A 71,516-nucleotide genomic window follows, 5' to 3' on the forward strand; every position below is an offset into this window, starting at 1 on the left:
GAATGGTGAAAGTTTGGAATTATTTTAGTGGCCCACATGTCCAGAAGGGTCACAGGAAATTCTTAATTATAATATATATTTTTTTTAATGTAAGGGGCCCTGAAGCGTAACACAGAGGCACTGAACTCATAGCTACAGCTCTGGTAAGGAGGGGATTTTGTTTTGTTTTTAAATCAACTTAAAATATGTAAGCATACCTTTATTTACCATGCAAGTGGTGCTTTATTAATGTGAACTGTTTTAGCATAAATAAATACTAAAATAATTAGATACAAATTGAGATGTATTTAGGGTGCTTAAATTGTTTAAAATAAAGTAAAAAATAAAGTTTGCATTTTTTTTACTCCGCCCAAGGTATTATTATATTTTAATAACGCAGGTTAATTTACGGGAGATTTACGGGAAAATACTAATACGGGAGGACAGCAGGAAAGAAGGGTAAAATACGGGACTTTCCCGGCCAAAACGGGATACTTGACAGGTATATGCTGTCGTATATGCCAAGAGCTGTGTGTGTAAACCTCACTCCTCTGATCTCAAGAGGTGCGCTGATGCTGGAGGCTGCAATCTTTAGCCTCCTTGTTAGAGCGACCGCCCCCCACGCCAGAGACCAGGGTCCGAGTCCCACTCGGAGCATGTTCACCACAGACCTTTTTTCAAGCATTTAATAAAAATAAAAAATAAAAATTTTAAAAACTTTCTGTGCATCTGAAATGTGAAAATTTGAACTTCGCAACTGTTAAAAAAGTATGCTATGTAGTATGAATGTGTGTAGTAAGAATGTAATCTGGATGTACTACATCCGCCATGTTAAGTCATTATCATGTGACCAGCGACAGTTGCGTCGATTCACCTCCATTCACAAATCCTTTCCCGTGGCCTCATAGGATAGTAAAGTGTCCATCATATGCACACTTCAGAATCTCGCCAGAAGTAGGTCATCCAGGTCATACTTTTCGGTACTGTTTTTCGCATGCTATGTTCTAGCAAAGTCGATTTCGGATGCAGCATTTGACTTCAGGATTAAACCATAAGTGCTAAATGCTAACCGGGTGTTGTAATCATCCCCGCTGTCGCATTCGGGAGCAATGTATGCTGCTTGAGTGCTTTCCATTAGACGGGAACTGTATTGTCAAAACATTCGTATTGCAATTATTTAGCACTTTACATTTTACAAGTAAATCACAGAGTTTTGTTTAAACACTAATCCAAAAGACACTTATTTTCCCGTTAAACGTCATTCCCCTTTGAAAATCAGTGAATAATTTGTGGGGCGGTGCGACTACGGTCTGTTCATTTTTTGACTTCAGGATGTGTAGATATGGTGCTTCACCGCCGAGACTCATCGCATCAGCACATCGCAGCTTCAAGCACTTAATCTGCCAAGTACACAATAATTACTAATTACCTATTAACTAATTACTCTGCATCCAGCATCTGAAGGCAATCAAAATTACATTAAGAGTGTTGTATCGCTTGTCCACTCCCTGGCCACCTCCCCCATCCCTTTTTCACTCTGATAGTACACTGCCGCTCCAATAGGGGGCGTCAGTGCCGCAGGTGGGTGGTGGGGTACACACTGCTCTGGGACAGCTGGCTTAAGCCTTCAGACCCCATGAGTCCTCACACTAATCAGCTCAGAGCAGCCAGAATCAATTAGCACCAGGAGGGGGGGTAGGGGTTGACGGGGGGGAGAGACCCACAGAGGACGACTGGCCCCACACCTGGCCTGTCTCTCTCTCTCTCTCTCTCTCTCTCTCTCTCTCTCTCTCTCTCTATCTAACGCACTGCTCTTGTCCATTCAATCATCCATCCATGCGGATCCTCCAACAGGGTTGTTGTTTTTCTGTCCATCTTCCTGGCTCTCTCTTTTGGCTCTACACTTTAAAGATGTGTGTTAATAACTTTTAAATAGTCTGGCAGCATAGGGCCGCAGGGCTGTTTACTCACCTTATTGCTCTCCTCTTCTCTCTCGTGCATTCATAAAGTAGCTCTATCTCTCCCTCCTGTTCTCATTCACCTGTACACTCCTTCCTCCCCCTGCCCACATCCATGTCCTTTTCTCGCTCTCTCCGTACAATAATAATAGCGAAAAGCATGTTCTTAAAAGCATTATGCGATTCGTGAATCTCCCTCTCTATTTCAGCTAATCTATTCCTCAGTGCTGCTCAGAGAGTGTAAATGATATTTTAGCATGTTCATAAAATACCGTGATGTATTCACAGTGCAGCACGTATTCCACCTTATGGTTCACAGTCATCGTCTCTAACTCAAATAGAAACATTACATTGAAACAAATTATTGAGCTGGAATAGCACACGTTCACGCGGCAATGGAAATTTATTTTCCTCTCGAGCAGGCTTATACTTCAAGCGAGGTACAGTATGATACAGTGTGTATTATCAAAGCACATGTATATCATCTACAAGACTCCTGCAGTCTTTTTTTGAACACACATACACAAGGCAAGTGCAGTCGGCCCGGGTAGTGCTTTATAAACACATGTAATAATAAATCAATATAGCGTCTTTGCCTCAGAGTCGACGGAGACGCTGACCAGCAGGTGTCAGTCTGTGTTCCTTCCAACGACAGACCGCATGGAGCAGATGGACCGAGAGGGCAACTTCTCAACACAGAGCCTCTTCCTCGCTCAGAAACGGGAAAAGTTGAAGCAACAGAGGGATGGAGAAAGGGATGAATCGAGGAGAGGGAGTTGAAGATAGCCTTCTCCTACTCTCACACTAATTGCGTTTTCCCTGAGCAGAATTGAGTTCCAGAGAAAGAGAGAAAGGCCAGAGGCTTTTCATAATTGTATCGACAGGAAAATGAATATGATGAATGGCGTTCATTCAGCGCGGCCAGGATTTATTGTCTTATCCTCCGGGCGTTAATCGCTCTGAAAAAGTGGGGTGGAGAGAGAGAGGGAGCGACAGGAGGAGAGGGATAAAGAGAGAGAATAACTGAATTCCAAACCTCTGTCCTGACAGTCCTCTTCCAAACTTAAGTCAACGAACTTGCAGAGCACCTTCGTTACAAACTCTGCTGGCCACATGGAGCCCCGCCCACAACTTTGATTGACACCTGTGGGGAAATCTGCTAAATCTAATTAGTTTTCTTTCCTTTTTTTTTTATTTCTTTTTTTTTATGAAAGTTATATCTGAGATTTCAGACAAAAAAAGACCACAGAATGGATGAAAAGCACTCTATGCAATTTCCCCCCACACCTCACTCTGTTTTTCTGTCGCTACCCAGTTTTTTTTTTCTTTCTCACATTCGGTTCACACATGCGCGTGCACACACACACACACACACACACACACACACACACATTCATACACGTCCCAGATAAATCTGGTTGTGGATGCTGTGAATCCAGATGAATGCTCAGCTCATAAAGTGTGTGTTTGAAAGCCATCCATCATGTAGATGTCAGAAAGAAAAGAGCAGAAAGAACCCTCTCTGAGAGAGAGAGAGAGAGAGAGAGAGAGAGAGAGAGAGAGAGAGAGAGAGAGAGAGAGAGAGAGTGTGTGTGTGTGTGTGTGTGTGTGTGTGTGTGTCCATTGGTTTGGCTTACGAGTAGTGCTGCTGGTTTGCATGAGCATTTGTGGACATTGCTTAAAATTACTACATTTTCAATTTGGTTGAAATATAGTAAAAAAAAAATCACTTCATTAATTCCTGCATTATACTTCAGTTCACCATATACTTACATGTTGACTTACTTATATATAATAATAACAATTAATAACTGTTAAATAATATAACTGTTTTTTGTTCATATTAAAGTCAGAGGGGTTCAATATTACTTTGGCCCCCACTGGCCTTCTTTGTTAGCCTGCAAACCCCAGACAACTTCCGGCAAATTTAGATTTGCTCTGAAAGAATGGTCTGGTTTTAACCAGGCTACTTCTTTGTATGAGTAGGCCTAATATCAATTCCTCACATTATTTTGTGTGTGGCCTGGTAAACCCAGATGGCAATATCTGAAATAACATGTGAGTCAATTCTTTTGAGAAAATCTCAAAAAGTTTGTACAATATAACAATTATTATGTCTATGGAAAATCCCTATAAACATAAAAACAACGTGTGTGTGTGTGTGTGTGTGTGTGTGTGTTCCACATAATATAGTAAGTCATGTGTTTTGTAAGGACATGCTGGTGAGTAAATACATTTTCATTATTTGGTGAACTTACTTTTAAATTTATCAGTGTAGATTAATGCCAAATTGAACATTTCAAATTGTATAGGCTAAATTAAAATTCATGTAGTATGGACAAACATGAATAAACAAAAAAAAAAACTAAGTATAGATTAATAAATGCTGTAAAACATGTTTTTCATGGTTAGTCCATGACACTTAATGCTAATGCTAATGCTGCTACCTAATTGAATCTCACTGTAAAATGTTTCCATTGTTTTTCAATGTCCATAACTAGCACTGTTATCTCTTAAATCCCCCAGTAGCCTCAAGTTGGATGTCAGCACACACATATACTCGAGACAGCAAACAACATTAATAGAAAATCCTATAAACACCCTCAAAGCAGTAGAAGAGTCTATAAACCGTGCTACAAGTATGTCACCACCTAATGTAACTTAAAACTGACAGTTAACTCTGTAAACAGACGAAAACAGCTTGGAGGGAAAAACGACTATTGCTACTCAAAGAAAATAGCACTAAAACTAAACCCCCGAAAAAAGCGACAAAACATGAAATGAGCGGACTGGAAGTGAGCGGAGATGGATGAGACGGAGGAGGAGACAGCGAAAGCCTCGGGCAGTGCTGAGAGACGGTGTGTGTGTATGTATAAATGTGTGTAGGGCAGGTGGGACAGCAGGGAGACTGGTGGCTCAACAGCTTGCTCCACCCTGAGGGCCCAGCGTGCTGGGAGGAGCAGGGTCTCTGCCAACGAGCGGGGCAGTAAGACTGGTGGCAGCTGGTCCTCGCTCGCTCCCGTCCCGCCGGCAGGCAGCAGGCAGGGTGAGAAGGTCAAAAGCCAGTCGTTAGGAAGACAAAGAGAGGCACAGCGACACACTGCATAATCGCCTTTTATTGAGTGTCTCTGACACGATTCATGGCGAGGCTGACACCGACACCACACACGCGCAAAACACATGCACGAGCATGTACACACACATGGAAAACACAATAAACATGTAAGAAGCAAAATAAACACACTGAAGGAAAATTCCGAGCAGGAATGCGATTGTAAGATTTAGCATTAAGTGTCCCAACAAAAGTTGTTCTCCAGGCCAATGAAGTCAAACTCTTGCGATGGTTCCTGCAGCTGCCCCCCCTCAAACATGACCAACCCCCCCCCCCCCCCCCCCCCCCCCCATCTCATTTTCCATTAAGGCAAACCAGAGCCTCGCACTCAACCATCAGAGAAGCGGTTCTGCTCTCCACATGCCACAGATCCAGCGTCCCCTCCGGCAAACACAATGTTAATCTGCTTTCCATGTTCAGCGATCACTTCAGCCCTTTCTGATGACGACTTCACCTGCAAACCTGTTAGATCAATGGGGATCTGATTAGGCAATGTTTTGGACATTCTGTGATCCTCATATGACCATCATTGATGTTTACTTCATTGATCCAGACTGAGAGTATTTGAATGTAATATATATATATATACAGAATGTCCATATTTAATATATATATATATATATATATATATATATATATATATATATTATATTAAAATTATATAAAAAGTGTTTGATATTATAAAATATATTAAAGCTGATGAAATGATTTAAATACCAATTTTTTAAATAAAAGAAAGGTAAATATTGAAATGACATTAAAGAATTATTATAGAAAAATGTATGTCAAATCGATTATTTGCATTGTACAGTACACACACACACACACACACACATAGACATATCATATATATAAATATAATAATATACATATATATAATAGCCTATGTAAACAAACTTGTGTTAGATGTGAATAATTGCAATTCATTGATTTGACAGCACTAATAATAATATCATGTTCTTAGCAAATGTAATAATAACTATTATATCAATGCTATACAATCTTTTATCATAGAGTATTAAAATGGAGTAACAAAAAAAAAACTTCAGTTGGATTAGTTTGATTTAGTTTGTGGATTAGATGGGCAGATACTGTTTTATATTACTCATAAAGCTCATCAAGACAGACAGAATATGGAAACACTAAACGGCCATAGTGAAGCATTTACAAGACCACAATCTTTGCATCACATCAAACAAGGTTCAGTCCAACATACACAGAGAGGAGCACATCCGATTGCGGCTCATTTCTACACAGCGTGGTGTGTTAAACTCTCTCCATCTCTTCACTCAATGGAGCGTAGCTCATCTGAACACTGAGCAATAATGAGGCACAGAGATGCACTTGCGTGTCTGTGTGAACCAAAGCGAGTGAGCGAGAGAGCTCTGGTAGAGGAGGGGGAGAGAGAGAGGCTATCCATTTCCTCCCTGGGGCAACTCCTCTTTGGCTCTTTGTTGCTGAAATGCTCCCAGTGAGCAGGTTACACTAAAGCCTGCTCTATTGTCTTAAACAGCTGTGTGTTGCACACTCCCCCTCTCTCTCTCTCTCTTGCTCATTTTTCTTTCCAGGTTCCTCAATCAGGAGCAGTTTCTGAGATCTCTAAAAGCAAAAGCCTGTGGCAGTACCCCCCCCAAACACACACAGAGAGATCTGCTTCTGTTTACAGTGTCCCACGGTAGGGGGTCTTTCCTGATTCAGCTCCTTCTATACAGATAAACGGGTTCATATTACCATACAATGCAGATTACTAATAAGCGAAAAGTTGAGAAAGACAAGGAATAATAATTATTGCAAGCTGAATAATACAATAGAAAAAATATGTTAGGTGCAAGATAAATGTAATAATCTGTCTATAGCCTATATTACAACTTGACTGCTAAAATTATTCAGAAGAATTAATGTGTGCATATACAGAGCATGGTCTTGACCAAGCAATGCATCAGTTTGGCAGAATCTGCTCATTTCGGATGCTTATTTAACTTGGAGAACTGTGAATTTGTCCGCTGGATATTCAAGGGGACAAATAGAGTAAATGTGTGTATCTGTATTTTTATGATATTTGACTCAATGATATGAATCAATTAGGGGAGACAGGAAAGTGTTACAGTCAAACTATGTTACTTAGTGTTTTTTTGTGCAATGTGTGTCTGATATTTATACTATTTCCATATTTATCTGCTGTATCTTAAAGTAGTTAGAACCTTGTAACATTGTATAACACTAAATATTTTTATTTTGTGGATTAATTTATAATTTATTGTGGTGTTCAAATTTACTCAAAATAATCATAATGCCATTCCCAATCCCTTCACAACACACCATGCTAATTTCACTTCAATTCAGAATAGGAAAAAGGAACAGCAAATAAAATAAAACAGGATAATAATACATCAAATGAATAACTATTTATTCATTTATATACTGTAGATAAGCAAACAGCGTTTTTACTGGTCACTCTCATAATTGTGTCAGACAAAGATCTTAAAAGACAGAAACTAGAACTTTAATTCAACACATTCTCATCCCAAGACGTCATCCAACTGACGCTTTTGACCAGGTACCCTTTAATGTCAGTTTGATGACGATCCTAGGTCATCATCCAACTGACGCTTTACCTTTAGCGTCAGTTGATATAGGCCTATAGCTATCCTCCACACAAAAATGCCGAGTTCTTTTAACACAATTTTGTGTAAAAAAAATATGGACAACCCCAGCCATTGGGTTACATTTTTTAAATTAAAATTTTAACCCAATGGCTGGGTTTTTGAGTGAAGCACAAGTTTAATTATTATAGAAACATGATGAGCAGAGATGGGGTTAAACAAACTTTCCACTGTGTTGATACATTAACTGCACAAAATGGCACACATTATGACTGTCAAAATCAAATTCATTTTACTTTCATTTTTAAATGTTTTTTTAATTTTTATTTTACACAAAAACTTGCACTTTTTTAGTCAGAAGGAGAAAGAAAGAAAGAAAGAAAGAAAGAAAGAAAGAAAGAAAGAAAGAAAGAAAGAAAGAAAGAAAGAAAGAAAGAAAGAAAGAAAGAAAGAAAGAAAGAAAGAAAGACGCAGATGACGCACCATGTAAACTAAATTAAAAGGAGTTCTATTACAGCCCAAGAATAAGCAAGAACAACAAGCAGAAAAACAAAGAAAAGCCATAAAGGACATTAGGCGGTGAGCTTTATATAACATTTGAGTGAATATTTCATGGGCAGAGAGATAGAGAGAGACTCTAAACTTTCATTAAGCAGGGTATTTCGCTGGGAGGGAATTTCGGCGCCTTTCACTTTTTCTTGGCTTTTATTGCAATAATACAGATATCTCTCTGGCTCCCAGCCCCTCCTCATTCAGCCCATTTCCTTCCCGCCGTCTCTCTCACTCTATGCTTTTTAAAATATAGTAATAAAAACATACTAGATCCTTTTTAAATGCACTATTACTTATCATGGTCTTTTCATATCGTAGCATCACAGGTGTTTTAAAGCCGCTATAAAAGTGCGTCATTTATTATTCAAAAGCAGCGTCGTCTTTTTGCATATTATCCGAGCGCTTTTATACTGCGGGCTGCCAGACTCCCATTTAAAATGTTCGGCAGAATTGATAACGGCAGACACGCGCAATAAAAACAGCGCCGGAGGCAGGGTGGCACGCGCGCCCGCTCATATGCAGATCCCCATAATTACTCCAACAATCCACCAACCATTCCTTTATTTGCTCTTTGAGCGAGGAATTTCACGCTTTTAATTCAGTTTTCATCAATCTATTGGTTCTCGGCTGCTAAATTGTTTGCACGGGTCAAAGATAAAAAGTAGGTCCGAGCGCCCTACCAGGTGAAACCGTTTGTGTCCCTCCTATTGCGATGAATGGATTTATACACACCCACCAAAAAAAAAAAAAAAAAAAAAAAAGAAAAGAAAGAAAAGGTTATATTTTTAAAGTTGATTTTAGACCAGGCTATATAATAATAAATAATAATAAAAAGAAGACGACGACGAAGAATAATACACTGTAAAAAAATATTTTTATGATTTGTAATCACATTTTTTCTTTTGTCAAATCAACTTTAATAATTTATGCACTCTAAAAAATGCTGGGTTGTTTCAAATATGGACAAACCCAAATGTTGGATTAAAAATGTCATTTAAAATGTTAATCCAACTTCAACTTTCACTTACATTTTCTTTGTACATTCACACAGTACATTTTAATACAATTTTTAACCCAACATTTGGGTTGTCCATATTTGACCCAAATTGGGTTGAAACAACCCAGCATGTTCAGATAACATAATACTTTGAGTTTCTGATGATTAAATCAATCTCCTTCATTGTATTAACTCATTTTTTCCATTTCAATGAACTTAAAATTTTAAGGCAGCCAGGTTACTTAATTTTTTAAGTTAAACCAAGAATATTCTGTACATTCAGAATATATACATCTATCTATCTATCTATCTATCTATCTATCTATCTATCTATCTATCTATCTATCTATCTATCTATCTATCTATCTATCTATCTATCTATCTATCTATCTATCTATCTATCTAGCTATCTAGCTATCTATCATCATCTAGCACTGTAAAAAAATATTGTTGGTTTAACTCAAGTAAGTAATCTATCTACACTGTAAAGGTTGCTACATTTTTATATAATCAACTTGGATGTTTAAGTCATTTTAACTTGAATTATATTAACTGACTTAGAAACTTAATTGAATCTTGTATCAACTATAAAAAAAATTCTTAACTTATTTTGATGAGTTCAGGCAAAGTAAAAACTCATAACTTCTAAAAAAAATCATAACTTCTTGATCTATCTATCTATCTATCTATCTATCTATCTATCTATCTATCTATCTATCTATCTATCTATCTATCTATCTATCTATCTATCTATCTATCTATCTATCTATCTATCTATCTATCTATCTATCTATCTATCTATCTATCTATCTATCTATCTATCTATCTATCTATCTATCTATCTAATCTGAAATATGTAACATGATAAAAGCAAAGCGAAACAGTGACCATGGGTCAACAACAAGCATCACGGGAATGACGTAAACATCTTCAGCCGCTGGACAAGGGCCGAGCTCCCGGGGGAACGGGGCTTTTTAGCGTCAGCACTCACTAATGGTCTATTAAAATATCAACTACTTCAAAGTAAACGGATTTGCTCCACACCAGCTCCCACCCCCTGAAGCTAATCAAACGCGGCGGCCAGGCCAAAAGAGCATAATCATTTTTACGTGGCAGATTACAAGGAACCACTTAGATCCGCTGTCAGAAGATCGGGTGTCCCAACACTCTCGATTAAATAAGCGCATGGGAGTGCAGCTCTCCGAACGCCGACACTGCATGGCTCCTTTAGGCGCACAGCTGTCAAACGCTTCCCGGATGCAACAGCTAGCTAAACAGCATCTCAAAAGATATTCACATGTGCTGATTATAACGAGCTCAATTTACTATAACATTTCAGAAAATATTTTACAGAAACAAATTAATTGACGTGGATTTAAGAACACTTTAAAAAGTCGTTTTTAACTTGTGAGATGATGTGCAATGTCATGTTACGCTACTCTGTGGTATATTGGACATAAACCATTAGCTACGAAATAAAATCGTCAAAGACGCTTTTCTTTGGTGAGGCTCAGACTGTTTATTTTTTGTAACATTTATGAGTAGGCTATGCGCCGCGCTCTCAATAAACACGCAACAAAAGATGTGCAAGACCATTCAATTAGCATGATTAATAACATAATTTGAATATTAGGCTAATATAACAGCGACTTCATATTTTTATTTATTGCATAGTCCTACTTTTAATTATTTATCTTATTTATTTAGCCTATATATTAGGCTATCATTACTATATGTTTCATCTTGATATAATTTTATATGAACAATTCACGACCCATTCCCACATTCCAACTGCCCCATGGACATAATAAATAAAGAGGATATTTAATTTGTTTCTCTTCATCCAATAAAGCCGAGAACGAGTCTAAAGTTGATTGACATATTAGAAAAAAAAAAAAAAGGTTGAGGTTCAGCTTTAAGGTCAAAAGCACTCATCTGATTGCTGGAGGCGATATCAAAATTTCGATTATTTTTTCTATTTAAAAGCAAATGATAATAAGAGTCCCTTGTTTAGCTCGCCGTTTTTAAGTTTCTCATTAAAACAGAGGGTTAAAAATCATCAAATTATGCTTTTCTCATCTCATCTGATTAAATTGCATTAACAGGCAGGGCCATACATGGCCAATAGGCTACAGTTGATGAACACTTTATTTTCCACATGAGGCCACGGTAGAATCTCTGTTAAAACTCAAATATTTAAAGAGCTAATGATGACATGCTGATGTCAGCATGTCCATAATAAAGAGATACTTGACCAATACAAAAATTGAGAAGTAAATGATCTGCATTTTGAAGAATGATGTCACAATATTTTGTGACTTGTAACAAAATGTAAGCCAATAAGGAGAGGGAGATTGAGCGCTGTCCAATCAGTGAAGAGAAGACCTCAAAGAGCCTCGTGCAGGGATCCAGTGGAGAGAGAGTGCCAGAAATCTGCCAAGTCCTCGTGCCAAAAACTTTTCACCCACAGACGAATGCGTCCAAGCCATCTCAAGTCAAGAATTGAATCTCGAGGAGTAATACATCAAAAAAGTAGATATTACTAGGGATTCCCTTACTCATAGAGGCAGAGTTTTCCAATAGTGCAATTCCAGGGCAGTCAGAAATTGTCTGTGGAATAAACCCACTGGAAAGGTTCGGTTGGTGAGGATGGACCGAGCCTCAAGCTCCAGCCCAAGTGGCACTAGTCAAACATCACAACCTACCCAACATGAACCCATCAGCTTCGGCATTGACCAGATTCTCAGCGGCACCGATCAAGAGTCACAGCAGAACTCGAGCAGGAATAATTCCGAGAGTAGCAGCAGCGCGAGCGGAGGCGGTTACCATCTCGGCAGCCCAACGGGAGCGAGCGCAACGCCGTACACGACATTAACCGGCACGTTTCATGGTATCGCTTCCCCATATGAGGAATCCAGTCCATACGGAGTGAACTTGACCCTTGCACCCGGAGGAGTGATTAGGGTCCCGGCTCACAGGCCCCTGGCCGCTGCCGTGCCTCCACCCATGGCCAGCGCGGTGCCCGGACTTGGGAGTCTCAGTTTTCCCTGGATGGACAGCAGTCAGCGCTTCGCAAAAGACAGATTTGCAGGTAAATAAATACTCAATTTCCTTTCTGTGTCTAACAAAAATCTCATCGTGTGTTTGAAATGTCCGAATCAGGAAATTATAAATTGACTGAGAAAACAAAAATCACTCAAGTTTTGCGCTAATAAGACAAACATAACCGTAAAAAGCGCAAGCGCTAAATGAATGATGTTTTAATACAGGCTATGTGTGATGTATTTAGATGTTGATTGACAGAAGAATCGTTGAGGAGACACACAACTTATAAAATGTAAAACTGCTTTTAAAGGCTACTCTCTGGTGTATGTGTGTTTGTTTCTTGTTTTAAATGTTTTTTTTTATTTATTTAAATTTCATTTATAGGACGGCATCATTAAAAGTGAATATCTAAAATAGAAAAACATTTTTTTACATGTTCATTATTGATGATAATACATTAGTAATAACATTGAACCTAATAGTAGGCCTAAAGTAGCCTACATTTGAACAATTAGGTAATATTCATTTTTTTATATTCGTATTAACATACGGATTCAATGTTTAAATATTGACGGATTAGGCCATGGTTATTGCAATAGCCACGTGTTCCCCAAAATAGAATAAATGCACAAAAATCTTTATTTTAGCTGTTGAAACTGTGATGCTGTTGCATTTTTTTGCTTGTAAAAAGGATGAATTGATGAAGGACAGTCTGTCTGGGAACCTTGATCCTGGTTTTTTAAGATGAATGAATGTTGCTGAAGAGCTCGTTTTAATTTGACCTCGAAGAGCGTGAAACACCTGAACCGTTTATGAGTGAAATTAAAAGAAAAGGGGCAACAATAAGTCAACACGTTCAGCTTACGTCAGTGTCTGTTTACTTTATCGACATAAAGATATATTATTATTTTTAAAATTTACGTTGTATTACTGTATTATTAGTAACAATTTAATCTTCAAGCGCGGACAAATTGTAACACGTAGCCTTTCTGAATAATTAATCTAATTGTTAAAACCATAAAATTATTTATACGGTAAAATAGCCTATTTTATTTGAATAAACCGTTTGATTAGGTGAAAATATGTGAATATAAAGACAAATCAAACATGTAGGCTAGCCTATTGAACATCTTCGTGCAACATAAATATGGAAGTAAATGTTATTGTCATATTTAGTTAACCACTGTTTTGCATATGAATGTAAACTCTACAGTTCAGAGCTGTCACAGATCATCAGCTTTCTTTATTCAGGGGCAAATGGTGAACGCTGTGTCATTAGAAAGACATATCAATATTTTACCAGCTTTAATTATTGCCACTATTACTGCGGTAACAGGCGCTATCTGCTGCTCTGTGTTTTTTAGGTAATAAATAAATTAACAATATGGGAAATGACTGTCATTATATGAGAACAGCTGGTGTTTGCATTTGATGCAACATTAATAGGATATATTTTGTGTGATTTTATTGTACTGCTTATATGTAACCTGAGTAAAAGGCCTCTCAACAAATCCTAAGAGCATCAGCAATCCATCTATTTATGAGTTTTTTTTTTTTTTTTTAGTATTTATCAATCAATAACACAATGTCTGATTTGACATCTAAAAGGTATAGTGCATGAAGGTAATTTAAAATGAACGCAGTTTTCCTTTGACTCAGCAAGAGTTAGAAACTTTGGCTGATTAATGCAGTCTGCTGTGCAAAAAGCTGTTTACTTCTTAACAGTATCTCATAAAAAAATGAATGAAAGATTAAAAGTGCATGCATTCATAATAGATTTAAAATCTCCTGTATACAGCCCATTTTTGTGGGGACTTGGATAGTCTGTCTTTACATTTAAATGGATTTAATATATACAGCCTACTCTGAAAACAGTGTAGATGCACAAAATAGGTATCTTAAAATCATACTTTTAATAGCATTTTTAAAAGGCTAAAGCTTTTTTTTATCTATTAAGAAAAATTATTGAGTGTGATGAAAAGAGGTCAGTAAGCTGTGTGACAGATTTTCCTCATCTCTCACTCCTTCAAACCACAGCAGCTCTGACGCCCTTTACCGTGGCCCGGCGTATCGGTCACCCGTACCAGAACCGCACACCACCTAAGAGAAAGAAGCCCCGCACATCTTTCTCCCGAGTGCAGATCTGTGAGCTGGAGAAGCGCTTCCACAGACAGAAATACCTGGCCAGTGCTGAACGAGCAGCCTTGGCCAAAACTCTGAAGATGACAGACGCCCAGGTCAAAACCTGGTTTCAAAACCGCAGGACCAAGTGGAGGTGAGACAGAGAAAGAAAGTGAGATATATACTAATATAAGATAAATGACGTAAAACGTAGTGTGTGTGATCAGAGGAATAAAGGCAAGAATATTATTTCTCATAGCCTTTATTTTTTTCTATGTCCAATAACACATACTGTGTAATGGGTGTCCTGATTTTTAAATAATATGTTTTTAGCCAGGGAATATAGGGAATATAGTCAAATTTACTTTATGACATTTCAAAAATGGAGATAAAATCACTGAATGGACTGAAATATATATTTTATATAAATTATTGCCCTAAATTTAACAAACTAAAGACGAATATAGAAGACTATAGAACTAAAGAATCTATATCTATCTACCTATCTATCTATCTATCTATCTATCTATCTATCTATCTATCTATCTATCTATCTATCTATCTATCTATCTATCTATCTATCTATCTATCTATCTATCTATCTATCTATCTATCTATCTATCTATCTATCTCACTGTAAAAAAATATTGTTGGTTTAACTAAAAAAAAAGTAACCTGGCTGCCTTAAAATTTTAAGTTCATTGAAATGGAAAAAATTAGTTCATATAAGGAGATTGATTAAATCATCAGAAACTCAAAAATTTATGTTATCTGAAATATATAAATTATTTAAGTTGATTTGACAAAAGAAAAAAATGTTCTAAAATGATCTATCTATCTATCTATCTATCTATCTATCTATCTATCTATCTATCTATCTATCTATCTATCTATCTATCTATCTATCTATCTATCTATCTATCTATCTATCTATCTATCTATCTATCTATCTATCTATCTATCTGTCTGTCTGTCTGTCTGTCTGTCTGTATGTCTGTACCAAGCAAGTTCGTTTTTGTAATAACCTGAAACATTTATTTTTTTTATTTTTATTTGACCTACTAACGGCGTAACATCTGTAAGAATTAATGGGAAAATAATGGGGGTTGTCAGGAAGATATATGAATTATTAATTAAGGCAAACACACTAACGACATGCCACATTTTGGAGAAGAGGAGGGACCGTTTGAATATTTAATATTTAAATAAACTCTACATTCACCATTTCGTCGGGTCGATTAATCAATTACACTCCCCCGAAACCTTCAGCTGTGTGCTTCTCAAAAATGTCAACAAAATTAGACCAATTCTATCCAAATTCTATTTCTGTCTGTAAAATATTCACACAGTTAGTGAATTTTTTCTTCAAAGATTGGTGTTTGTGATTCTTCTAACCACTGATTAGATGCAGTTAATGAGCAAGTTTGTGTCAACAACTTCCACTCCACTAATTTTGTCTATTTCTTTTCCCTCTATATCACCTGTCAGACGGCAGACAGCGGAGGAGAGGGAGGCAGAGCGTCAGCAGGCCAACCGGCTGATGATTCAACTCCAGCACGATGCCTTCCAGAAGTCTTTGAGTGATTCAGTTCCATCAGACCCACTCTGCATCCACAACTCCTCACTGTTCGCCCTGCAGAACCTCCAGCCTTGGGCGAGCGAGGAGAGTGGCAAGCTCGGAGGAGTGACCGCGCTCGTATGAGCACCAGAACTCAACAAGGAAATGACATTCTCATTCTTTTTTTTTTGATGGACTAGGATGTTGGTTGACCTTATCTCCGTCCCGAAAGACTATTTCATTCCGCAAAAAAAGCGAGGAACTAATTACGGCCGTCCAACAGCGAGCATACCCATATGAGCTTCTGCAGAATAAATGATGGCCGTTTTCTGTGTCTGTGCATACAGAGACTTGTATCCCCATTAGGATCAGTTTCATTGACAAAGTGACCTTGTAGAAAGCAACAGGCCATCTCAGCTGACCCTTTTACAGATCCACTGATCTTCTCTTTCATCCTTTCATTTGCCCTCCTGCCCCCTGTGTAATTCCTCAACCACTCATAAATACAGGATTAATGCAGAAAAGGGAAGTAATGATGATTTAATTATTTATAATGTGAGTTGCACAACCTAGAATGCCCCCAATCTGGCCATTTGGACACAAACACGCACAAATAGACACTCTTCAACCATTCATCTAATTTACTTTTTTTTTTTTGTTGTTGTTGTCTGGATAGTATATAAATATTCATCTTCATAAGGGTTTACCAGCTACTTTTTATTTATTTATTTTATTTTAATGAAACCACATCCCGACCGTATGAGGAATCGCATGAAACGTCCAGAACAGAGTCATATGACGTCATACGGGGCGGTTGCAATATATTTTAACGGTTCGATTTATTCAGCAGTGACTTCGATGGCTGAATGTTGTGTGTCAGAGAGAAAGAACAATTCAGATGAAACAAGGGTTTGTTAGACGCCCCTATATGATGTAGGTGTGCTGTTGCATTCCAAACTCTTTATTATACTTTGTATTTGATAAATATGTAAATAGCAAACAAAAAAGTAATAAACATTCTGTTTTGGCATTAACACAAAACGTGTGCTTTGCTTAATTTGCTATTCCCCTAATGTTTTCGGCAAATCCCTAAGCAGCACTCTTCTCTGGAGTAATGTGTTGCTTTCTGAGGTACTACCAGCGTTCTACACAACTTGATCGACAAATAAACACTGCGTCTTGGTAGTTGGCTGCAGTCGATTATGCCTGCCACAGCAAAGAAGCACTTATGTCCTCGAGCAGATAAATGCAGGATCCTGTGGGACCATAAAAATGCCTTTATGCCCTCTGCAACCAACTCCCTCCTCCCAAAGTGCTGACTCTCAGGAACTGACCTGTTTTAAAGGGCTGGGTGGGGGGTAAATGGAGGGGTGTCCATTATAAAGTGATTTAACAGACTCCTTACATTATGATGCTGTCGAAGCCTCGGCAGGGTGAACCTGTGGAGTTTCGCCACAGCTCTTTGTCGACAGATGGTTAGCAGTGACCTGTGTCAGGGCCTATTTAACTGGTGATGTGTACAGTTGAGTCGGGGTCATCTGAGAAAGCCCCCAGTGATATAGACTCAATGCTCAGGATAATTTACACAGGATGTATTCCTGGCTCCTTTCCACATTTACAGCAGTGACATCACTTGTACAGTTGCTCAACTAGCCGACAAATTGATTTGTACAGGGTGATGTTTTGCTGCCCTCTGCTGGCTATCATGTGCAAATTTGCTCTTGTGTTGTCTAACAGCAGCGATTCTTCCAATGAGAATTTTAGATTTAATATAGTAAAGTATAGTATAATAAAAATGTCAAAGCTATTAAAATAATCAATACATTAAACTAATCGAACTTGATTTAACTTCTACAAAGGTGTAGAACAACATAAATAGGCCTATGGAAGAAATCCTTGAAACATTTGATAATGTCTTGTCTGACAAAATGGCAAACCACAGTGGCACCAATGAACAACATGACATGTTATTAAACTTTTATTAAAGAGAACGTTTGACTTTGCATGTTTTATTTATTTTTTAAACGTAACGAAAAACCTCACATTTTACATGTGAAAACAATGGCCTACCATTGAAGCGAAGTGACGCCCTCGGTTTTTCTCAACAGTTTGTAACTTTACAATTGATGTTGAAGTTAAAGGGATAGTTCACTTTGAAATTAAGTTTTAGCTTACCTCAAGGACATCCAAGATGTAGGTGTCTTTGTTTTCACAGCATTTTCAATTTTGATATTTCCGGTGCTTGCGCAGACCGAAGAGACCATGCCTTCAGATTGGACATGGCCGTGGTTACACGAGGTAAAAATGATATAAATACTGAAAAAAAATCTTAATGGAGTCCTTTCAGGGAATTTTTAACATTGCTACTGTTGATTTAAAAAAAAAAAAGAAAAAAAAAACTATTTTGTTACTGTAAATTTACCAGTGCCTTTTGGGAGGATTTGCATTACTGGTCATTTCCTACATTTGAAGATTTACCTTTAAATTTACTAAGGGAAATATAATATTTGGTCTGTTTATAAAAGATGAATTACATGAACAATTAAATATTATTCTTGGGAAATACTTTTTTACATGAATAGTTTTTTTTTTTTTACAACACTTCCAAACATACACAAGGAATTGTCATTCTTTCATTAATTGGAAAATTTGCCATAATTTTTTTTGTAATTTGATACAGGATCAAGCCCATGCCATTTATTTGATAGCTTTTAAAAAAAATTGTTTTACTTTGATGCTGTACATTTTTTTTTCATATTTTGTACCAGTCCAATGTTTTTTTAAGCTTACATTGTTCAAAAGTAAATAAAGAAATTACTGTTTCAATAGGTTTAACTGAAAAGTAAAAAAAGTAAAAATCCCTTTAAAATCTACATTTTTTTCAGCATGGTGAATTAAGGCAACACTAATGCAAAAACTATTTTCCATGAGATGGCACAATATATAAACTGCCAAACAGTTAGTTCATCCAATAGTTTTTATCCAAAACACTGCACAGTAACCACTTAAACCTGTTAAATATAAATTTTATTTGCATTTAAACAGATTCAAGGAAGTCAAAAAAGGGTGAACAAGAGAACCACACCTGAACTGCAGTCATAGATGGAGTACTGATTCTGTTAAGATTTAGCTGCACAGACTGTGACAATGCCTAAAATACAAAATGTTGACATTGATTTCTTAATTCTCAATCCCAGACATAAAACATTCCACCTTCGAACATGTTACAGGATGTTGACAATTACAGAAAAAACATGACCTGCAGATATACTGGAATTCTGAAACCCACTAACGCATTTGCAAACTAGGTCAAGTGTTTCAATATTTCAATAAATCAACTTCAGTCGCATCTCTAAACAGAATGCCATGCACATTTACATGTCATTTAAAGAAACCATGGACGGGTACAAACAACAATTCTCCATATAAATTAAGAGGGCTGAATTCTTCTGCTCAGAATCACATTTGAGCAACAAGGCTGGCAAATGATGGCTACACTATGGACATGACAACACCACAGGGGTGTGGAGAGGGCAGATTGCAGAGATGAAAGAGGTCATGTTCTGAGTAAAGTCTTTAAGGAATGGCACGGATTTGCACAAAACTGAAAAGTATGCGGGAGGACAAACAAACATAAAATTGCAGGTAACAAAGTAAAATCATGGGCAAAAAAAAAAAAACTTAATATAATGAAAGTTTCTCAGTTCTTCTCCTTGACGGTCTGTCTCCACTTCCAGAGCTCCTCAATGACCTTCGGAAAAAAACAGAAGAGTTAAGACCTTCATTCACGACAGTCTCCAATTAAGTGTTTCACCATGAAATTCACTGTTGTCTACGATCATTTTGTGATAGTTGTAACTACGGTAAGGAATCGAATATCGATTCCAATTCTGGAGCTCAAGGTCAGGAATGAGATAGTTGTTATAATTGTGATCGATTCTTTTGCGAGCATTTCAATATGACTTATAACGTCTCTTTCAGTATTCTCTTGTTTATGTCACAAGTGAACAGTTGAGAAAGAAACCATTATTTATTCAAATTTAAAAAAAAAAGATTTTTTTTTTACCTTTTATAAAAAGGTAAAAATGCCTATAAAAGGTATTTATTTTTTTTAAAATGTTAATAAATAATTAAGCAGCAACATGTATTAAAACACTTTAAAATCAAATATCTGAAAAACTCGGTGGTGGCCAACATTTCACTTCCAATCTTAGATAATCTTATGTTTTTGAAAAAGTCAAAGAAAAACAGCAATACACATACCTTTGCATCAGTGGCTTTGAAGCAGTTCTTCACAAAGTTCTCAAACTTTGGCTGTAGTTTTGGTAATGATACACCCTAAAAAAAAGAAACAAAAAAAGAGGGAAATTACCTTATTGAAAGTGACAACTTCAGGTATGATTATCTTGGCAAGATCAACTACACTATATTCCATTGTGGTGTAGAATGGTATTTTCAAACCACATACACCAACTCATTGTGACTCCTTATGCAGAGAGGATGTCAGGGAAAACACACCTTTTCTACACTTGCCATCATCTTGGCCTTGATCTCTGGGACAGTGAAAACCCGTGGCGTCTGTGGCGTTTTGGGCGACTGTGCTTTCTTGTCACCCTTGTTCTTTTCTGGAGTCTTGAGCTGTGAGAACATATCAAATCAACGAAGAAAGAAACGTCAGCAAATGCTGCAACTCAAGACTTGACAATTTTCTTAAAGAAGAAAGAGAGAGATGCTAACCTGCTTGGCAGGCGTATTGGGTTTAGGTCCTTTCCCGTTCTGTGCAGGGGTCTGTGCTTTGGATGGGGTCTTCTTTCCCTGACAGAACAATGGGAAAATATGAAATAAGCATTTCTGATCACACTTTCACACATTTTTACAAGATTTAAGGGGTCTGGACAACTCATCTGACCTTTACAGGTGACTCTTCAAAGCTTTCTTCCTCTTCATCATCATCCTCATCATCATCTTCATCCCTGGAAAGGCAGGTAAAATGTTATTATTTTATTTTAAATAGCTGGCAGTTCTAAAACACTGAAGACAACACTCACTCATCATCTTCGTCGTCATCATCATCCTCTTCCTCCATCTTCATTTTTTTCTATGAAAGACAGTAAAATTAGCCACAAAATCGAATCATTATGATGAATGCTATAAATTAACTTAAGAGCTTACAGAAAGCTTCGGAGTTAATGAAGCTGGCCTCTTTTTGCCTGTTGTCACTGTCTCTTCTTCTTCCTCCTCCTCCTCTTCCTCTTCATCAAAGGACTGGTCTCCTCCCATGACTGACAAAAGGAAGATTCCAATAAGATATTTACTGAGGCTTCCCGAAGCAGTTTTCCATGCGTTTATCCGAGACAACTGTTAATAAATCATAGACCAAGTACTATCAAGAACTCACTGACGAGATGCTGTCCACTAATGTGAACTGGACCGGAACCAGAGCGTAGACGGAACACGACAGGTGGAGTGATCTCAAACCCACCCAGAGACACCTGAGATACAAACAAATTTTTAGTTAATATCAACCACAGCAATTCCAGATCAACTCAAAAGGAGTGTGAAATGACATGACTGATTCTGCTTACACTGGGGAGGGTGGTAGGCCTGAGTGTGGCCAGAACTGCTTTGACCTTCTGACCCTCTGAATCCTGCCCTTCAATCTCCACAACGTTCAGTTCATCTTTTGTTGTGGGATCGACGCAGGCCTGAAGGAACAAGAACAAATGCCCTAATTATGACATTTAAATGTTGTTAAAACTTTGAGCCCCAGAGTGATCTGACAGCAAACGTAACATACCATTCTGACTGATAACTGATGATCAAAATCATCATCCTCTGGATTAAAACTGACATCCTTGCCTGCCTTGAGTTCACAACCTGTAAACACAAACAAAAAGTTTATTTAAATTTTAAAAAGGCATCAATACATCGTTTGTAATGGGTAGTGTAACTAACTTCAGAGAACAGGTACTTTCGTGAAACTCTCAAAACGAATGCAGTGATTCATTTCAGTCGACTCGACACGTGGTCCGTGACGCAGGCTTCTTGTAGCCAGTGAATCGCTATGTCTGATAAAACTCGATTCGCGAAAAAAAAAAAATCATTCGTTGATTGTCTTTATCTAATGGATATCACAGTCGTTTCTAGCCGTCAATTCACTACATGGCACCGGTTTTAATTGAGAATATTTCAAACAGGGGTTTACCGCAACATAACTGACGAGAAAGGAAGTCCAAGCGGCGAGGCTTTAGAAATGCTCCGTTATGTTTAAATTTAAATTTTACTAAAGACCTGAATATGCACACTAAATGCTTAAATCGGGGCTGTGTCTCCCCAAACATCACACGTTTAAGTTGATTAACATTATTCATTGGTAACGTAGTTAATAGTTACGAACTGGTGTAATTCGAGCAAATGTGTTGTCAGGAAAACAAAGGGAAAAAAACAAGACTGCATAATAATGAACAATTTTCAATACAAAGCTCTCAAGCTAAATTTACACACAATGCGCTGTCTCATCTAACACGTGTAACGTTAGTAGAGTGACGCCATTTTGGAGCGCCAAGGCCAGTCCACGTGTTTAGAGAGCGCGTGCAGGGAGACATCAGCTGTGCTGTGAGGGTTCAGTTATCTTTGCTTTAATGCATTTAATTCTTAAGATTATTTAGAATTTGATCATTAAAGTTGTCAGGGTTAACTACTGACTCTTATGGAATCATAATCTTATGCTAATCGATTAAGTTAGCTAGTGCGAATTCATGCTGCACACGTGCTTTAATTTGTCACTCCAAATCAAGAGATTTAAGTAATATAATACGCTGTCGTTACACTAATTGAAACACCAACCTTTGCTTTTAAGCAATTTTGAGTCTGATAATATAACTTGGGTTAGCTGACAAGCTACCACACTACGCCATCTTCAGTTTTCTTAACTTCAAAATGCATATTGCCACGTTTACGTACTATACTAATAGACTATGGCACAGAACGGATCAAGGTAAGTATTACATACCGTATAAGAATGTTTGGGGACCCATTTGTTCGAGATCCATCTTTGTAGGTTGTGTGATGTGTGTGTCTGTAGGTTGAACTGTGTCGCGACTCGAACTCCAGTGCGGGATGGACACACTAACCCACATTGAGTAAACCACGCCCATTATGGGACGGTTCTCCAGTCCAGCCAATCAATGAACTCCATAGACAGAGATTCATATGTAGACAGAACATGAGATTTATCCAGGTGAAACATTAAACTGTATGTATTGAAAAAAATAATGCACATTTAGTTTACTTTTTGTTTCAATTAAAATTTGTTCTAGAAGAATTTGTTTGCTAAAGCCTTGGATTTTTTTTTTTTGTTGAGGAATGGTGGTTAGAATTGGATGTGAAATTACCACATAACAGATTTACCAAATTATGTAGTTTGATATAGGATACTGAAGACTGATATTAATTTAGTTAGTTATTTTTCATTAACAAGGCAATTTATTCTGCTATTCTTTATAGTACACTATTTATCCTTTGCCAGGTTATTCACTGTCGTTTATGACATATATTTGTTGGGTCATAACCCACCAGTTGAGAACTGTTGATCTATTCCATTCTCCATTTCATAAAATATTAAATTCACAGTGAAACACTTTAATAAAACAACATAGTTGATTAACATTAAACATTTAATGAATTTGAGACATAATAAAGTAAAAATAATAATAATAATAAAAAAAATAATAACCCAACAGACTGAACCCTATCCTCTGTTAAAAGGTAAACCGAACCCTTTAAAGAGTATAATAATAATAATAATAATAAAAAAACACGCAGCTGAATATTATTCCACAAACATTTTAATCAGTTTTGACTGAGATTTGAATTGCACAGCATATGTCTGATATTTAGTTTTCACAGTTTGTATTCTCCTCACTGGACATTTCTTCATCTGGCACCATACTTGCAATTATATACATATAGCTTATATTTCTTTCGACTCACCCTGACCGCTCGACTTCTATATAAATATTTTCCCCCCTTTATTTTATATAAGTAATCTGGGTTTTTGTTGTTTTGTCCTACTTGAAGGCATTAGAGTATCCAGGCCTAGATTGTCAGTCTCTTAAGGACTCCTCACAGACTTAACACTTAACTTCTGTCCCACCTTATTCACTATGATCTGGAATGGCTTGACAAATACTGAGACAGATAGACATAAGCGGACGGACTGGAAACAGCAATTATTAACAAACAACTGTGACAACACAAGACACTGAAATCAACATCCAATTGAGTATTTCTCCAACCCCATAAAACATAAATAGATATTTTGAAGGCCAAGATTATTTCAAGCAATTCATAGAGAACACATCTGCTGGTTTTTATCATGCAAGCTCTTTTGGCAAGAAAGCAAGCAAAAGAGGCTGTATTTGCAGTCCCAGTACACCAAGAGTCCTGACCTTGGGTCAAGCAAAATTAAAAAAATAAAAAGTTTGAGACACGTTTGTTTTCACAGGGAAGAAGCTGATCATCGCACAATGCTTTTCAAACATGTAGTCTTCTGTGGCTGGATCAAGGTGGATTCTGGGCTGATATAGCTAGTAGTTTCCAAAACACCAGCAAAAGACAACATTAAATATGTCACAAGATTTGAAAAGAGAGAGAGAAAAAACGAACCTCTAAGATTCCATCAGGCCATAATATTCCCCCAGAACTCAGTCCAGTGAAATATAACACATTTAAACATACAATCCCCCATGCTTTCTTTTCCCCGCTCTGTGTTTTGTTCCTTTCTTCTTCTGGTTGATCTTCTCTCTACATCACATTTTCAAAGAGCTGCATGGATCTCATCATATTTTCATCCTTGTGAGAAAAAGAGAAACTTTTAGATGTAGTACACCTTTTTGACCACACCGAGGCAACACACTCTTTTCAGTTAAACTGGATCACATTGCATGAACATCAGAGGATTTACATGTGGCTTTTCTTTTACTGTCTATGGCTTTTCCCTATGGGCTTTTCATGTGATTTTTTTCTATTATCAATGGACTAAGCCTACATCACTGGTTACCGATTCTTCAAAATATTTTATATTATGTGTTTAGCAGAAGAAATAAATTCATACTTTTTGAATTTTGAAACAACATGAAGGTGAGTAGGCTATGTTGACACTGACAGCATTTTCATCTTTAAGTGAACTATTTTTTAAGCCATGAATAATTCTCATGGTTCTGAATTTACCTTAAAGCATTAGTTCAATTTTGAAGAAAAAAATAAAAAATCTTTTTGCTAATAATTTAGCTATTCACCCCCATGTCATTTAAGATGTCCATGTCATTCTTTCTTCAGTCGAAAAGAATTTTGAATGCAAGGTCCAAAAAACAATCTGCAAACTGTTCAAATGGCTTTAAACGATTCCAGACGACGAATCAAGCGAAACGATAGCTCATTTAAAAAAAAAAAAAAGTTTAAGTTTTATGGTCAAATGGTCGCCTGCTCTGTTCTGTGCGACTCTCCTGTTCGAACTCGTCAAAATGAATGAATCTTTTTCCATAGACAGAAAAGTCAATTCGTTCATTTCGTTCGTTGAATGAACCAAATGAGTCGAAAAAATGATTTGTTCATTTTGATGAACGAGCTCGCCTCGAACAGGAGAGTCATGAACGTGCATCGTAGTACAGAGCAAGACGACCATTGAGCTTATAAAACTTAAACTTTGTTATTTTCTTTTTAAACGAGCGATCGTTTTGCTTGATAAGACCCTTATTCGTCGTCTGGAATCGTTTAAAGCCCTTTGAACAGTTTGCAGTTTGTACTGAACCTTTTGGTTCACACTGAAGTGCATTATTTGGAGAAAAATGCTGGAATGTTTTCATCACAAACCATAATTTCTTTTTGACTGAAGAAAGAAAGACATGGACATCTTGGATGACACGGGGGTGAGTACATTATCAGCAAAAGGTTTTTCAAAAGTGAACTACTCTTTTAAGACTAAGGCAAATGTAAAACCTTTGAAATGAAATCACAGTATGCGAACATACCTCCTGACAGGCAATGACAAACTCTTCCAACGTTACAACTCCATCTTTGTTTTTGTCCATTTTCTGTATAGGAGAGAGATCATTTATTTAAGTTGCTCTGTCATTTTTGCTGTAAAAATCAAGCACAGGAATGGATAAATATCACTATTCATACTGACTGTACATTTAACCTCAAAATTGAAAGAAAGGAATGTATCAATTATTAATTAGGAAATTAGGTCTACATGTAGCTATTTTAATTTTGAACCACATTTTTAGTATCTAATAAGATTAATCTGAGTATGGAGTTAAAAAGAGCCTTCTCTTAATAATGTTGCTAAAATATGCTTGTATGTGTGTATAGTAGTGGCCAAAAGTGATGTCATGAGGGGATATTTGAAATAAACCGTCAAAATATGAAGAAAATATTTAAGATTCAAAAATAATAATATATATTTAAAAAATATGAGGGACGAACAAAATGCTATACACTTAAGGTATTTATCTGACAAAGTTCTTTGGCAAAAAAGGCAAACTACATGCATGTTTTATTGTAGTCGTTGACTACAATATAATATGTTATACATTTTTGTTGGTTCTTTCTTGTTTTTGCAATATATATATATATATATATATATATATATATATTATGACAGCTTGACAAGAAAATTATGTCTGCACAATTTGTCATGTTTCATCACAAAGAAAACAACTGACTCCAAGCACAATTACCCAATATGCTTATACACATTTAAAAGTATATTTGAATAAAGAGTGAAGATGTCAATTGTCCTAGGCCGGACATCAGTTTTGGCCAGATCAGTTTTTTTCCCACTTTGTTTTAAAATATGACCTGCATGTTTAAATATTCACCAAATAATGAACTTATTACTGACCTCAAAGAAGGTATCCACATGCTGCTTCGGTACATCCCCTTTTAAAGCTGGATACGTGTACTTCCCCATCATGTCGTAGATGGCCCTCACTATCTCCGTCATTTCCTGTGAAATACATGAGCATTGAGTTAGTTACTGAATTATGATAAATCAATTATTATAAATACCTTTTTAATAATGACATACCTCTCTATTGATAAATCCATCTCTGTTAATGTCATATAGATGAAATGTCCATTCTAGTTTATCTCTGACTGTCCCCCGCAGCAGAGTAGAAAGTCCCATCACAAAGTCCTAAGAGAGAGCAAGAAAATAAATCCTGTGTGCAATTTCACATAAATATCATACTGTGCCAAGAGTCCAGACTCATAGTCTTCATACCTCAAACTTTATGGATCCATTATTTCTGCTGTCGAACGCATTGAAGAGATAATGTGCATACGTGCTGGCATCTGGAACAGCAGTGTCAACAGATGAAAACGATTAAACATTTAAGATTCCCTGAAATGTATCGTAAGAAGCATGTAAGGATTTCACATCAAGTACCTCCATGTGGAAAAAACTGTGCATAAATGTGTTTAAATGTCTCTTCATTCACCACTCCACTTGGACACTCCTGAAGGGGGAAAAACACTATTATTGGCTTGTGACGGATTCCTGCATATGCAAATTGGATATGATAACTTGAGCTCTGCAGACTTTATTGTCAAAAAAATAATAAATAAATAAATATATGGGTTACTCTTCATTTTAAAGGGATACACCAGTTTTTTTGGAGCTCCCCCAGAGTTAAACAGTTTTCAAATTCATTCAGCCGATTTTCTGAAATTCTGAAGAATATCAGTAACCACACAGTTTCTGATCCCATTGACTCCCATAGTAGGAAAAAAGATATACTATGGAAGTCAATGGGACCAGAATTCTGGTTATTGATATTCTTCTAAATATCGAAAACGGATTCGAAAATGGTAAAAACCCAACTGTTTAATTCTGGGGGAGTTCCAGATTCCAAAAAAAAAAAAAAAAAAAAAAAAAAAAACTGGAGTAGGTGTAATTATACATTAAGTACTGAATAATAATAATGAACTGTAGCTACTTAATATTGGGTTAAGATTAGGGTTAGTTGCTGTTGCATATAATCATTTAAAGTAGCCTAATAATTACTAAAGTAATCATTAAATATGATTATAATTAAATACAAGTAATGTGTAACAAGGACACTAAAAGTGCTCAAATAGGTTGATGAGATAGATGCACTGCCAGATAACTACGCTGTATATTTGGTGAAGCTTGTTTTAATGCAACAAATATGAGCTGCTGTGTGGGTGTATTGCTGACTGTATATGTGTGTGTCTACGCAGCGTGTGAAGGTTGGTATTGAAATATGACTAGCTGACTGTTGCTTGAGGCTAGCTCACAGTGATTGGTGACACTCTGGATAATGCAAAGAGGAACAATAAGAGTTTACAGAGTTTTAAAGACAGATGAGACATGGCAAACAGGACCACAGGGACAGTATATGCAGATGAGATGCGATGATTCATAAGAGAAGATATTGCGGCGTAAGGATGTATTACATAAACACTATAAGCTTGTGAAAATGTGTCAAAAGAAATTTGTGAAAAGTAAATGTGCTGATGTGGGATTGAAGGAGAAATGCTGGGGAACATACATTTTTGAAGCCTCTGTAAAGGACTTGTAGCTCTTGCTTGGTGAAGTTGGTCTGCGCCTCGAGCTGCTCGAGACCCTCCGGCCGATGGCTGACCATTGTCATCTCCAATTCGTCATCCACCTTATCTAGAGAGAGAAGATATTTTAATGTCTTAAAATAGATTCAATGTATACTCTACACCATTGCCTCATTTAGTACGCTGTTCTATGAATATGCAAATTAGCCCCACCTCCACTCACTCACACCAACTCCACTCGTTCACGTGATTGGTTTGGATCTAGAAACAGCTTTCCCTTTGCGGATGTGCTCACAAGTCGAGTCACAGATGTGCTCGTAGGGCAAACAAACCCACACACCTCAATTTCTTTTTGGTAAAGAAACTCAGATGACTCAGGTGTTTTCAAGATACTCACACACACAAACACACACATACACAGACGCGGGCCCCCTGCAGGCCATGTGTCAGCTCTGGAGAAGTGATTGTGGGTAGAGAGGCAGATGGGGTGATAGGGGAAATCAGTAGAACGAATGAAAATGGCCATGGGTAGCTTGGGGGAAGACCTTCATCTTTCACAGAACACTGGAGAGCCATTGAATCTCGTTAAATGGTTTTCGTACACACACACACACACGCACACACACACACACACACACACACACACACACACACACACACACACACACACACACACACACACACACACACACACACACACACACACACACACACACACACACACACACACACACACTTTAACCTCCAGTATGCCCTCAAACTCAAACACATAAAGATGTGCATTTATATACCCACAAAGTGTTGTTGCTTACATAATAGGTAAAGGTTTGTAGTATTTGGGATGTTAAATTACTCTCTTTGTTTGAGTTTGTTTAATGGATCGTTAAATGTGCAGAGGGATCAATAAGATATACATTCGTAGACTGATTTCCCTGAAGTGTCTGAACATTGTGGAGCTTTCAAGCTCATTTAAGCGATCCATCGTGTTACTTTTGCCAATTGTGTGATTCTGGGGTGTGGGCTGCCCGCAATAAGGTAAGAAAGAGCTGCAAATGTACTGTAAATGGTGTGTGCTTGAATTCACACCGGATATTGTGCCGCTGAGTTGGTCAAAATCTAAAGTTCTCTGTTTGATAGGCTCCAAACTATTTTGAATTAAATGTGCAGTATGTCACATTGAAATCTAGCCAGTGGTTGAAATGGATTTAGTTCAAATTCTAAATACTGGAGAGTTGTTTCCCCTGCCTGAGACTCTATGCTCATGCGAGTTGCCAGTTTGAAGACACGCAACAAGAGCGAGCGCAATTGACAATGGAAGGTGAGGATACTTACACACTTTAAGCTGATGAGTCGATGTGTCTTTTCAAAGGGGTTCTATGCCCTTTTCACAAGATGTAAAATAAGTCTCAGATGTGTGAAGTTTTAGCTCAAAATACCCCCCAAATATTTATAGGGTGAGCAAAAACTTGTTGCTGTTTGTGTGTGTGTCCCTTTAAATGCAAATGAGCTGCTGCTCGCTGCACAGAGGGCGGAGCTTCAAGAGCTCCTGTCGTAGCTTTGATTACCTCAGACAAGCACTGGGAATTTCAAGAACTTTTAGCGTTTTATTTTCAAACCGGGGTCAAACAAAGATGGAGAGACTCAAGAAGAAGTGACAACATGTAGAATGCAACAGGACATCTCTGAATGGTTAGTTGATGAATTTATGTAGGCCTAGCTGATGTGGAGTTAACCATCTTAGTCACTGATTAGCATTTTTGTCATGTGATTATGTAAATTTTAGTGATGTAACTAACCCATGAAGACGCTCATTGTAGTCCCGACTTCCTACCAGCTGTTTGGGATCCTTAAAGGAACACTCCGACTTTTTGGGACTTTAGCCTATTCACCTTACCCCCCAGAGTTAGATAAGTCCATACATACCTTTTTCATCTCCGTGCGTGCTATAAGTCTGTTTGACGCACCCACCGCTAGCCTAGCTTAGCACAAAGACTGGATGTGAATGGTTGCAGCTTTCATACTAATCCAAATGAGTGACAAAATAATGCAAACGTTTTCCTATTTACATGTTGTGGTTTGTATAGTCACAGAGTGTGCAAATATCAAGGCCATATGAGACACAGACATCTTTTGACCGTATAAATACTATATTTTCTGAAGGGGAAGCACTGCTACTTGGGCAGAGTGATAACAATCACCTGAGACGCACCGTGACGAGGAGCAGAGAGTTCGCTTCGCTCAGCGTTGGAATAAAGAGTCTGCAATTACTAACCTTAGATAGAAAAGCATAGTTTATCATGGGTGTTTGCTTTATTGTATGAGCTGTGACAATAAACAGGGGAGACCAGGTAATACAGTACCATGTTTCATTGATTTCCAACCAAAAACGCACCCAGATTTATAAATATCACGAATAAATAATTATTATTACAGGAATCAATATATTTTAAATGCAATTTATTAGCTGAACCAAATGTATTCAACAGTAGCCTATATAATATTCAGTATTGCATTACTATAGGATAGAATAAGGGGAAAGTAATAGCACAAATTGTTTTTGCACAATGAACTCACAGCCTATCGTACCCTTTTGCACGCTCAAGTTCGTTATTTCCATGGTTATTTCAAATTTAGGCTACTAAGCGCCGCGCGCAGGGTGCAAGTTCAACGCGCTCGTTTTTTTCCAAGCGCGTCCGCACCGCATCAAGATAAAAACATATTCATACCCTAATCATATAATAGTGTCACTAACATTACATAAGATCTGGCTAAAGGCACTGTTACAGTAGGTCATCTAAAAACATAACAGAACACTTACCTCAGCCGCAGGTGATCCACTTGTCCTGTCTGTGCTATCGATGGGATGGCCCTATCCTTCAGCACATTATGGTCCGTGTGGCAAATTCCATTTTTTTCAAAATAGTCGTCCTCATTGTACCGAGCAAACATAATGTCCCTTGATAATCTTAGGTGTGTTTGGATCAATATCCAGAGTAAGTTAGCCATTTCTTCATCCAGTCAGCGTTTTTAGTTGGAATTCTGTGAAACATGGTATTACCTCCCCTGTTTACAGTCGCAGCTATTTACAATAGAGCGAAAACCCATGACTCTAAACTACGCTTTTACTATTTATAAATTGCTGACTCTATTACCCAAACACCGAGCGAACTCTCCGCTCCTCACCACGGCTTGTCTCCGGTGATGCGGTTATTACGCCGTCAAAGTAGCAGTGCTTCGCCTTAAGAGAATAGTTCCCAGGTTTTATACGGTTAAAAGATGTCTGTGTCTCATTTGACTTTGTTATTTGTACATTATGTGACTATACAAATCACAACATGTAAATAGGAAAACGTTTGCGTTATTTTGCCACTCATTTGGATTAGTATGAAAGCTGCAACCAGTCACATCGAGTCTTTGTGCTAAGCTAGGCTAGCGGTGGGTGCGTCAAACAGACTTATAGCACGCACGGAGATGAAAAAGGTATGTATGGACTTATCTAACTCTGGGGGGTAAGGTGAATAGGCTAAAGTCCCAAAAAGTCGGAGTGTTCCTTTAAAAAGCTATTTCTACAACATAAAATAGATCCCTTTGCTTTACACTTTGAGCGCTGTAACTTTGCAGATGTTGTTTATGCTCAAACAGCAACATTACACACTAACTAAAGTTAAAAAGGTGAGTTCATCAACCACCCTTTAATATGCTCCCTTTCATAGAGATTTTTAGATGGATGCTTAGGCTTTTTAGTTTTGTAGAATCTGCTATCTCTGACCCAGTTCGCTCACTGGGGTTTCTGCCAACTGGCAACCTGTGGTGTCAAAATACAATGAAATACTATATAGCCTACCACTAATATTATTGTACTACGCTATTAGCCTATATTCGCACAGTTCAAAACAAAAATAGACATTCTGACACGGAATGCACCTAGAATAACTGGCTGTATAGCATTATTTTTCTGAGAAATAAGTATTTGAACTAAGCATGTTTCCTAAATATCTGCAAACATATTATGGTATTTTTATTGACATACAATCTGTCAATGACAATATATTACCTCGGTTTTCCCCTTTACTCAACATATGGCCACATAGCCCTGTGATTTATAGCAGAGCCAGTAACAGCTCTCAGTCACTAATGAGTTTTATTCCTTCTTTATTTCCTGCATACAGCTCTCAGCACTGTCCCTTTTTCCCCGAACACATAAATGCGCTATCACAATCACAAAAGAACAATAAATAATAATCCCGTAGCCATTTCAGACTAGTTGGACACATTATGGAAAACAAATGAATTGATTTCATGTTTATCACAGCCATAGACCTGAGTAGTATGAATTTCTAGGTTACAGGCTGGTTTATGCTGGTTGACTGAGGGCATTATCCGGAGACCGGGGACATTATCATCCAAAATACAACATACAATTCTTGAAAAATAATGGCGTTGTCAGAGTTTGTCCACCTTTTTTCTGTTCTGTTCCTTGGAAAGTTCGGTCAGTGTGGACATATATTGCTGGTTATGCGTGAGTTAAATTCATCATAGCTAAAACTGCTTTAATGCTTTTCTTCCCAGTTTCATGATTATCTTTGATAATCAGATAAACAGTTAGCTGATGTCAAAGCTATGAGATGACATCTGAAGCGTTTTCATATTGTGCATAAATTTTATACTATTGTGATGCTTTCTATCATTTTTATCATTTTGATGCTTTTTCTATCATTTACACCATTTGAAAAGAGCGTGTCAGCTTTCTTATAAACATCTTTTTGTGTTCCACAGATAGAAGACAACCATATGATTTGGAACGACATGAAGGTGAGTTAATGATGACAGAATAATTGTAGTGTTATCTTAAAACACAACACACTCTCCACAGTCAAATCGCAATCTTTTCTTTGCACCAGCTATTTTCAGATCCTTCAGCTTGCTCTTCATTTCTTCGCCAGGCTTGTTTGCTTCACTCTTAATCTATAACAGATCTCTGACATTTTAAAACAAATTCTGTCTATTTGAAACTATTATAGACTGAAGCTATTATAACCAGTTTGACAAGATATGTTTGTGATGGAGAATATAAGCTTGAATCTGGACTGAATGTGTCTTGAACAACTCCCAGACATTTTCCGATCTGATAACTGTCATAAGAATATACTATAGTGAATATACTATAGCGAATATATCTCACGGGAATAATGTGAAGCTTCTAACTCAACAGGGCTGTCCCTCATTTCATCAGTCTTAATTATCACCTCTCTTCTTTTTAACACATGCAAACTGATGTAATAGTGAGAATGACAATGGAAGTTGAGAGAAAACCAGGGAAACTTAAACATGTAGAAAGGAAGAGAGCATTATCTGCACAATTAATGTGAATTAAGAACTTATATTTTATATTTATATAATTTTATATTCTTAATTTAATTAAAAATAAAATAATTTTATGTTATTTTAATACTGTGTGCTTTGTTATGCAAAACAATCATGGCAATAAATTACTTGGAAATTGAAAATGGAAAAGATGGCTATTACACAAAAGACAATGGGATGAAGATGTGAGTTTTCAGTATGGGAAAACAGAGAGATCAGTTGAAAGATGGAGAAGGAGAGAGACATTAGCAGAGGGGAAAAAAGAAAAACATTCTCTTGGAGAACACAGCGTGTGTCTGAAACTCTCTCTCTTCATCCATCCATCCATTTCTCTCTCTTCCTCTTTAATGCTTAAAACAGCAACAAAGCCCTTGAAAACTGCGTCAGTAGGAACACTAAAATAAACTTTAAAGACATTCTCCATTCAAGCTGCTATTAGTGCCATTAGAGTGCTTCCTCTAGCACAGAGATAAATGTAAGTTTAAAACAACATCAGCTCAAGCCTTGTCTTGTACGATGTCTATCTTTTATTGATTTTATTACTGAGATGATCTCTTAAATGAATTATATTCCATCTGAACTCACTAGGAGATCACTGCAGATTGAAATTGGTTAACTCAAAGCAAATTGTAATGGAAATCCATTATGACAAAAGTTTCAGAACTAATTACCCACTATAACTTATGGTGGCCAAATGAAAACCAGTAATTAATTATGATTGCAGAGTGTTGTATTTTATTTAATTAGCAAATTCAGTGTCAAATATAATGAGCCAATTATAGACCATTTCACAAGATGTAAACAACACTGGTCCAGAAGCACTTCCTGTTTCAGTTTTTTAACACTACATAAAAGCTGGGATAAAATACAACCAACAGAACATTTAAAACTGAATCAAAAAAGTTAAACAAACATCTTTAAGATGTTTTCTTTACATGTGAAATAAAGAAAACAGTTACAAACTGAAACAGGAAGTGCTTCTGGACCAGTGTTGTTTACATCTTGTGAAATGGTCTATAAAGACAGGTTAAATCAAGTTGGCTGACATACTTCTCTGTACAGGCCAAGTGTAAGAAAACAAATTATTCCAGTTCAGCACTCTGGGATTTATATATTATTTTATATATAAAACTCTAATTTAGAAGCCAGCCTTTGACGTCAAGCTCAACTATATCCCGCTAAGAGGTATAGGCTCTATGCATGGCGGTATTTCCGGTGAAGGGATGCTGGGTTACTTCCACCAATCGTAGAGTCCAATGCTATACCAAGAATTTGTCTTATTTTTTATACTCTATGGCTATACTAAAGAAATGTTAGTCACAAAAACAGACAAAACAGACACCCCTCATTTTGTTTATGCTTATTTGTTTATTATATTAAATAAACATAACTATATATAAAATTACATGTAAACGTATTAAAGTTTCGCAAATTCCGCAATGAAGCACACAGTGATCTATAGGGTTAGGTGTCAGGGAAAAGTGACAAATAGCAAGCAAATAAACAGCAGGATGAATATTCATGAGCAGCTGTTGTAAGGCAGTGTAAATCACTTGTTACTGCAGATCTAAACTCCCCTCTTATTAGGACCGGAGTTGAGTCACACCCCTCTGATAGAGACAAGAAGCCAAGCAAAGGCATCTCAGGCCAGTATAAAAGGTATTGGATGGAGCAAAAGGAACTAAATACCATCTGCCAGATGGCAGCAGTTTCATTTAATTTTGCATTAAGAGTTTTTTTGGTTAAGAGATTGTTGAGGAATAGCACCCCAAAAAAAAAAAAAGTGTTCTGATTAAAACCACCAGTCAAATACATTTAAATCACCCGAGGGGTTGTGCGGAGTTTAGAATTGAGAAATTGACTCCCCTTTATTTCATGATTTGAAATGAATTACGTAATTACACCCTAATGGAAATTGAATTTGGCAAACTTGGCTTTTCTAGTTAAAATATGTTAAAAATGTAAGTTTATATTCATTTTAATTATTTTTTTGTTACATTCTAATTGAAAATGAAGTATTAATTCATGAATTAATTAATACATTCAAATTCAACATTTCAAGAGACACTTTATGATGCTTTTTATATTTGTGGAGCTCAACAGCATTGTACCAAACAGAGCAGCTTGGACATTTTACTAAATATCTTTTTTTTGTGTGTGTGTGTTTTACAAAAGCAGGAAAATCACATAGACATAAATGGGAAATATTTAATCAAAATATTTTTGGGAGAATTATGCATTACGAGCTCTATATAAATATATATATATATATATATATATATATATATATATATAGTACTTAAATGTGTAAGCACAGAGAGTACATTTTAATAGATTCCTGTTTATTTGCTGTGCTAATTTAGTGATTGAATGAATAAATGACCTATGGTATTCCTCGAGTTTAACCAAGATTAAACTTGTGATCAATGTGAATTGATCAAAAACAGTTGCAGTGCTGTATAATGCTGTCATGTCGATAATAACATCCCATCATCTGCTGTACCAAGCATTAGAAAGCTGTCTCCATGACAACTACACAAGGGCATGTGAACAGGAGGGTTGATATGTGAGCAGAGTATTAAAACAACCGCTCACGTACCAAGATGCCACACACACTCTGTCGACGATGTTTATCTGTGAGGGACGAGGTTAAACCATCATTTGTAAACAGCAGACCTTGATGCGTTGCTTGTCTACTGCATATCTTCTCTGTTTCATCCATGCATACATTCCATCACGTCTTTTTATAAGTGTTATCAATCGCAAATAGGGCACTATTTATTTTCTTTGAGCGCTCTTTCAGTCCTTTCAGGGACTGAGTTAGCCATTGATTTAGTGCTGTTGTAGATACTTCGAAACTCAGTGTGCTTTAGTCTGTCTGAACAATAATGCAGCATTATTTATGTGAGTTAAGTCAGATAATCTGTCATTTGTCAACATACCTCTGGCTCTGGATGGTCTTTGTCTTGTCTGCATAGTCAATGTGCCCACTACTGCTCCCATGTTGTCACCGCAGAGACACGACGTTCAAACTAATAAGCGCCAAGTCCGCCAGTCTGTCTTTCTTTGTTGAAGCCCCTGCTTTTGTTTTCCTCTCCACTCTTCTCTTACTTGTCAGTGAATGAAGACAAGCTGGAATTTTCTTGCTAAAAGCATATGGTTGCTTTCTTGATGCCCCTCCCACACATTTCCCTCCCTCTCACTCCCTTCATTTCTCTTTCTTTGCTCTCGCTCTGGCTGTTTCTGCTGGGACCCGTTTGTTATTCAGTGTCAGAAACTGTTGCTCTGCATTATGGGAAGCAGTAGGAAGAGTTTGAGGATGAAATGCTCCTTTCTATTGCACAGGTGCACACACGCACACAGCAAGCAGATCTCTTCCTTATTGACTTAACATTTTTTACATCAAAAACTAACAAACCATTTTTAAAGGGATAATTCACCCCAAAATGACAATTCTGTCATAATTGAGTCACACTCATGTTGCAAGCTGAAGCTCTGATGCATGAAAGGGCCACTAACCTCAATGAAGTCCTGCTCTCAGAGACTTGTCAGCTCATATATAAAGAAGTAGCTTGGCCTTCCCAGGTGCCTCAGCAGAATTGGGCTTTACGACAAAGGGATGTTACACCTGCCCATTTGCAGTCTGATAGTGATGCTACTAGATTCGAGTGATCCATTTTCAACCCAAGCAGCCCCCATCCTGGCCACTGAGTGGAAGTGGATCCCATTTTGCTGCAACTGAGCAGGCAAAGGCAGCACTCAGACACAAGGACATCATGGGTCGAGTGCAGGAGGGGAGGACTGGTCATATGTGTAAAGGCCCTTGCACAATCCTAAATTCAGTCAAAATAAATATGACCTCACGTTATGTCAATCACGCTCACAAACTCCGAAACTTTTGTCCGTCATAAAAAAAAAAAAATTGAATTGGGTTCTTTCTTAATACTTGCAAAAAACATACATTTGACAATACCGTACTGTAAAATTACAATTGTAACAAATAAAGTTAAAACATTAAAATGTACAACTATTCTAACCTGTTTTACTGTAGCATTTTAGTCTTGTTTGTACAAACATTTTTTACAGTGTATCACTGGCTGGTCATTGTAAGATATTTCAGATTTTACTTTATTTGTGGAGTCATTTGGTCCCTATAATGTAGGGAAATCCTGTTCCACATATATCAAATGAGCTGTGGTACGACTGTAAATAGTTTTTTTTTTTTATCATCCATTGTTCATTTCCAGCCATTGCGTGCAGAAATTAGCTTTTTTGTTTGTGTACTGGACATATACCATTTTAATGCATTGTAAAATGACATATTGTTTGTTTCATGCTCTCCCTCATTAGTAGCGAACCGATCTAACAAACTTTTCTGAGTAAAAAGATGGATACAGAGATGAAGAATGATAGAGACAAATATAAAAATAAATGGCTAATGAGGGATGTCTGAGTTTCAGAACAGCAGATCTGTAGCCAATACAAAAAAAGAAAAGACTTTAGATGGACAAGCTTTGGGCTGGGAGTGTAGAGAGAAGTTGAAGGTAATGAGTAATTACATAACATCAACCCTCACTAACTGTATTACGCAAATCCCACAGGACTGACCTGAAAATCAGGCCAAGATATCCAGAGATCTCCTCATTCTAGCACATAGACATCTGCACTCACATCACCACAACCCTGTCTACTCAAAACTCTTTCTCTTTATCTAATACCACCTGCCTTACACAGGATAAAGACATTTGTAATGGTATTTTTTCTTGCTTTGGCACTCGTCCATGAAAGAGAAACAATAATATCCAGCAAACGACTGGCATGTGTGAAATCCACGCAAGCAGGTGAAAGCCTCTTTTTCTCTCTCAAAAAGTGTCTATGTTGGACTTTTTCTATTTAGATGCCTTATTGAATCTGCTAATGCACTTGGGAGATGGTTACTGATGATTTGCTTACCCTTGGAAACACGCAATGGTCCAAATAACAGCCTGAACCCTTGCATAGCTTTAAAATGAATGAAATACACCCAATATAAACCATGTATTTAAGCTAAATTTGTAGTCAATTCAAGCATGTAGTAATTAAAGCTTTAAGTAACTGTAACAAATTAAAAGTAACTAATGACTTTAAGTAAATATTACTTTGGTTGGTTTGTTATATTAAGTGTTGTTCCTCAAGTATCACAAAATAGAAAAAACTAAACTTTATTTATTTATTGATTGATTATTTGAAAATTTCCAAGGTGTAAAATTAGGCGTAAAAATTAGGTGTAAAATTAGGGCCTTTCGACTGCTACTGCCTATTGGTACGGACGAGCCGTGGGGCTGCCATCTTAAACCGGTCACCCACTCTGCTCAGTGTATGGCAGGTGATATGAGCTGTCAGCACATTTAATGAATCATACCTCAGTAAATACCAAACTGATTTTAGCTATGATCAACCCATTCTGGATTTTTATTCACAAAATACAATAGTACGGTAATGTTAAATGTTAAATCTTACTTGTGAAAAGTAATTCCCGAGCGATAGTCCGCCAATTTGAAGAGGAATATGGTGCACAGTGCAACATTTTGTTGAATGAACCGAAAAAAGATTCGTTTATTTTGATAAACGAGTTCAAACAGGAGAGTCACGAACGCGCGTCACAGAACAGAGCAATTTGAGCTTATAAAACTTAATTTATTATTATTATTTTTTTTTTAAATGAGCGATCGTTTCGCTTGATAAGACCCTTATTCATCGTCTGGAAAGTCTTTTGGACCTTAAACCATTTGGTTAACAGTAAAGTCCATTATATGGAGAAAAATCCTTGAATGTTTTCATCAAAAACCTTACTTTCTTTTCGACTGAAGATAGAATGACATGGATATCTTCGATGACATGGGGGTGAGTAAATTATCAGCAAAAGTTTTTTATTTTTTTTATTTATTTATTTTTTTTTTAAAGTGAACTACTCCTTTAAAGTAAAGTCCACCAAGTTCAGCTATCCCTAAGTGAGTTAACCCTTAACACAAATACAAAGATAAAAACAATAGTGCAGTCGCAGTGCATTATATATGGGCCATTCAAACTACAAAACGAAAGACTATTAAAGTTGAATCTGAAATGTCCAAGTGATCACCATCACAGTTTTTATGTAGCGGCGTTTAGAAAGCCAGCAGAAGTTATAGTCCGTCAGGGCTGAGTGCCATAGCTGACACAGTTTGTGTCTCTAGTCATAAACTCACAGGCAGCTCCTGTAACTCCTGGGGATTTTACTGAAGACTTCAAACAAGCTTTCTGTCTTTCTGCCCAGAACTCGTAATCCTCACAGCTCCTTAATCTTTCTTCAGGTCTCCGATGTGTGTATACGTGTGTGTTTGTGTATGAAGTGTGGCTCATATTGCTCTTATAAATGACATGCTCACACATGTGAGTGCAGTGGTGTTGATTTGTTGATTTGCCTCGCCTCGGTATTGTTTTAGGATATTCTGTAGCGCATTAAGGCTGTGGTGAATCAGTAAATTTGCATACAGTGTAGGTTAATTAACCTTCAAGGCATAAATAATCTCAGAAAATCCGCCTTCTCGTTTTCCTCTTTTTTTGCGTTTTCGTATTGCATACTTGCAGCCTGATCATTTGGCTTTTCAAATCGCCTCCTCCATCCTCTCAGCTCTGGGCAGTATAGGAAGTAATCATTTTGGAATAAATGGCCATGTTATATTAAATTTTCATAACTCATAATGCCTTGTATGGAGCCCATGTCAGCATATTCCAACACATTCAATCTGATCTGAAATTTGAACATAAAATTTGGCTAAATAAAATCGCTATTTGCTTGCCCTTTGAGATATAAATTCTGGAATTTGTGGAAATGAATAAAACATTTTTTAATCTCTTTATGAACCATTTCCCCCTTTTAACACAGCCCCAAGAGGAGTTCTGTTTTAGCCAACTTCAAGGGCATTTTGTTGCAATTTTATTCTCCAAAAATTATCTGGGTTAGAAATACACATGCAGACATTCAAGTCGCACACTAAGTTGAACAAGATTGTTACGTGTAAAAAAAATAAAAAATATATATTGAAAATCATCAAAATGACACTGAATCTAATATTGTCTAATGTTCTCATCCTTCTCATCTATCTATCCTTCGATCTCACAAAGCAATATCTCATTAGTGAACATATTTCTGTCTGGTTAATGTGTAAATTGGATCCTACCTGTCCTGTAGGTGACCTGTTTGGTGTGCATAGAGAAGGTCCCCAACACCACACCCATCTTCAACACAGTTCTTCACTTTCCTAACTTTGATTTTGGTTGAAAAAGCCACTATTCCCTGTTTTTGTATTTTATCTCCTGATTTTTCAACCCTCTCTCGCTCTCAGGGTTGTTAGTTACTTAGCTCTCGCTGTCTCTGACTTTCCTCTACGTTCTCCCTGTCTATCATGTGGACTCTGAAGGATGCTCATCATTTCTTGAGCTTTTATTGGGGGCTGAGAGAGAGAGAGAGAGAGAGAGGGTGAAAGATTGTGAGTGGTTCATACTAGTGGAGAATGAGGGAGTGATAAAACTGAGTAGTTAGGTCCATTCAGCAGTGAGTAAGAACACTCGTGGGTGCAGATATCTTTTATATCAGATCCAGCAGGTATGAAAAGATGATTCTCTTCAGTCTGAGATTTAGTGAAGTGTGTGATATCTGTGGCACCAGCATCATCAAACACAATTGTAAAAATGAGGACTGTTTTCTAAACAGGCTTCCTAAACATTCCTTGCCATATTGGAATGTCCTCCAAATTCACACCATTGGTTGAGCCAGTGCTGATGTTGTCGGGCTAGTGCTCAAACAAAGAGCTTGTTTTGATAGTGCCATAATGTTCACACTTTTTGTTGAAATCAACAAATAGCTTATTTGTGGTGCATAAAACTTTTTTGGTCTGGTTCTCAAAGGAACATTTTACATTTATCCTACACATTTTCCTCCTGACTGCCTTCCTCACTATCTTCTAACAATATTTGAAGAGTTCAGATGCAAAAGCCTCTAAGTGCCATTTGAAATTTTGTTCTAGAATGACCATTTTTAACAAGCTTGTGCATTTAAGTTCAGTAATTTCACTTAAATGACAATTAATAGGTAATCTTCATTGCCATTTAAGTGAAATTACTGAACTTAAATATACAAGCTTGATAAAAATGATCATTTTAGAAGAAAATTTCAGGCTTTTGCATCTGAACTCTTCATTTGTTCACAATAGAAATTAAACATAGGTTTATCTTTGCCAAAGCTGTATTTTAACATTAATGACAGACAACAGCAGGATTATTAAGCTGCTGTCACTTTAAGAACAAATGCTACACATCCATTTTTTTGGCACACCTTTGACCTTTTATGTTTAACTTCAAACCAAGGTCGGAACAGGATTGCAACAGGTCATTTCTAAATGGTTTGTTGATTCATTTATGTTGCTGATGTGAAGTTAACTCTTTTCTATTGATTAGCATATTCTTTTTTTATAGTCCTTTAAAATCGTCTTTTGTAAAATAAAATATCTCCCTTTGCTTTGAACGTTGAGTGTTGTAACTTTGCAGATGTTATGCTCAAACAGCAACATTACACACTAACTAAAGTTAAAAAAGTGAAATCATAATCATCCACCCCTTTAAGATATTTTATTGTTAAAATTAGAAATGTCATTATTCATTAATGTTAAAATGTCGGTGGTTTGGGACTATACAGCTCTCGAAGACATTACTGGGAAACATTGAGAATGATTTGCTCCCGAAAAGAGTCATATTAAAGAATACTTTTATCTCGGAGATTTTAATGTGTTTTATTACTGGATGGGGTGACTTTTTTTTTTTTGTTACTTGTTATTGATTTTTTTATTATGCATATGGTATGAATTATATAAGATGCAGTCCTATTAAGAAGATTATGTAATGGTTGTGTATATATATATATATATATATATATATATATATTATGCCCACACAGGCTGCATTTAATCAGTAAAACCAAAACAAAAAAAGACAGTTTTCTAATATATTACACCTATATAATGTCAAAGCTGAATTTTCAGCAACTATTGCTCCAGTCTTTAGTGCCACATGATTTGGTTTGGTGTTTAAAAAAAAAGAAGTATTATTACTATCAATGTTAAACAGTTCATATTTATAATAGTGCTGCTTAATTATTATTATTATTATTATTATTTTTTTTTTTTGTGGAAACCATGATTCTTTCAACAAACAAAGAACTTAATAACCCCAAATCTTTGAACGCTATATTTGTTTGTTGAATAAAATATTTAATATTCTTTATTATTGCATTGTCTTTGATTTTGAATAAATATGCAGTTTCCATTTCCATAGTGGTTTTGGATATATACATTTGATTTGAAGCATTGAATTTGTCACTCAGATACATGGTTTTATCAGTAGTCAGAGTATCACAGTGTGAGGATTAAAATAATCACTTTAACCGAATCTCTCTCACTCGCTCGAGTCTAGAACATGCTGGACTCTTATCTATCTGGGCCACTTTTACAGTACATTAACATCTTTCAGTTCAGCACTCCATATTGACTATTTCACACGCAGAGGGAAAAGACTAGAGATTCAATTACACCCCACAATTAAAATACAAGCATACTGGCTCTTAAAGAGAGAGATTTAGGAGCATCAAATCCTTGAGCTGCAAAAACCACTGGATAAACAAACAGAAAAAAATACAGAAAAAAAGGCTTAGATGAGGTTAGAAAGAACAGGGTTGATGTGAGGATGACGAGGAATTGTGAGGACGAGGCTTTCACCCTTCATCTTTGCACAAATGTCTATTCTTTGTGTGCGGAGCCGCGGAGGAAAATGTGTAACAGCCGGGATGGAAGTGAATGGAAGTGAAGCAGAATAAGAGGAAGGAAATGTTGAGCTAAAACATGTCTCAGCAACGTGCTTGCACATCATTCTGTGTCCTTTCATCTGCCCATCCCGTTCTTCTCCTCCTCCTTAATCTTCTTCCCCATCATCCCCATTTCCACCCGCCCTGCGTGTCCATGCTTTTGCTGTCAGAGGAAACTGCTGGTGCAGTGGAAGATCTGAGGCAGTTGAGGTTAGGACACAGGATTGATCTGTGCGTTCTCAGTTCAATATCAAGTACCGTTTTGCTAGGAAAGAGAAATCACAAAGGGGATCTCTTTCTATTTTTTTTTTCTTGTCTGTTTCTCTTAGACAACAGTGAGATTAAACTGAGGCTTTTTCTTTAAGTCAGTGTGCACTAGGTAAAAATGATTTTGTGGTAAATAAACCAGTAAATAAAGTAAATACCACAGACAAAAAAACTATATCATTAAATGAAAAAGTTAGTTCAGACAAGAATTAAAAATACTTAATAAATACTATATTAGTACTTAATTCAAGTGTGTAGAAATGAAAGGGTTAATATCAATGTTATAAGTAAAATTACTCAACTTTTCATATACTGGTGTTCTTGCATGGGCCTTGAATAATTAATGAGGTTGATTTTTCACTGTTTTACGGCACATCATGGCTTTTGTTGTTAGGATTTTTTTTATCATTTTTTGTTGTTAGAAAGCTGCAGTTTTGTGACATTTGGAGTTTATTTTCCACTTAAAATTACACATCCAAACACAAAAATGCATTCCCTTTTTGTGTAACTCTCCATATGTAGAATGTCTATTGTATTAGTAATAAATATATTATTAAATGAACATATATTTTGAAAGTGAGGTTTAATTCAATATTATATGTTTTTGAGTGAAATGAAATTGCAAAGGAAACTTCAACTAAATAGATACTCAAACCTTTTCTAGTCAAGTTAGAATTACTTATTTCTCTTGTTACTTTCACTTAACTTAGTTGAGTAGAGTTTACTTAATTTCAAATGTGACATTTACTCAAAAATATGAATGTGAAATTTACTTAAAAATATTCGTGCAAAAACTTAAAAGTAAATTTTTCTCAGTATAAAGAGTGGTTAAAGTGATTCAATATTTTATGGTAAACAGTAAAAACAATTTGGTAAAATTATGTAGCAAATAATAAATACAATTTTAATTTTTCAACACAAAATATGAAAATGTTGTCTCGTGAAATTTTTTTTTTTTTTTTGCATATGCGAAGATCACAATGTCACAATTTTGTAACTCATATCAATCAAAATTAAGAATCCCAATACAAATTTATTATGAATTTCTCAGAAAACAAATGCTATTCACATGACTTTTATATCACTACACTCTTCTGTCTGTGGATTGTCTCATTTGTTTCTATTTGTATTCCTAAGGATTATGAAATATCTGAGCTGAAATCAATATTTAGATGAAACAAGCTTTGGGAGAGCAACCAATTAGTTTGCAGTCAAATTTATAGGCTATAGGCCACTCTGCACTTACTAACAGCAGGACAAAGAAAACAAAAGAGAAAATGCACCACCAGCTTAATATTGTTAAACTGAGGTTATTTATCTCAGTATATGGTATTTGCAAAGCTAATGGATCAGTTCCTCGACAGCGGCAGCTGCAGCTCACAGTATGTGATTTCCTGCCTGGGGTGGATCATCAGCCCGTGCCCCCTCATGTACCCACAGTTCACAGTCAGCTTCTGTTCCAGGCCTGCTGTCCACTGTATGTAAACAGTCCCTCGTGCCCACGTAAAGACTGCAGTATGATTTGTGAGTGTGGTATGATTAAGATTACAAATGCTGCAAATAGCTGACATGGCATGCTGTTTATGCCATGGAAAATATACTCACATGCTTGATTATTCAATTGTGCAGTGCCTAAACTATGTTTTTCTGGTTTCTATCCTGTAGTCGGTTTATTTATGAATAGCTTCACATGTTTTTGCCTTGTATGCAATTTGTTGAGTGTGTTGGCTGCAGATGTATTTTCCTTTTGCCATATCTAATTTTACCAGCCACCCTCTGAATGCTTACAGTAGAGCATTAAAGCGTTTTAGTGCAGGGACTTTCCTCTAGTGCTTTTATGTTGGATATATACTGCCCTCTTGTGGTTGCGACGGGACCAAAGAAAAGCTGTCAGATGGCTAAAGCTCATAGACTGTAAAACTAAAGCTAGGCTAAACTTTGGCCCTCCAGCGGTTGAAGCATAAAACTACAAGTTACTTGCGGAGGTGAATTGCTGGTGAATCTGATGGCTTTATGCATTGTTTTGTGAACTCTGTCAATGCACAGAAAATGTGATAGTATGCAAACTAACCTTATTTCTGTAACTCCACTCCAGTGTGGATTTGTTTGAAAAATCCACACTGGAGTCCTCTTTTTGTCTGCTTGCCATGGTCCATAATGTTTGAACAAAACAACAACAGGGTGAGCGCCCTTCTAGGCATAATGGGCATAACTGGCCCAGTATTCAACATCTGTCGCCATGGTTACTTTTGCTGTACGAGGTCAAACCTGGCGGAAACCCGGGGTAACGCGGATATGACGCCATCGACTGGCGACTCCTCACCCCTGCTCACATGCAATTTTCTCACGATTTACAAATAGTTGAAAACATTTGAGATATTGTAAGTAATCAACTAAACAAAATATATAACATTGTCCTTGTGGTTTTTGGGATATTTTACTGCAAAAATCCTGCATATTGTACCTTAACATCACTGTATTCACTCATCCATAAAAGGTCCATCAGCTTGACGACAAGATCCATAATTCCGCTTAATGCAGAATATCCATCATCAATACATGCCTTTGTTATTGTAGGAGGTTACTGACCCCTGGTGGCGAAAAAATCTTGCATATTGTACCTTTAAGGCTTAATTTTATGAGGATGAAGATGGATTTATGATGTAGTCATTATATAGATTTTGTTAATTTAGAAGAAAAAATGGTACTATCCTGTTATCCGGACCCCACCATATAACATTTCGGAACTATAGTCATCCCTGATTGGTTCTTAACCCTAGTAACGGGTAGGTTTGGGGTGGGGTTAGGGGTAGGCCATCGTCCCTGATTGGTCTTAACCCCAGTGATGGGTAGGTTTAGGGGTGGGGTTAGGGGTAGGCCATCGTGGGGTCCGGATAACAGGAAAGTACCGAAAAAATATTGCATAGTTTAAAGTCGCGTGCTTCGTTCGTCCAATCAATGACACTGACACTGAATTCACCCTGTAAGCAAGTAAGCAAAAGTGCATTTCGCATTTAAAATAGTTAAACCTGGGTTATTCTATGTTTATTCTAAACAGTCATATAAAAACAAATACTGCAATATTCCATTAAAAAAGATTAGTCAATATTGATTTCATAGATTATTAAGAAATTTAAAATCATTCATTATTTTCTCACCCTCATGTTTTTCCATATCTATATGAGTTTCTTTGTTCTGTTGAACACAAAATAAGATACTTTGAAGAATGTTGGTAAACCAAACAGTTGACGGTAGCCATCGAAAACTAATACCATGGACATCAAAGGCACCCCACAACTGTTTCGTTTCCAACATTCTTCAAAACATCTTCTTTTCTGTTCAACAGAACAAAAAGCTCATTCAGGTTTGGAAAAACATGAGGGTGAGTAAATTATGTTTTTTGGGTTAACTATCCCTTTAACAGGCGTACATCCATGAACCAAAAGGGGGCAGCATTTTACATATTATCTCCCTGCACCAAACCTCAGCAAGATCAGGCAGTGATGCTACTATTATTCCCAGACCACAGCTGTGCATATTGATATGAAATAAGTCAACTAATCTTTAGAACTAAATTCCTCTCTGTCCAGTTCAATGAGCAACCATGCTTTTCTTACGTAGCCCAATAGCTTCTTTATATTCACTACATGTTTGGCTTGTGCCAGATATCTCTATTGTTATTGTATTGTTCTTGTAATTTATGCGACTTATAGTGTGGACATAACTGCATAACTATACTGTTAGTGAAAATGAGTTTATTAATTACATATGCAGGAAGAACATCAATATCTTTCAGGGCCTGCCTAAAAATAACACACACCTCATTTATCTCCTTGGAAACCATCTGCGCAACCTTAACACTGATGAGATGATATATATATTCTCAAAAGAGCCTTGCTGCAAATAAAAATGTGCCTATAATCAAAGTGATGCACAGAATTGCTTTAATGCAGTATCATAGATGTTGTTGCCAGTTTTGTTTGGTCCAGCACGTTGTCCATTTAATGAATGTACCTCCTCTAAAAACCCTCTAAAGTTCTTTATAGTATAATGCATAGAGCTCACATATCCGTCTAGAGGGGTAAACTCTTCTCTCATGCGCACATTTCATATTTTAGTGTTCCCTCACACACAAAGTCCCATTCACATCGACAACGAGGTGACAAAGCTAGTAAAGTCATTCATTTTCAATGCAACTTGGTAATAATGATAACAATAATGTCAGTCTATTGGTTTAAAGTTATTAACACTGATTGTAAGCTACTCGTTGCAAACAAACAGCAAATTGGGGACCCACTTTTATCAAAAGCACATGCTCTGGCATTCCCGAGGTATTGCTAGAAAGCAATGAGTGTACAGTAACTACCAAGGATAAAATCGTTACCCGCGTGAACGCCACTTATTCTATTCTGCACTGATCTCATAACTAAATGATCCGTAATGTTTGTTTCAGTGGCTCATAAACTCTCGGCGAGCAAATCTGAGCCAACAACGATCGTGCTGTGCAACATCGACCCGACGCAAGGCCGCATATGACAAGAGAGAAGGAAAATATCATATGGGGAAACAAACAGCAGAGAAAGAGATGAGACAATGGGAGACGTGTCATGAAAAAAGGAGGAGAGAGATGCAGAGGAAGAGTGCGAGAGATGGACTGGGATGCTGGGGATAAAAATAAACTGCAAGAGGAAGTAGATACGTAAAACGGGACGAGCGATTTAAAAATTAAAGATGGAGATGTGCCCTGTCTGCTTCGATCTGCTGTTAGAGAGAGAGAGAGCGAGAGAAAGTGAGGGCAAGACAGAGAGAGATAACGTTAGATTCCTGTAAGTTAGAGTATCGTAGTAGACGTTTATGTTCACTCTGCAGGGGAGAGAGAGGACTGCTGCCAGACAGAAATAGTCTCTGTCTGTATATACTCCAGTGAGTTTTACATCTGGCCTCTGCAAACATCTGGATAGGCAGCATTTCAACAGCTGTTTCTTAGTCTTTAGTCTCGGTGGAGACTACTGAGTCTCATACGAACCTATTACTGTTTACCTATTTGTTTCTATACCTGTTTTTGCCTGTCTCCTGTGGCTTGGAGGTTTTTGTGTTATTTTGTTAATAATCTGCCATACTGCACTTGGATCCTCGTCTTGCTTGTTTCTGAAACACCGAACACTAGAACATCCAGCAGTGAGACTTATGCGTCTCCGACAAGGAAGTCCGCAGTATAGAGGACTATATACTGGACTTTATCGATCATGCTCAGTTGACAAACATGGCACAGAACAGGAAAATAACATACAAGTCCACGCAAGACAAGGGGAAGACAAGACATGAATCATGACACTAACTTGTACTTTTGGTGATGTCCTCAGCCATTACTTCAATCTTTAATGTTATCAATATTGAGTTATGCTGCATTTTTTTTAGCCGTCTGCTTTCTAATAGCTGTTGCGGTACTTTGATGTCATTCACCGATCGGTCTGTGCAGCGCGGGTTCAAGCCGGACTTGGGAAGCACATGATATGATCACATAGGGAAGCATATGGCAAACCAGGAAACATGGACATGGAACAAAAACCAAAACTATAAGTCACACCAATATATTTTTGCCCAATTTGTGAGAAGCATCAGTAGTAGGAATAATGTATTATTATAATTACTATTAACGTAAATTAAAAACAATTCATGTAATATTATGTAAATTAATAATTCTTTACATTTTGTTAATTTAGAAGAAAAATATTGCATAGTTTAGCTTAATATTTAACTCAAAAATAAGGCTTTTCACACTGCCCCAGATCGTTGCTCTAAAGTGCTTTGTTCGTCCAATCAATGACGTTTACATGACCGTTCAAAACGGGGATATTAGCAATAACCCGATCGCGAACGGCCATGTAAACACCGGCAAAAACCCGAATATGCTCATATCCCGGATTTTAAAAACCGGAATATTATACCTGGGGTACCCCTTTTCTAACCCGAATTTTGGTAATGTAAACGCGTATCGGCATATCCCCTTAGTGATTTGTGTTCTGCTCCTGTTCTATTCGCAAGGAATCTTGGTCTTTTGAGAGAAACCTCTCGGCGCATACAAAAATCTGCGTGCAGTATACCGGAAGTAAGCATGGCGAGACAGCATACTTTTGGAGCGAGGTTACCCAGATAGCAAACTGATATTGAATCAACGTGGAAATATGACATCGAAACAACGTTGATCTGACATTGTTTTGCTCATCGAATTAACGTTGAACCAACGTCAGACGCGTCATTCTTTCAAAACTAACGGAAAATCAACTTGAAATCAACGCGTTGTTTCAACGTTATGAAAGCAAACCAATTTTCGATTTTCATTTAGCTTTGAAGAATGCCGCATCTGACGTTGGTTCAACGTTAATTCGATAAGCAAAATCAACTTCGTTTCAATGTCATGAGAGACGTCGTTTCCACGTTGATTCAATGTCAGTTTGCTGTCTGGGTAGTAACTTTAACCGCATCAAAGCTCAAACAAAGGCAATCGCTATCTGCCCCGAACTATTCATTATCCGCGTGATGCTGTTGTTGTTGTCTTTGGAGACAGGAAGAAGAAGGTTGTCCGTATGTCTCTAGACACTAACGCGCATCGCTGTTTACATCAGGATATTGCAATTCCATGCATACAGGAGAAACTCTCTCTGCTCATGCATGTAAACGGTTTAAGGCCAATTTATACTTCTGCGTAGGGTGCGCGGTCATAGGTACGGCGTAGCATACGCACAGACACGTACCATACCGCGTACCCTTCGCCATAGCCCGATGCGCACCTCCTCAAAAATGTAACTACACGTCGCGACAACGCGGACCGCAAGATCTGCGATTGGTCGGCTTGGTAGCATCGCATTTCCTCCTACGCATTTCTGCACGTACCATCTCATGCATTTCCGCACGTACCTTCTCCTCCAATGTCTTCTCTCATTTCTGCCTTTTAGTTTTAGTAATTTCACTAAAATGAACTGTTTTTCCACCTCAATAAGCTCAAAATCCAACATGATCCGCTCTCTTTCAGTCGCCATTGCTTGTAGTAACCTAGCCGCGAGGAATCTAAACACAGTGGAACATTAAAACCCTCTGCCGCCAACTAGCATTTCGGAGCAGTACTGCAGAGCAACCAAGACCTGAACGCAGAAGTATAAATACTCACGACGGCGTCGCCTACGTGCGTAGCCTACGCCGTACACTACGGCATACCCTTGACGCAGAAGTATAAATTGGCCATTATTCCTAATGTTTTAGGTACCCGAATAGTGACCTTAACCCCACCATAACCCGAAAATTGGCTGCATGTAAACGTAGACAATGACACTGACACTGAATTTACTAACGTAAATTAAAACAATTTATGTATTATTATGTAAATTAATAATTCAGTCATGAAACTCTTGATAGCGCAGGCTGACTGTTCCTTTAAATGCTGTCTGTAAGCAATTACATCATAACCGCATGGCACAAGCTGGTTGGCCTATACTGATACTGTAGCCAATGACATTGCTTGTTCAAAATTGTAATAGTCCCTCCACCTCCCCCAGCTGCACTTGCCTAGATCTGCTATGGGGTTTACATGTCTATTCATGTAGCAGCAAGCATACCTTACATGCTCACAACTGCGTGTCTGTGTATCTATTGCCAGTACACAGACATAATATGCACACACACACAAACACTGTGTGTGTATGTATCAGGCCAGCTGCAAGAAATAAAGGGAAAAAGAAGGGGTTTGTTGCTGTGTTCATAACTAAATGTTTCTATTTGTGTGTTTGTTCTTGTGTGCAAAATAAAGGACAGGAAGGACAGCAAATGAGAGAGCACTATAGAAACAAAGCTGACTGCTATCTCTTGGGAAAGTTCGGTCCAGGTGCTTCTGAAAGTGCGTCCAAGTGTGTGCCAATGTGCGTGTGTGAACCTTGAAAAGTGCTGAACGCCTCTGCGTCTGTGTGTGAGCGTGTGTCTGCGTGGCTACTTCTCCTGCTCAAGCTCGAACACACCCCTGGGACTCTGCAGTCAGGTGGACTCTGCCCTCATACACATGCAGTGGTGCTCCGCTCTGGTCTCTCCTGGTTCCAGCTTATCTTTCAATTAAAAGTCAAGTCAGTGTAACCATTTGCATGCAAACCTTAGTGTTGAAGCGTGAAACCAGGTTTTCAGGTGTGTTTTATGAAACATGCTGCACAAACATTGAATGAACGTTGCTTGAGAAAACTAAACAGAAATCTACATAAACTTTTTCAAACACTGCAGTGCACTTCTTCATTATGAGACAAAATTTGCATTAGAATGTACAAAAAAATACGCTAAATTATAAACATACGTATATATATTTTTTGTTTTCTTCTTCAAGATATTTCTTCTATGAAATATCACACTGTGTATTTATATGTGTGGTGCTTGGGCATTCTGCAATTTTCTTACATGTTTTTCACTACATAAAGTGGCTGCATTATTCAAAACATCTACTTTTGTTTTCCTCAATAGAAAGTAACTGATACAAGTTCAAAAGACACAATAGTGAATGGCCATCCTGATTTATTCAGGTCAATTGGGACACTTTTTACTACTGAGGTGACAAGGAAAAAGTGTCCCATTTAACCTGAATTAACCCTATGACTGGTTCAGACTGTAGTATGTGTTTTCCAGTGCACAGATATAGACTAATGCATGATAAAGACCACACCAAGAATGATAACTACAAAAAGATAATGATAACCATATTAGCATCCACACCAGTGGACAATATCATTCTATTTTGTCATCTGCCGCTTTAAACGCTCAAGCTCTTTAAAGTAAGATGGATTCTTATTTGACTGTTAATCAGTTAGAAAGTGATTCCAACGATATAATTTATCTGTGACATTATCTTTATAGTTGTGGCGTGGACTCTGCTCTTCTTTTACACTTTGAACATATTTTCATTATAGTTATCCTTAGTCTGAACGGACTTAATGCACAGATCAGTGCGAGCACACAGGACCTGAGTTCAGTCTCCCACGCACATATTAGCATGCTAATACAGGCATGTTCTTTTAAAGGTCATGGAAAGGTCATTAGGAAGTCAGAACAGGTCATTTTTTTCGCTCTCGCTCTAATTACGTTTCTCCTTCTTTAGATAAAAGGAAATATGTTAGAGGTTGGGTCCCGCTGGTATTGCTTGTGTTACTGCCGCAAGTTATTATGAACCTCAGAGACACACACACACACACACGCGTATTATCAACAGCTCAGCAGGAGCAGGAGGCCGAGGTGGAGGAGGAGGAGGACGTGAACACGCCTGAATACATTTAAGATGTGAATGTTTCACATCTAATGTTACATTTACATAAGATGATGCTGAGGAACATTTGGCACCTCCACAGCTGCCTGAGCCAAAACCAAACAGAACAGCGCATGGAGAAAATGCCTGGGTTTGAAAAGAGATTTGAATTCAGCGAGTGACAGAGAAGGAGATAGCCTAGAAGAGGAGTGAATGTGCGAAGGAGAGAAACTGTGGGGGAGAGTTAAATTGCATTGGCATTAGCTGTCAGACAGATGGTCACAAACTAGTGTCAACTAAAGAGTTGGAAAAAAAAAGGAAATATATCATATTAGTTCAATGGATAAAAAGCACATTGACTCATATACATCCTCATTGTAATTTATTTATCCAATCCAAAGACATTTTCAGTATGCGCTCATTAAAAACCTGTCAGACAGACAGTTTTAGTATTTGAAATCAGAAACACCTGTCAATACTTTTAATGTATCTTAAAGAGATTATCTCTTTTGGGGTTGTATATTGAGAAAATGTTATAATTCCATGTTTAGTTCAATTTTTTTAATGGAAAGAAAGCTGCAAACACGTTTTGTTTGGTAAGTGTTAGTTCTAGATGTGTGTAGCACCTTCCACTCTGCATATCTGAGTGGGTTATAATCAATAACTGGTTATAATCATACTACTGTATGGTTATAATTATACTACTGTACTGTAATCATACTACTGTACTACGTGTTATCTATACATTTTGAGGTATAGGTTTAGGGACGTGGTTGGGGTAGGTCATATATTTATATATACGGTAAAGTAATGTACGGTAAAGTCAACGGCGTTCATAAACACGCTGAAAAGCGATTATGCGTGTTGATAGCATGCCAAAAATGGAAATGCGAATTGGCGTGTCATATATACGCCATTTCATGAGATCAGTCTGGAATATCATGGTCCACCATGTCGAATGCAGATCTGAGGTCACCAGCATCTGTTGTCAATGTCAAATAAATATAATTGAGATTCAGTACTGTGAAATACTCTGAAGCCAGACTGAAACCTTGCATAGATAGAATTTAGGTTAAGATAAGAATGAAGTTGACACAACTTTTTCGAGAACTTTGAAGATGTAAGGTAAATTAGAAATGGGCTTATTGTATTTTTTAAGTAGCAGAATCAAGATTTGGTTTCACAAGAGGTCACCTGGAAAAGTCCCCAGACTGAACGATTAATTGAAATATATATATATTGATTAGTCGTTCTCTATCTCTTTTTCCGTTTCTCTCTTTGTGAGTGTGGTCTTGGTCTGTACTATTCTAAAATGTTCTGGTTTAGAGTCCTCAGGCATTTGGACTGTGAACATTGCATCAGCACTTCAGACGTGATAGCCTAATTCATAAAAAAAATCTATTAAAGGCATACGAAATGGGAGAAGTTGGCCTTTTGATGCAGTGGAATTTTGAAATCAGAGCCCCAAAGGTTCAACTAAAATAATTTATTCACCCTCATCCAAAGCTCTATGACGTTATGTGGAACAAAAACAAGGAGTTATGTTATATATTTAGAAACAAGCTGGTGCAAAACTCTAAGTGAGTCTGCATCAGTATTGATTCCACCAAATAGAAGGGTTCACATGAACTGTTGTATGGATGTACCTTACACTCTCGCGCTGCAGTTCCTATACACAACAGGGAAGACTTGCAGCATGTCAAGCGAAATAGGCAGGATTGATCGACCCTGTACTCTTTTAAAATGTCAAATGCTCTCTCTTGCCCCCAGAGACTTATTCTATTGGAGCTGTAAAACTGCAGTAACACTAACATTGTCACCATAACATAACAAATGTTGTGTTTTGATATTTATGGGGAGTTTCCACAGACGTAATGATTTGTATACTGCACAAACTGTATATTCTATCCCCTTACACTAACCACACCCCTTTACCCATCACAGAAAACAACCTGCATTTTTACATTTTCAAAAAAGCAAACAAACATCACTTAGCATGATTAAGCATAAGCTGTTTTCCTTAAAAAAATGTCCCCACAAGGACACGGATTTCGGATATTGCCATCTTTGGGGGGACATTCTCCTCACACTTCACACTTGAACACAACACAACACTTACACCTTGCCATGTGCTTGACTGACCCTGTCACTCAACATTGCTATAACAACAAAACAACTTCTGAATGGGTGCGGGCAACAGTAATTTCTTCCTGCAGTGTTCTCTATATTTTTTTCTGGCTAAGATTAAAAAAAAAAAAAAGGTTATGATGAAAGATCTGGATTCAGAATGTGCCATACAGCTTACATAGACAATTTTGCACCTTGAATTAATGAGTGTGTAAACTCATTAATAAACTTGAATTAATGAGTGTGTAAACTTAAATTAATGAGTGTGTAAAACTCATTATGTATTAGTTTGTAGAAATAGTGCAGATTTAGGGCAGAGCGGTAGGAAAGGCTCAGAAATTCACCATTAACGCTCAACATTAACCCATTAATAGGTTGACTGACCTAAAAAGCAGTGAACTAGAATAACCATGATGGACGTTTACAGACTCTCTCGCTCTCTAACTCTATTCACTAAGCTCTCATTACAAATTCACACTAGTTATCATCTCTTTCTTTATTTTTTTCTTCACATCAGCCCTCTAAAATTTCAGAACATAATCTTAAACTATTTTCTTAACTATAATTTGGGTGAAAAATAAAATAAAATAAATCCATGTTACGTTCTGTCTATGCAGAATATTTTACTATTTCAGAATAGTGTTGGTTCTATAAATATTCTTTCTTTCCTACTCTGCTTTGATAAGATTTGATTAAAGATTCTATACTATTTTGTTAAGTTGTCATGTTGTTCTGCTAAAGAAATTATTCTATTCCATATTCTATTATTTTTTGTTACATAGCCTTTTTATTCTTTTCAAGATTCCATTCCAATTTTCTCCAATTTTCAAACTATTGAGCTAAAATTCTATTATTCAAGTTTCCATTCGATTCTATTATATTTTTTTCTAATTATATATATATATATATATATATATATATATATATATATTCTATTAAAATTGATACTTTGATGTATCCTATAAATATTCTATTCTACTCTATTTTTATTGGGTTTAAACTATTCCAATCTATTCTTCTCTAAATATTTTAGATTCTAGTTTATTAAAGATTTTACTCTATTCTGTTATTCTGTACTTTGTTAAATATTCTATTGTATTCAGCTAAAGCAAGTATATTGTAATATATTGTATTGCTATGTTTCTAACTAAACCTTTTTTTTTGGGGGGGGGGGGGGGTATATTGTTATCTGCTACTATATATTACTTGCACAGCCTAAGATAACACTAAGTCAGTGCACAGACTGCACACAAGTACAAAGTATTGAGTGACAGCTTCCTTTCACAGCTTTAGCTCTCTCTAGGTTTATTTCCATACTGTGTTGCTATAGTGGTCTAGAGAGAGTGTTTTAGATTCTATACGGTCTCTCCAAATCTTCAATATCCTCTTTAAATTAACTTCCTACTCCCCTGTGTGTAGGAAGAGTCTATCAGTGAGGAAGATCTAATGAAGGAGTGGAGAGATAGTGGGGTTTAGCCAGGTTCAGTGACAGCAGATAAACAGCCACTGCTTGGCTACAACATCTCCACGGGCTCCGACGGCACAGAGATCAACCATGCAGAGCTTTTTTCTGCTGACACAGTGCTATGACACTCGAGAAAAAAGAGATAAGAGGGATGAAGGAGAGAAAAGAATACCACTGGCAAACAAAGTGCCTAGACTCTTCTTTGAAGGAAAAAATGTGATTTTCTAAGACCTAAAGGAGGTGGAAATTCAATGGAAGTCAATGAAACTCCATCCTAACATTGGCGTATTTTTTCTATTTGGCGCTATTATACAAGGTAAATAAAATAAAACATTATAATGTATAAAAACATTATGAATGAATACAGTTAGACACTTGAAATATGATTCTAAATTGCTCATATCCCATAAATAATACCATTTTCAATAGCAAAATAGCAAAAAGGGAAGAAATCTTTGAAAAAATCTTTGCATTAAATATTTTACAATAAATAAAACATTATATTGAAAATAATAATAACATAAAATCTTAAATATACTAAAAACAAAAATATCATATAATATTAAATCATTTTTATAGGCCTAAATATAATAGCAATATTAATGACAAATTCTTACTAATAAATACAATATTAAAGTTTATACTAAATATACCTGAATATGACTAAAATGACCAATAAAATATTGAATATAATATACAAATAACTAAATATAATATTAAAATACAATTTTATAGTAAATATATTAACAATATTAATTACAAATTCTTACTAATAATACAATACTAAAGTTTATGTTATTGACTAATATTACAAATAAAATATTGCATATAATATCAAAAATAAATCATATAGAATCTAATATTACAGTAAATTCTTTATATTAAATATAATATATAAACCAAAAACTTTATTTGTCCCAACCTTTACTCAACCTTTCAAAACAAGCTTGTTTTCCTTTTTCTTTTAATGAAGGCATCTTACCTTTACTGAGGGTTCCTGAGACGAGCCTCTGAAGGGACTGAATGAGCTTTAGCACCCCCTGTCTGCAGCGGCTGGTACAACCAGCCATGATGAGAGAGACCCCGAGGGTGCACAGAAAGCCCCTGCAAAAGCCCAAACACAGCACAGAGCTCCTTTCACCAGCGGTGCTCACAGACGAGGGTCGCGTCCCATACGAGCCTCTCTGTGGACTCCAGAGTGCTTCTCACGTCACAGTCTCCAGTCCCCAGTCCCACAAGAGCTACGCTTTAACCAATGGGTACCAAGTCTGAGAATGAGATGACCAAGATGCCCTCCGTCCAGCTTTCGACCACTCTCCCCGCACACTCTCACACAAACACACACAAAAAGCTCACAAAGTGCCTGCTAAACCTGTTTTTCCTCTGCCTCTGTGCCAACTGTATAAAAGAAGACTTGCTGAAACAGCCGAGTACTGATGTGCAAAAGTTCGAGAAGGGAAAGTTGGTGAGCGCTGCAGGCTCAAAGCTCAGAGACCGACCTGATGAATTATTAAGCGGATGGCAAGAGCCCGCTGCTGTGCTACACGAACTAAGAACTGCTCGAAGGAAGTGGAGTGTCCATGGAGACAAAAGAGTGGCTTTCCTTTTCTTTCCCGCTGCTTCTGGTTACGCCTCTGTCTCTCTCTTCCTCTGGTTGTGTGAGAATGTGGTGTGTGTTGTGGCTAAAAGTCGTTGGTCTGCTGCAGTGTTTCCGATTGCTCTGTGCTGCTGGACAGATCCCTGCAGCATAAAATAAGAGACAAGTGCTCTCTCTCTCTCTCTCTCTCTCTCTCTCTCTCTCTCTCTCTCTCTCTCTCTCTCTCTCTCTCTCTCTCTCTCTCTCGCGCTCTCTCTCTCTCTCTCGCGCTCTCTCTCGCTCTCAGAAAGCATTTCTTGCACACCTCTCTCACTCTCGCTTTGCATAGTTAAAAATAGTAGAATAGCTAGAATGGATCATTAAAGATAATCTATTAAACTATTTATCTTTCTCTGGATTCTAACATATTCAATTCTTCTAGTCTCTATTATATTAAAGGGGACCTATTATGCAAAATTCACTTTAACGTGTTCGAACATTAATGTGTGTCGGCAGAGCATTTAACAGCAGCATTCAAGTAAGAAATGAATTTATTAAAGCTATACTAAAGTTATTCAATCAAGACCAGTGAGGGATTTTCTGTTTTTTTTTTTTTAATTTTGTTGTTTGATTCGTTTTATCAGCATATATAGCAGGTACTGTATATTACGCTGCTGTCACTTTAATACACATATCTAATTTCTTTACTTGCTGTTTACATTCATAGACATAACTGTTTATGTGAACTTTGTGTGTTTTTGACATAACCTTGTATGTATTTGACAGTTTAAGCGCAATAAGACGCGAAAGAGAACTTAGTTTAATACTCATGCATCATCTGACATCCAGCTTTGGATGTGTGCGATCAGAAAACCATATATCGGAAGTTAGATATGGTTTTAAAACACATGCAGATAATAAACTTTCATGATGAAGAACTGCAATGTCAAGTGAGCGTGACCGCGAATCCGCGATAGAGATGATAATCAAGACCAAACAGATGTTTTAGTGTTTGGCATTGAGCTGTAAAGGCTCCGCCCTCTTCTGGAAAGCGGTGGAGCGGCAGCTCAGTTGCATTTAAAGATACATGTACAAAAACAGCATGTTTTCCCTTCCGCTTAAAAATGGCCATTTACAACATGGTATAATAAATTATTTGTGGGGTATTTATGCTGAGATTTCACAGACACATCCTGGGGACAACTGAGACTTATATTACATATTGTTAATTGGGGCATATAGAGCATCAGAGTCCCGCCCACAGCCCGAGAGAGCGTTGGTGACGGAAGTAAATTTCCCATTTATTTCTCCCATTGACATTTTGTAAATTCCATATCTAAAGAGTTTTAGAGCATGTCTGAGGATAACCAGCGACGGCTGAACTCATAAGCATACGACATATCATTTCGAGTAAAAAAAAAAAACGAAGAGAAAATTTTTAAAAAGTCAAGGATACAAGCATGTGTACATATTTTCATTTCCGAGCAAAGGAACTACTCAGCCCATAAAGCACCGCGCCTCATTAAAGTTGACTGAAGCCACAGTGAAAAAGCCTTTTGAGTGACTTCCAAATCTGACGACAGCCATGTGAACTTTTTCCTTTATATAGTGAATGTGCAGGGAAACTTCTTTTTCCTCGATTTACTGAAGCTTATATGTAAAATGCATTTGGAGCTGCACATGCTAAAACATTGAGCATCTGGCTCGCTCATAGGCTGCGCTGCGGCAACTGCACATCCAATGGCGCGGGGGCGTCATTTAGGTGCGACCAATAAACTTAGCCCTACGTCATTACACGATTCTCAGGTCTTCACATGCCTTCGCCGGGTTTCAGACATGTTACACGACTTCAATCAGATGCATCACTGTGGGATTGTTGGATTGTTCAGGATTGTGGGTAATGAAGTGCTTATCCAATACCTCGCAAATAAAAGGGATTTATCTTAAAACAAGGTTAGTGCCCCATGAACTTTTGACGTTTATATGAGCATATACAATCACTTAGTACAGCCGTAGATGGTTTTACGTCTACCATGGTTATGTTTAAAACTTATATCCCAACTGTCAATGGAGAAATTGTATTGAATTTTTACTTCCGGCACCGGCTGTGGGCGGGACTGTGATGATCTATAGGTCCACTTTAAAGTGTCTAGTCTGTTCTATTTTCCTATTTTTTTTTAAATTATATCTATTTAATACTCTATTTTATTCTGCGTTATTTGAATATCTATTAAACTTTCTACTATATTCTATTGAATTTCCTTATAACTTTTTTCTACTATACACCATCAAATATTGTATTCTATTAAATGTTATTCTATTCTGGGCTATTGTTTTAGATTTTATTTGTTTTAATGTTTCTGTTCTGTCAAAGATTATATTATATTATATTAAAAAACAGATTATATTAGTTTCTGTTCAGTTCTATTCTATAAATTAGCATTATTTTCCAATGGTATTCTGTTAAAGATTATATTTCATTAGATTTTTTTACATTCTATGCTAGCCTCTATTTTATTATAAAGTTTATATTCTGTACTACTAACATTCTATTTTATTCTGCTTTATTTTCCTAGATTCCATTTTATTAAAGTTTCTACTAAATTAAATTGAATATACCTTGTAACTTTCCATTTTAATGTTAAAGATTATATTCAGAATATCAATATCGTTTTGCTAGGTAAAATATTGCTTGTTTGAAATGTTTTTTTTAACCAAAAAATTCCCACGCACAACCCACTCCAACCTCTTACCCTCATTTGTCATCCTTGCCCTAACTGAGGGGAAACCAAAATAGTCAGACAGAATATGAGGAAAGTGAGAGAGAAAGAGGGAAGAGGTAATGAGAAGTGACAGCTCTGATAGATGGCAGGATGATGCCGGAGGAATGAGACGGATAAAGTTAAGAGGAAATATGAAGGAAAGATGCAATGTTCTCTCTCTGGAAAAGTATTCTCCAGAGAAAAAAAGACCCTGGTAATATCACATGTGTCTCCACAAGGGTTTCAGAAGTGATTTCAACAATGTCTCAAACTGTGCTCGGATGTGCCAAGATACCAAAGTCTGCAAAGAGATCAATATGATTTTTCTCATGTTGAAATCCACATTTGTATCTTTGTACATGTCAACAACTGTTTAATTTTTATTTGTATTCCTTTTTAGCTGAGACCTGAGAGCTCCTTGGAAACAATAACCTCTATACGGTAAAATTTACCTTTAGGCATAAAGCGTTTTTTTTTTTTTTTTTTTTATGTCACTCTAAATATAACAGTAGTGTGATAATTGTCTATTTGTTTCTTTGTTTGAAATATTTATTTCAGTGGGAGGTTTGTAAAGGTTAGGTTTAGCATGTCCCCAGAGCAGATGCTTCTTATTCTATTAGACATGCTCAGAAAAGCCCTTTTATGTCCTGTGCTGCATATTGAAATATTTTTGGACTATGTGGGTGGAAGTGCAAAGTGGATTGAGAGCAGCAAGACAGAGTGAGAGTTTTGTATTTATTGATTAGGAAATTTACGTAAGAATTTAGAATTCATTCTCCAGTTTTCCTTTTGTATTTCAGTTCTGCTTCTGCAAGATTCTGAATCTTTTATGGGCACGGATGAAACTAAAAGAAGTTATATTCCTACCTAAAACAATAAATAAAAATATGTTATCATTATCGATAACCGGTAGTTATTAAGTAACATGTGCAGGAAAACTGTGTAGAAAAAATTCAATGTTCACAATATGCAACAGTCATCTGCAAAGCATTTCAGAATACTTGTGTTTGTGTGTGTTTTATGTTGCAAAAGAGCTGCAGGATTCATTCGAAGCAGGAGTATCAGCTCACAACAGCTGCAGTGATGTTCAGTCCTACAGAGATGTGCTTCAACTCTGCAGGTTTAACACCCCTATTTCTGCAAGCTGCTTGATGCATTTGATCCAGTCAGTGCTTCATAATGCATTCTTATGTTATGAATATTGTGTTCTTAAAGGGATAGTTCGCCCAAAAATGAAAATTAGCTGTTAATGTAATCACCCTCAGGCCATCCAAGATGATTATGTAAATTTTTATTTTTGGGCGAACTATCCCTTTTTTCAACTGTTTATATTACATTACAGCCTTCCCGTAGCTCAAACAGTAGAGCATTTACTCTTGCAAGGCCAAGGCCATGGGTCCGATTCCCAGGGAAAGCAAGAACTGATAAGAATGTAAATGTGTACCTTGAAAGGCAATGTAAGTCACTTTGGATAAAAGCACAAATGCACACATTTATCAATGCATCTTGAATTGGGAGACCATTATCTAGAACAGGGCAATTAATAATAATAATTTGTTACATTTATATAGCGCTTTTCAGGTTACTCAAAGCGCTTCACATATGGAAGGGGAATCTCCTCAACCACCAACAATATAATATAATTTAATAGTAATGTAAATCTAAAATCAGAAGATTATATATTTAATATTGCTGGTAAATAAAGAGGGTAAAATATATTAATTTAAACTAAAACATAAAAAAATAAAGCGGAATCTAAGACCCAATAGGCACAATATACCATTTGGCACATTTGGATAAAAGTATTTGCAACATCTTATTAAGCTGAAAAGTATTTTTTTTTGTACTTTTTTTTTCTGAGAATAAAAGAATTTAACACTTATTCCTGAGGTACTTGGAAAAAAAATTACTCTTTCCTCCACCATTTTGAATGTATGATGCAATATCTCAAAACAACAAAGAGGTACAAAGACAATAATTCAATGGAAAAAAATTAGAAGTCATTGGTTGACTTCTAATTTTTATATACTTGAGAAAGTGGTTCCTAAACTATCACCACCAAAACATCTCCTTCCAAGTCTGTGCACTTAAAAATTTCTAAATGTTCCTAAAAACACACAGACTCATCAGACCAGACACTCAGTTGCCTTTGCATCACACTGTCTGAGAGCACCCATCTCCATGAACCATTTAATGAAGCTTCCACGGCTCACATTTACACACAAACACACAGTGATAAACGCACACACGCTTAGGGCAAGAAACTGCACTCAGCACTGTTGAATTAACCTTCAGACTTCTCTTTAGCTCCCTTGCATCTGTTGTATCCCACTGCACTGAACGACACAGTCTTCTAGACAGCTAAGAGCACACTTTAGTGTGAAATTATAATTAAAGAACTGCATCTATTATAACAGAACTTATTAAAATACTTAAAAATCTAGGGATGATTATGAGCTTTTAAGAGAATATTTGATAGACACAGACTACCAAATAATCATAGATCATGTATGAGTCAGAACTGCTGTATTTTTGATGTTCCATTTCAGACAGAAGCAGTAGGTACAACAAAACACATAAGACCAGATTAAGTTTATTTTGAGTAAAAGAATGCAAAGAAGAAAACTATATAATAATAATATATCCTATATAATTTAATAAATCCTTGCCTAACTACCTGAAGAGTGTGCTTGCTTGCCCTTAATGGACAGACTTTCAGTTTCAGTCAGACTGTACTGTCTGACTGACTCATTCACATTTTGTTGCAGCTTGGACACACACCTCTTCAAATACTCTTGGCCTTTAACAGCACTCTTCTTACTCACCTGTAATATTTGAACCGTACTTATCTTCAAAACATTTTATAGTTTTATATATCCAAAGGCCTTTTAGAGTACTTGACTTCTGCAATAGTATTTGTAATGTGTATAGTACTTTTCACAGTGTGATCTTCCGCCTACATAGGTTTAGTTTTGTGGTGTAGCACATTCACACCCAAAACACACCATATAAGCTTCTGGTAACTGAAATTTACAAATGTGGCGGGTTATGAATTTCACCTGAGAAGGAGAACGAGAAGTTTTTGGGAGCGCCTTCAGCGTGACCGGTGTCTGAAGCACGTGTCGAAACGTGACAATAACATTGGCCGGCGACAGCCTATGACGTCACTCCCCGTGTAGCCTAGAGTATAAAATGGTACCTGTTGTACACGTCAATAACTTCTTTTGTCTGAAGGAGACATGGGCAGGGATAAACGAAGCATGGCAACGGTTATCAAGTAACCATGGTTACATTAATAAACCGAGATGTGTCCTTTCAAATGGGAACTCGCTCTGCTTTGTCACAACCACTGGCATTATTGAAGATTGACTGAGTTGTTGTTCAACAACCCAGCAACCCAAATCTGCGACCTGGAAGGTCATGACGTGCCTAACTTAAGGGTCCGGGTGTCAGCTGCCTAATTGACGGAGATATGCTTCCTGTAGAACCTGTATATGTGCGGAAAATTACTAGATTTATCTATTTCGTATAGCCAATCAGAAGCATTCAACCTGAAGCAAGGATGTAGCTTAAAACTTGGTGAAGAGTGTGATCTTTGTAACTATAACCGGGACTGCCTACGAACTCCATGTGAGTCTTGAAGCTGACTTCTGCTGATGAAACTGTAAAATATCCTCAGTAAAACTTTTCTTAATTTTTTTTTTTTTTTTTTTTTTTTTTTTAGAATTCTGACACCGGGTCTTCATTCATCATATCTGGTTCTGGGTCTTTGACTGTAAATCCCCTTAGATCTCCCTGTCACTTCAGGGGACACTATACCCCTAACAAGTGGAGTTCACAGGAAAACCAGTCTCAGACGAGAGGAGATCTAGCAACACTAAAAAAAATATTATCAAGGAGGCTCACAGAGAGTCAATGACCTGATAGTATCCGATGGGAGCTCTATGAACAGAGGCCTCAGCAAGACAAATCTCAAAAATGAGAAGAGGTCTAACTACATTCTACTCTAAGGACTGCTTACAAGGAGGCTCAGAAAAGAATCTGACTCAATACTGCTATCCAAGCGGAGCTCTGGGGAGCGGAAGTCTCAGCATGATGACTCTTTAAATCAAGAGAAAACCCAACAACGCTCAAGGGTGGTTCCACCAAGAAGCCTCACAGAGAGCAATGCAATCCGCCCTAGTCACCGTGACCGAGCTTTAAGAACGGAGGCCTCAGCAAGACGACTCTCCAAAGCGAGAAGAAAAGACGTCAACTATTTGTAGTTAGATTATAATTAGACTTGTCTGTTTAATTGCTAATAACAATTTATTTTGATGGTCTGCCAACAGACATTTTGTAGACTATAAGTAAGTAGGACGCATGTCAACATATTCTACTAACTCTAAGGCCGTGTGTCCACCAAAGCGTTTTTTAGCTAGCTGAAAACGCTAGACGCTCTGCTGAAGACCCTGTGCATTGGGCGCTTGAGAGCGTTTTGGCAGCGCAGCGTTTTTTTCCGTTGAGACGTTTCGTTGCTATGATACAGAATATCCGCAGCAGTTTGAATGTTGACAGTTGGTCGGTGTGGTATTACTCCCGCCCCTCCTCCACTGTGATTGGACGGCTGGGTAAAAAGTGACAGTGATGAGCGCTGCTTTTTATCCAAAGTTGAACATTTTTCAACTCCCAGCGACCAGTAAAAACGCCGGGCGCTTGGCGCTTCAGCGTGAAAAAAAAAAAAAAACGCTCGGCGCCTCGGTAAGCTCATGGCGTTTAAAAAACGCGGCGCTCCCATTGAAAACAATTGAAAACATACGCCAGGCGCGTCGAAAAATGCTTTGGTGGACACACGGCCTAACCCTCACCAGGCTAACAGTCTACTACGATCTACTAATATGAGATAGTTGACATGTAGTAACAAAGTTACTTAAAGTTACCTACCGAACAAAAATATTTTCAGAAAGTCTTAATATACACATTTCTTTCCTTTTCAAGAAAATATATCTTGATTTAAAAAATGTTTACATATTGTACCTTACTAAAAAAACAAGAAAAAAAATGGAAATACAAAAGTGTGGGCCTTTTTCACTGACATCTTTTGTAATACCAATGGCTTTTAACTTTGGTTAGTTTATGGGGGAGAGCACAAGAGGTAATGTTAATGATCTTGATTGAGTTAATATAATAAAATAAGGTGGTGGTATGACATAAATGTAGAGTAATTTATGAAGAGATATAATAATACATTGGACTATGAGATAAAGCAAGACTAATTTGCACTCATAAAGCTATATATGACACCTAATGGATAACACCACACCACTCCTATGCTATCCTGCTACAACTGAAAATGCAGTCAGGTAAAGTAAGATGCCACAGCCTCTATTTAGCACAGCGTTATATGTGATAATGGACAGAGTATGTGTGATTTAAGTGCATTTGATAGGTGACAGATAGCAGGTGTCAGCCAGTTGTGGCACCACATCTCAAAAGTGAACTGGAGGTAGGTTTAAAATTAAAACTGACAGAAAGGTACACATCTGCGAAAGCTTACAGAGCTTTCTGTCACTTTTCTGGGTTGTTCCAACGTAGTCCATGATGGCCAAGGCATGATTTTAACCATCAAACATCTTTAAGGTATAGTTAATTTGATACCCATCAAAACAGTGTGGGATTGTGCATGATGCATATAGGTCAAGAAGACAAAAAAAAAAAAAAAAAGGCTGACGTGAAGAAGCCTCCAGCTTCTCGTGGACTCAATTGCTTGCAAAATACCAGGATTTGAAAGGGTAATGGCAATGCAGCATGTATCCACTTTCTCCTTGTGTGCTGGAAGGAAACAGTTAAACCTAATATCACCTGAAGTAAAAATAGACACTGTCTTCTTCCTGACTTGCATGTATGCCCCTGAATGAAACCATGTGATCTTCTATCACCCACCCCCTTTATTCCTCTCTCTCCTCCATTTTATTTTCTCTCTACAAATTATAAACAATTCTAAGAAACATACAATCCACTGTGCAGGCTTTTTTCTAACGCCCAGCCCAGAAATACCCCAGGCTCATTTTACATTACAAGCGAGAGACATAACGTTGTGCTTGTTTCACTCATATTCACTCGTTTAGGTAATTGTTTTCTTCATGTTCTCCTGGGGGAAAGAATGTGTGCTTTAATCATGCTGCTTCTTTTCAGCGCTCTGACCATCCATGTCCAAGAAAAATCCCTCCAGGCTCTTTCTGTCATCATAATTTTGCTTAACGTGAATGTTTTTGTCTGGTTGATGGTCTCATGCGATTGGCCATGTTCCGCCGTTTTACACTTTTGGGGTTCTTTGGAGACATATAAAGGTCTGTATAGCATTACACTCTAAATAAAGCTTCCAAAAAGAGGTTTCTGTAATGCCACAAAAGATGCATTTTGGGTTCCACAAAGAACCTTTAACATCCATGTACATTTTCCACTACACAAAAGGTTCTTTAAAAGTGGGAAAAGGTTCTTCAGATTATTAAAATGTTCTTAACCTTGATGCATGGATAGCTAACTAAACTAAATGCATGGAGAGCATTTGTGGAACAGTTTGTATTACTTGAATATTGCAGTAGGAGTGCTCCTTGATGATTGGACCTTAGCGTCATGTGACTGCTTACATCAGCACTTTTCAGCTGCCTTGAACAGAAACGGTGAAATAATCAAAGATTGGCTCTTGTGAGTAAAATAGAGCACATGTTTTACAATCATTAATTATGAAAGACCATAAGCAATGGAGATGCTGGCATAAGGACATTTACATAGAAATCAATGCTGAGAGGTTTAATGGCAGGGAGATCCAAGAGAGTGTTTGGGCTAAAGTTACAGAGAGCACAAACACTATAACACTCAAAATCATAGTTATGTAACCAACGGAGACAGACCGCTTTTAGAAAACAGTGTTTCATACCTCACTGGGCCGAGGACATTTTCACTGACTCGCTCTCTTTTTCTCTGAGTCACATAGTGCTTCTTGTTGTAATATTTGGTTATGACTTTCATAACTCATCTGCTGAGAGAGACAAAAAGTGATCCTAGTGTCCATGAATATGCACTCACATACACACACACTAACAAATCCATATCCAAAGCTCTCCAGGGGGTAAAAACAGCCACAGGTAGCCATAATATTGTTGTGCATTTGTATGGTGTAATAAAAGTTAATTAGGATCTTATTTTTTTTTATTGTTCTAGAATAGTGAAAGTCATACAGTTTTAGAATGAAATGAGTGTGTATTGATAGATTTTTCCTTTTGAGTGTGTCTATTGATATATTTGTCCTTTTTGGGTGAACTGTGCCTTTAAACGACACCAAACGATAAATAAGGGTCTTTTCTAGGACCCTTAGAGCCATGACTCGAAAAAAGATTTGTTCATTTTGATGAATGAGTTCGAACATGAGAGTTACGGACGCTCATCACAGAACAGAGCAAGGCGAGCATTTGTGCTTATAAAACTTAAACTTTTTTATTTATTTTTTAAATGACAGATCGTTTCACTAGATAAGAACCTTATTCAGCGTCTGGTGTCGTTTAAAGCCCTTTGAAGCTGCACTGAAACTCTCATTTGGACCTTGAACTGTTTGGTTCCCATTGAAGTCCATTATGAAAATCCTGGAATGTCTTCATCAAAAACTTTAATTTCTTTTCGACTGAAGAAAGAAAGACACATGGACATCTTGGATGGCATGGGGTGAGTAAATTATCAGCAAAAGTTTTTTTGTTTTTTTTAAAGTGAACTACTCCTTTAAGTTGAAAACAAAACCATTCTTTTGTACCAGCACTTTTCAATGAACTGGTTGTTCCAGTTCACAAAATCGATCTGAATGATTTGTGTAATCTGAATCTTGAGTTCAGCTAACTGGCTTAGTGTTCTACAGATGATATTAAACTCATACAGAGTTTGGAATGATATTAGGGTGAGTTAATGCAAATTTCTTTAAATATGTTGATTTCATCCTTGCAGAGTTCATCTAGCCAAGTCAAGTCATCTTCATTTATAACGCTTTTAACAATGCAGATTGTTCCAAAGCCGCTTTACAGTGATAATAGGAAATTATGTAACAGAGATTGTTTTGGCCTTATGAAAGCTCTAGAATAAAGTTATCTTCCAGCAAAAGTTACTTTTACGTAATTTATTCACTTCTGTTGCAACGATCATTAGTTATTAACTGAGGGGCCACTAACACGACACCGTTTTAACAGAAAACTCTTAAGTTCTCTCTTCGCCAACTTTAAAAAACGTGAACCTGTGAGAACGCTGATGGCATGCACATGGGTATTAAGAGTTTAGTCTATAGGGATGCGAAGGACATGTAGTCCTTCCCTAAAAAAACAAGGGGAGGGACAACCCAGCAAACAAATTTAGGTTCTGGGAACGTTAGTTTTTGGTTCCCTGAGCGTTCCTTAAACTTTCCCTTGGGAACGTTCCCGGAACATTCTCCTTATGTTATAAAAATGGAACCTAAAAATAACCTACATGGAACGTTTCTATAACGTTCTTGTTTGGTTCCAAAAAAAAAAAAAAAAACCTCATGGGACCATTCGGAAACGTTAGGGGAACGTTCTGTGTTTGTTGGGTAGTGACCCTTCAGGACTGCGTTGTCGTCACGTCCAGACGCAGGTCCTTCATCAGATCTGAATACGGCCTGGATCCGGCAGATTGCGGTAAACCCCGGGATAAACAGAGAGACTAATATTAGTGTAGATGCCATTCTTCTTATGATGTAACAAGTACATTAGGATTTATGGGAAGTGTTCCGGTTCTGGCTAACCTAATCTATGCAGCCTTTCATTGAATTATAGAAGTCTATAGTGTGTTGTGTGTATGCAAGTTCAAAGAGATGTGTTTTTAGCCTATAGCTTTGAACTGACAGAGCGTGTCTTCTTCCCGGACAATGTAAGGAAGACCGTTCCAAGGTCATCTTTGATAATGCTGGTTACCAGAGCTCCATATATTTATTGATCCTAGAAGCAGAGCTTAAAAAAATGCTCACGGTCCAACTAACTTCATTACCTCCTAAAACCAAGAGCAGAAATAATGTACTGTCCTCAACAAAACTTCACGCTGACTTCTCCTTCGATCTCTGTAACAACACTGCATACAAAACCAATGAAGCATAGTCGATCTTCCCTCTCTCGCTTTCTCTGTTTCTGCTTCAATTTTCAGGGATGAGCTGTGTTGTATACATGGAAAGATTGTAGAGGGGGAGCTTAATTCAATATTTCATGAGGGATGGTTGAAGGCATGTGTTAATGTGCCATACCACTAATTTGTGCATATCTGCATGTGTAGGCTATGTGGTATCAGATGTGTGATCTATAATGAAGCTTTGCCAACGTTAATTATCTTGTCTTATATAGGTACACACCTGCATTATTTGTGAATTTCACGCTCCATACTTCTTTCTCTGTGAAGAGAAGTAATCGCTGAAGCTTTGTGTTGGGCCAGGACTCAGTGCTGTCAGTAATAATCTTTTATTTAAGGCCCTGCCTGCAAATGAAGAAGTGCTATTCCACCCTTTACACAGACGCTCCCCTCTTCCCTGTCTCTCATATCTATAGAGGTAGGTGAATAAAGGCTAATAATGTTAAAGAGCTGTTACTGAACTTAAGCTGAAAAAGGTGACAAGAGATCAAGCAACTAATAACAGCCCAAACCTCAGGAGGTACACCTTGTAATAAAAGTTTGCATGTACTTTAAAGTGATTGGATGAATGGTAATTACAAGATTTATGCATTCAGGTCTAATTACAGAAGAGAGAGAAGAGGCTTAAAATTTTAAACCTGCTCCATTTGACCATGAGAGGAAAGCCCCGTACGAATGAGAGGCCAGAAAGTGTATCTAAAAAGCTTACTTATACATATAAATTCAATTTAAAAAAGACTGAAGAGAATTACCTAAGTAAATAAACAATATCTAACCATGTTATTTATTATATTTTGATGCAAAATTAGTGTCTGTTGGTCATTCCGTGAAAATACTATTTTATAAAATAATTTGGATGCCTTGTGACTAATGTCTCAGTTTTAACGTTGATATCCATGAACTATTTAGTTATCAGACAGTCAGGATAAGGCTTTACTGCCATCTATTGGATGTAGAGTGCTGCCAAAGTGGTGGTTTCCCATTCAGAGATTAAAGGAATTGTTCACCCAAATATGAAAATTAGCCAATGATTTATTAACCCTAAGTCATCCTAGATGTATATGAAATTCTTATTTCAGACGAATACATTCGGAGTCCTGAGAAATGTTCTGGCTCTTCCAAGCTTTATAATGGC

General features: G+C 37.1%; 3 protein-coding genes across 5 annotated transcripts; 1 reads left to right on the forward strand and 2 right to left on the reverse strand.

Annotated features, from left to right (window-relative positions):
• The first annotated feature begins 11,680 nt into the window (after positions 1 to 11,680).
• tlx3b (T cell leukemia homeobox 3b) lies at positions 11,681 to 16,168 on the forward strand. The gene is made up of 3 exons (XM_039675914.2): positions 11,681 to 12,292; positions 14,284 to 14,521; positions 15,856 to 16,168. The coding sequence occupies exons 1-3, from the start codon at positions 11,851 to 11,853 to the stop codon at positions 16,067 to 16,069; spliced, it is 894 nt and encodes a 297-aa protein (XP_039531848.1). The 5' UTR covers positions 11,681 to 11,850; the 3' UTR covers positions 16,070 to 16,168.
• A 2,766-nt stretch (positions 16,169 to 18,934) lies between these two features.
• npm1a (nucleophosmin 1a) lies at positions 18,935 to 23,092 on the reverse strand. Its single transcript, XM_039677780.2, has 11 exons — positions 22,938 to 23,092; positions 21,723 to 21,802; positions 21,511 to 21,630; positions 21,324 to 21,417; positions 21,098 to 21,207; positions 20,974 to 21,023; positions 20,835 to 20,898; positions 20,663 to 20,740; positions 20,444 to 20,563; positions 20,189 to 20,263; positions 18,935 to 19,676 (listed from the first exon to the last, which is right to left on the reverse strand). The coding sequence occupies exons 1-11, from the start codon at positions 23,080 to 23,082 to the stop codon at positions 19,626 to 19,628; spliced, it is 987 nt and encodes a 328-aa protein (XP_039533714.2). The 5' UTR covers positions 23,083 to 23,092; the 3' UTR covers positions 18,935 to 19,625.
• Positions 23,093 to 24,428: 1,336 nt separating this feature from the next.
• kcnip1b (Kv channel interacting protein 1 b) lies at positions 24,429 to 58,597 on the reverse strand. Of its 3 annotated transcripts, none has more exons than XM_039677890.2 (8): positions 57,870 to 58,597; positions 28,504 to 28,628; positions 27,378 to 27,447; positions 27,213 to 27,283; positions 27,018 to 27,125; positions 26,832 to 26,936; positions 25,957 to 26,019; positions 24,429 to 24,778 (listed from the first exon to the last, which is right to left on the reverse strand). In XM_039677890.2, exons 1-8 carry the CDS (start codon positions 57,955 to 57,957, stop codon positions 24,731 to 24,733), a joined length of 678 nt encoding a protein of 225 aa, XP_039533824.1. In that variant the 5' UTR covers positions 57,958 to 58,597; the 3' UTR covers positions 24,429 to 24,730. The 3 variants fall into 3 exon arrangements, with proteins under 3 accessions (XP_039533824.1, XP_039533826.1, XP_039533825.1); XM_039677892.2 differs by lacking the exon at positions 57,870 to 58,597 and adding an exon at positions 41,083 to 41,232; XM_039677891.2 differs by lacking the exon at positions 57,870 to 58,597 and adding an exon at positions 36,826 to 37,102.
• Between the last annotated feature and the right edge of the window lie 12,919 nt (positions 58,598 to 71,516).

This window comes from Pimephales promelas, chromosome 23 (genome assembly GCF_988280905.1).
Source record: "Pimephales promelas chromosome 23, fPimPro1.hap1.1, whole genome shotgun sequence".
Taxonomy (NCBI): domain Eukaryota; kingdom Metazoa; phylum Chordata; class Actinopteri; order Cypriniformes; family Leuciscidae; genus Pimephales; species Pimephales promelas.

Excerpts from the sequence above, each read along its gene's own strand:
- tlx3b (XM_039675914.2), top strand. The coding sequence starts at position 11,851 with ATGGACCGAGCCTCAAGCTCCAGCCCAAGTGGCACTAGTCAAACATCA. Across the intron at positions 12,293-14,283 it reads CGCAAAAGACAGATTTGCAG|CAGCTCTGACGCCCTTTACC; the intron begins GTAAATAAATAC and ends TTCAAACCACAG. Across the intron at positions 14,522-15,855 it reads AACCGCAGGACCAAGTGGAG|ACGGCAGACAGCGGAGGAGA; the intron begins GTGAGACAGAGA and ends ATCACCTGTCAG.
- npm1a (XM_039677780.2), bottom strand. The coding sequence starts at position 23,082 with ATGGGCGTGGTTTACTCAATGTGGGTTAGTGTGTCCATCCCGCACTGG. Across the intron at positions 21,418-21,510 it reads GGCCTACCACCCTCCCCAGT|GTGTCTCTGGGTGGGTTTGA; the intron begins GTAAGCAGAATC and ends TTTGTATCTCAG. Across the intron at positions 21,208-21,323 it reads TAGTGGACAGCATCTCGTCA|TCATGGGAGGAGACCAGTCC; the intron begins GTGAGTTCTTGA and ends TCCTTTTGTCAG.
- kcnip1b (XM_039677890.2), bottom strand. The coding sequence starts at position 57,957 with ATGGCTGGTTGTACCAGCCGCTGCAGACAGGGGGTGCTAAAGCTCATT. Across the intron at positions 27,448-28,503 it reads TTTACAGAGGCTTCAAAAAT|GAGTGTCCAAGTGGAGTGGT; the intron begins GTATGTTCCCCA and ends TTCCCCCTTCAG. Across the intron at positions 26,937-27,017 it reads ATGGATTTATCAATAGAGAG|GAAATGACGGAGATAGTGAG; the intron begins GTATGTCATTAT and ends TGTATTTCACAG.